The 68,620-nt window shown below is 51.1% G+C and overlaps 4 protein-coding genes and 1 pseudogene across 8 annotated transcripts; 3 read left to right on the top strand and 2 right to left on the bottom strand.

Moving 5' to 3' along the window:
- Positions 1-14,928: 14,928 nt before the first annotated feature.
- On the bottom strand, positions 14,929-15,448 carry LOC125106906 (putative methyltransferase-like protein 7A). The gene has a single exon (XM_047741491.1). It carries the CDS (start codon positions 15,382-15,384, stop codon positions 14,929-14,931), a length of 456 nt encoding a protein of 151 aa, XP_047597447.1. The 5' UTR covers positions 15,385-15,448.
- Positions 15,449-21,287: 5,839 nt separating this feature from the next.
- On the top strand, positions 21,288-36,737 carry KRT7 (keratin 7). 3 transcript variants are annotated; one of them, XM_047740817.1, is made up of 10 exons: positions 21,288-21,446; positions 22,579-22,644; positions 24,139-24,350; positions 26,669-26,729; positions 27,915-28,010; positions 28,724-28,888; positions 29,844-29,969; positions 32,978-33,198; positions 35,830-35,864; positions 36,241-36,737. In XM_047740817.1, exons 1-10 carry the CDS (start codon positions 21,405-21,407, stop codon positions 36,393-36,395), a joined length of 1,179 nt encoding a protein of 392 aa, XP_047596773.1. In that variant the 5' UTR covers positions 21,288-21,404; the 3' UTR covers positions 36,396-36,737. The 3 variants fall into 3 exon arrangements, with proteins under 3 accessions (XP_047596773.1, XP_047596775.1, XP_047596772.1); XM_047740819.1 differs by having other exon boundaries at positions 21,369-21,457; XM_047740816.1 differs by lacking the exon at positions 21,288-21,446 and having other exon boundaries at positions 22,247-22,644.
- A 917-nt stretch (positions 36,738-37,654) lies between these two features.
- On the bottom strand, positions 37,655-46,121 carry LOC125106574 (keratin, type II microfibrillar, component 7C-like). The gene is made up of 9 exons (XM_047740814.1): positions 44,830-46,121; positions 42,455-42,663; positions 41,765-41,825; positions 40,740-40,835; positions 40,348-40,512; positions 40,033-40,158; positions 39,592-39,812; positions 39,375-39,406; positions 37,655-38,838 (listed from the first exon to the last, which is right to left on the bottom strand). The coding sequence occupies exons 1-9, from the start codon at positions 45,211-45,213 to the stop codon at positions 38,663-38,665; spliced, it is 1,470 nt and encodes a 489-aa protein (XP_047596770.1). The 5' UTR covers positions 45,214-46,121; the 3' UTR covers positions 37,655-38,662.
- LOC125106905 (keratin, type II cuticular Hb6-like) lies at positions 40,417-50,438 on the top strand (annotated as a pseudogene).
- A 7,828-nt stretch (positions 50,439-58,266) lies between these two features.
- LOC125106577 (keratin, type II cuticular Hb5-like) lies at positions 58,267-63,573 on the top strand. Of its 3 annotated transcripts, none has more exons than XM_047740821.1 (5): positions 58,267-58,468; positions 59,676-59,801; positions 61,347-61,567; positions 62,556-62,587; positions 63,053-63,372. In XM_047740821.1, the coding sequence occupies exons 1-5, from the start codon at positions 58,466-58,468 to the stop codon at positions 63,241-63,243; spliced, it is 573 nt and encodes a 190-aa protein (XP_047596777.1). In that variant the 5' UTR covers positions 58,267-58,465; the 3' UTR covers positions 63,244-63,372. The 3 variants fall into 3 exon arrangements, with proteins under 3 accessions (XP_047596777.1, XP_047596776.1, XP_047596778.1); XM_047740822.1 differs by having other exon boundaries at positions 58,282-58,468; positions 63,068-63,372; XM_047740820.1 differs by lacking the exon at positions 62,556-62,587 and having other exon boundaries at positions 63,068-63,573.
- The last annotated feature ends 5,047 nt before the right edge of the window (positions 63,574-68,620 follow it).

Below are 68,620 nucleotides of genomic sequence, written 5' to 3'. Positions count from 1 at the left end.
TTTCTAATCTGCAAAATGGGGCAGGCATTTGAGGCTGAGTGAATAGCAGAAGCAAGCTCAGAGAGCCTGATCTGGAGAATGTCAAGATTGAAATCTGAGGTGTGGTGGGTGTGGGCAGGGGTGACGGCGGGAAGGTAAGCAGGGGCCGGGTGGTGGGGCTCCTCAGCTGGGACACATTCTGTTATTGGCAGTGAGGAGTCCTTGAGGCTTTTTTGGAAACCCCCCACCTACGGGTTTGGGGTGGCCATGAAGTGGGACGAGAAGGGCACCTATTTTGAGTTGGCAGATGTGGATTTGAACTTCGGCTCTCCCACTCTGTGATGCCTCACAGATTCCTAGATCTCTCCGAGCTTCCTTTTCCAGTCTACAAAATAAAGATTATAGCTACACCATAGACTTGTGGGAAGGGTTGAATGCGAAAACATCTATAAATTGCTCAGCTTGGAGTCTTGTACTTAGTAAGTACTTAACGAGGAGTAGCCATTAGAACTGTGGGCTGTCGTCATCCAACAGCACATGTCCGCCTGCCTCTTGGCCTAGTGCTGTCCCTGGGTCTGTCTGGGGTTGACAGGCTCATTCCTCACTTAGCAGTTTGGAAACTTCCCAAGGGCAGGACCCACATACATGCCTCATCTCTGGGCTCCAGCTGCTCCAGGAAGTAAAAAAGGGGAGAGCTCTTGAGAAGAAGGAGATGTTATCCTTTGGGGCCCCTAGAGGGCTCTGCAGAGGCCCAGAGACCTGCTGGCAGGTGGTGGAAGCGGAGCCTCAGGCCCCCTTGGCCACCCATTGTAGTGTCCCAGGGGATCAAAGTGCACAGGGAGCTTGGTGTTGACAAAGCACGCACCCAAATTTCTCACTGGGCTGTCAACCCAGGTCTCCTGGGTGCTGTGCTTGGGACATCAGGAGCTGTAGTGGACCTGTGCCTTGAGAAGCTTGTGAGGAGGGGCAGGCTCAGTGCCCTGAGAGGGAGCACCGGGTTGGGGGCTGAAGGGAGACTGGTTGCCAGCTACCCTACCCTACCACCCCACAACAGCATCTTCTTGGCCTGCCCTGGTGGAGGCGGGGCACAGACACAACATCACTGGAATAGAGTCTAACCCTTATTATGCAATTTTTATAAAACACCTACTAGGTGCTGAGCGGTGTGCCACCTGCTGAGGATAGTCATTTGACAAAGATTGAGTAGTTCCACCTGCGTAAAGGGGTATTCAAACAAGCATTTGGAGAGGGAAGCACCATGGGCTCTAGGACCTCCGAGGGCTGCCCTCGAACTGCCCAGAATGGTGGTGAGGAGTGAGGCCTAGCCGAGCCCTGTAGACTGAGCCAGGGACCTGAGAGCAGTTGTGTGGCTGGAGGGCACTGGAGGTGTTGGGCAGGGAGTGGGTGCAGATAAGGCCAGAAAATTACGCAGGATATTATGTAAAATACACATGCCGGGGAGTATGCGCTATGTCTCAAGGGGAGGTGGGAGCCATTGAAGGCTTCCTAGGGAGGGAGGAGATGTGGTTAGGTACAGGGACTGCTGTGCTCTGGGAATGGGTAGTCTGGGGTGGTTTGACTTCGGGTTTCATGGAGGAAGGAGTGATGAGGGGGTGGGGTGCTCCGAGAGAGGGGTAGAGGATGGGATGATTGTGGAGTAAGAATCTGGAGTGGGGAGCTGAAGTGGGCCTGCACAGATGGGGGCATGGGTAGAGTAGGACTCCCCTGGAAGGGGGTTGGAGCCCAGGGGGGTTTGTGGGTGGGATAGGGGCAGGGGCTGAGGCAGGCTTTGCTGGAGGGGGAGGGCTGAGGCAGGGGGCCAGAACTGGAGGAAGAGCTGGCCAGCATCCTGACCATGGCCTTGTCTATACCACCTCTTCCCTGTAGGCCTCAAAGGCTAGTCTGCTCCACTAGGACTTAGATAAGACATGCTCCTTCTCAGAATGTCACTGTTCTCATCTGAGAGATGGAGAATGCAACACCTTTCTCCCTGCCACTTGGAGTATCCAATTAAGAACACTGTTTCTGTACCTGGGCCTTGTTCCAGGGTATAGGAACTGGGAGGGGCAGAGCTCATGGCCATACAGGTCCTCATTAGCCACAAAATGGCTTGAGGTGGGCTCTGAGCATGATGACCGAACTCTTGGAGTGCTTTGGGAGTGATTGCAGGATGGGGGTCTAGGGGTGTGTCTAGGGTAAAGAGCAGTGAACATGGTTCTGGCTAAGACCTCCTTCTCTCCTCTGTGACCTGAGCTGCTCTCTCATTACCCAGGCCCCCAGGGCTTGGAGGGGAAGCCTCCAAGGGGAGGTGGGGTGATGGTTTAGGCATAAAAGGGTAAGGAGCTTGGACAAGCCTAGCTCTGAATGTCTCCAAATCTTTGCATTTTACCGCTTGTCTTCTGACTCTACAGAACCAGAAATAGGAGGAAAAAATGCTCACTTGTAGTGGGGCGGGGGGGGGGGCGGGCGGGGGTTGTTCAGGCAATAAGAAGAACTTCCAGCTCCATCTCATGGGTCCCAGCTTTCTCCGTACCCCAGAGGAACCGCTGAGTGAGTGGGGTCAAGTGATGCTCTGGCCGAGGAAAGAGAGGCCCCCAGGAGGAGTTCCTGGCTCCTCGAGTAATCTCCGTGAATCCTTGTTCTACCTTTTTTCTTCATCCTCCTCTTCTCTCCCACTCTCCTCCCCTACTTCTCTCTCTATGGTTTCCTTCCTTCCTTCCTTCCTTCCTTCCTTCCTTCCTTCCTCCCTTTTAAAGATTTTATTTATTTATCTGACAGGGAGATAGAGAGAGAGCACAAGCAGGCAGAGCAGCAGGCAGAGGGAGAGGGAGAAGCAGGCTCTCTGAGGATCAGGGAGCCTGATGTGGGGCTTGATCCCAGGACCCCGGGATCTTGACCTGAGACGAAGGCGGACGCTTAACCAACTGAGCCACCCAGGTGCGTCTTTGGTTTCCTTTCTAGCTCTCTTCTCCTCCTTGTTCCCTCAGGTTCTCATCCACTCACTTGCCCCAACTCTGACTCTCCCCTTCCCGAGTTCAAGCTGCCTATTATCACCTCTTGGAGCCTATCTTGGCAGGACGTAAGCCAACATAAGACAGGGAGTCTGGCTGTCTCCTCTCCAGAATGTCCCTGTCCTCCTGAAGCCCAGCCAGCCACCTGCAGCCCCACTGTGCCACCTGCTGCCTGAGGCCAGCTGTCGCTCTTTGGAGCCCAGGGCTGGGGCTGCTGCCACACGCTCCACAGCCCCTGGGGCCAGGCTGGGGATGGTGGCTTCCTGCCAGCTTTGGCTCCCTCCCCGCTCCTGTTCTCACCCCAGGCATCCCCAAGGCCACATGTGTGTGGATGCACGTGAGTGTGCATGCGACTGGTGTGCAGTCACTCACGTATGCATGTGTGGGTCTGGTGGGGTAGTGCGATCGAATGTGTACGTCCTGCCTGCTGTCTGTGTGTGTGTGAGTAGAGAGTGCACACAGGAATGTGGGAGTGGAATGTGGGCTCTGTTGAGTTTTGTCTGTAAGCCCCTGGTGTACTTACGAGCATGTACACGCGAGGGCACGTTAAGTAGTGGAAGGGCATGTGTATCTGGGGTACTTGGAGAAGCTTGAGGGCAATGTCAGGTGGGAGCTCATCGGTGCCTGGGGGGCACTGGTGAGCAAAGGAGCAGCATGAAGACACATGAGTATATGCATGAGGGAGGGAGAGCTCAGCTCATCACAAGCACCTGTGTGTCACACCAGCCTGCGTGTAGAGTTTAGGCTGATGTGGGCCTGTTTTCACCATGGGGTGGGGGCCAGGAGGGTGTCCGTTTTGTTCTGTGAGCCCACATGTGAGCATTCTGGAGGGCCTGGAGGAAGCTGTCTTTGTGTACGTGAAGATGAGTCCTCCCAGGCCAGGGATAGGGCTGGGCTAAAAGGGGAAGTAGTGATTTATAGGCTTTTAAAGAAATGCCCCAGCCTCCAACTGGTCCCCAGATTCAGTGAGTCCCACGCCTGACATCACTCATGAACCTGAAACCACAGGAACAAGAGGAGGCCACCTCCCCCACCTGCCCACCCCCTACAGGCTGAGGCCAAGGCCAGGGGAGAGCTAGCATATCTTCAGCCCTGGAGCTCCTGCTGGGTGTAGCCCTGCCCAGCTGAGGCTCCAGTCCCAACCAGAGACCCCCTCCCCCAGCGCCGGAGCAGCGGGCCAGCAAGGAGTGCAACACTGGTCTCTGTCTTGGTGCCCCCTTCACCAGCCAAGCCTGGCTCCTCTAGAGCTAGGTGGGCCTTCTCCAGGCTGCCTTCAGGGACTCAGAGGGAGGAAGCCCTAGATAGATGCTGGCTATGGAAAGAAGAGCAAATGGTAGTGCCCAGGGGTGTCGTCCCAGGGAGTCCCATCCCCTGAGACTGAGTGGGTGGGTGTGCTTAGTGCTGGGAGATTGTCCTTTGAATTCACTTCTGCATGATCCTTTCTGAAACTCACTTTCTTCTTGTCAAAAAAAGTGCAGAAATCCCCCCTGATCAGTATACCCACGAAATGAGGCAGTGTGGCACATGGCATGTGCTCAGGGAATGACGGGTATCTCCTCCCTGAGCCCCTTCCACAGCTACCCCTGGACCAGCTATGAGTCATCTCCTGCTGGGCAGCAGGAATCCTTGGGTTCCCATTCTGGAAGCATGAGTCAGGACAAGATTGGGGAGGAGAAGGGTCACACTGGGGTCAGATGCTGGACCCAGGCAGGAAGAGACACGTGCCTGGCTGCCACCTTATCACGATCGGATGTGATGTCCGCTGCCAGTAACTGGTTCTCAAGGGCTGGGAAGGCAAGGCCCTGGGGCTGAACGGAGCACCCCTCAGGTCTGTGGGCTGAAGGTGTTGTTGATTCGGGCTCTGTGATATGAAGATGCATTTCAGATAGAACAGTCTGAATAGGGCCTGGGCAAGCCCCAGAAGGCATTGTGTTCATGGTTGCTGCTTTTGCAGCTGCTGCTACAGGACCTCTAGCCCTGGGGCTGAGCCCAGCCTGAGGAGTCCCTCACCTACCTCAGAGCTTCCAAATCCATCTTGCTAGATCTGGAGCCCCATCCTGGTTCCCTGAGAGCCTCTCTTCTTTATCTAGATTCTAGCAGTTTCCAATCAGGGCCCAGATGAGCTTTCTCCAGGCTTTGGCAAGTATCTAAGATGGGGAAACCGTACTGTCAGCTCTCACTCCTATACTCCGGACTCTGAGGAGGGGATCGCTCCTTCCTTTTTGCGGCAAACTTACCATTCAGCACAACGGACAGCGTCCCATGTGGGTGGGCCACGGTGGGGAGGAGGGTCTCCGTGCCTTGCAGTAATCAATTATTTTAGCCACACTATTTGTATCCCACAATGCCTGGCTTCTTATCTCTGACAGCAGAACTTAGGGCTCTTAGGTTTCTTAGGGCAGCTAACTATGGCTTATCCATGTCTCAGTAACTAAACACATCATGCTAGGCATTCACATAGGTGATGGGATTTAAGATGAGGTGCCTCAGACAACCTTTACAGGTGGAAGAATGGAGGGAAGTGGTATAGTGTGACATGCCACCCTGACATGAAGAAAGTTAACTGAAACACAGGCAGAAAAAGAATCATTCACTGAGCACCTGCTGTGGACCAGTCCTTGCTGGGGACTGGGAGGGAGTGGAAAAAGTGCAGAGAGGTTGTCTTTCCATTAGCTCTGGCCTTAAAGCGGCTTACATGTGCACTGAGGAGGCATTGACAAAGGTTTCTTTCTTTCCCGTTTATGAAATTTGCAGAACTATTTTGGGGAAGATACCAAACCTGTTAAAATATGCAAAGAAACTGAAGCAGCAATTTTGCTGGGTGGAAATAAACAAACCTCGCAAACCCTCAGTGACTAGCAGCTAGACTACTTGCTTTCAGCAGCCCTCTCCTGGCTCCTCGGGCTACTGCCCCAGCAGGGCCCCTGCCTGCTCCTGCTGGGGACACAGCCCAGAGAAATGGCGTGGAGGTCCAAGGAAAACAGAATTTGATGACTTTATGGATTAAATACATACCGATGTGTCAACGGTGTGACAATACCAGAAATCAAAGGTTATATTCTCTCCTCTCTCTCCCTCATCCTCTCCCCCTCTCTTCCCTGGGCCTTTGGGGCCCAATAGGATGAGCTTGGTCCTAGTGGGGTGTGGGAAGGAACATGGCTTGCTTCTCCTTCTATCCCAAGCCCTGGAGGCTATAGCTTTTAATATCCTCCCGAATGCTCGGTGCTGAGGCTCCTTGTGCAAACCATGGCTCAAGCTGCCATTCCAGCCCTCCCCCTCCCAGCCTCCAGTCTGATCTTCTGGACAGAGAACTGTCTGCCCAGCCCACGCCTGGCAGCCTGTTCCAGACCATCAGGGTTTGGCCTGATGAACGGGTTTGGCTGACCAAACTGGCTACAGTCTTTGTTTTTAGTGAGATAAAGAAAGAGTCATAGCTTTTAGCCACAGCTGAAATAAACTTTATGGATTTACTTTCTTTTGAATCATCTCTAATGTATGGAAAAGTGATAAGAACAGTACCAAGAATTTATTTTTTCTGACCATTTGAGAGTTAGTTGCTGACCTGATGATATCTTACCCCCAAATACTTTCATGTGTATCTTCTACAAACAAGGACAGTCTCTCTCTCTTAGCCATAAGATATCCATCAAAATCAGGAGATTACAATGGATACATTATTGCCATCTAACTCTGAGACCCCATTCAAATTTTACCAGTTGCCCAATAATGTCCTTTATAGCAAAAGGACCCCATTCAGAATCATGAGCTAGTTGTCAGTCTTCCTGGTCCCCTTCAGCCTGGAACAACTCCTCAGTTTTGATTTTCATGACCTTGGCACTTCTGAGGATGATAAGCCAGTGATTTTGTAGAATGTCCCTCGTTTCTGGCTTGTCTGCTGTCCTGTCGTGTTCAGACTTGGGTTCTGCATTTTTGGCAGGAATATCACAGAAATGACCGCATCCCATCACGTGCTGTGAGATTGCAACTTATCCCATTTCTGGTGCCGTTCACTTGATGACTGGGTTCAGATGGTATCTTCCAGCTTCCTCCACTGTAAATTATTTTTTCCCCCTTTGTAATTAAAACGGCATTGTGGAGAGATACTTTGAGACTGTGTACATGTCCCAAGCCTCATCAAATCTCCTGCTCGTTCTAGCATCGTTGATGTTTCTGGCTTAATTATGACTATGATGTCTGCCAAATCCGTGATTGCTTCTACATCTGTTGCTTAGGATCTTCTGTATGGAAAAAAAAAATTGTTTCTCTTCTTCACATTTATTTATTCATTTATTTATATTTATTAGTATAGATTCAGGGATTCCTATTTTGTTCATTTATTTTGATGCTCGGATAGTCCTGGTTTTGTCAGTGGCTGCTTCTTCAAGCCGACTTTAGTGTTCTTTTGATATATCTCCTCTGTTCTTGAGGGGAACTTTCTGGAACAAATGATCCAGACTCATCTTGTGATATCCTTGCCAGACAGCACTGGAATTAGCCATTTCTCCCAGGAACTTTAGTTCCTTTTGGGAGGAATGGTATTTGGAAACCATATCTGGGCTAATAGCTTTTGAAATCTTGTCAGTGATTTTTAAACCCTTAAGACAGGAAAGAGGGTTGCCTTCAAGCTCCAACACTCTAGACCAACATTCCAGACCAGTTATTCTAAAACCTGTGCAGGTAGTGGACAAGTCGAAGAAAGAGACTTTTAATGGAAATATATATCGAGTAATATTTTAAAGAATCTCAAACATCATCAGTGGAGAGAGGGAATATATGTACATATATGTATGTGTATATGTATATACACAGACATGGTTTAAATCTGTGTATTTTCGGGACGCCTGGGTGGCTCAGTGGGTTAAAGCCTCTGCCTTTGGCTCAGGTCATGATCCCAGGGTCCTGGGATTGAGCCCTGCATTGGACTCTCTGCTTAGCAGGGAGCCTGCTTCTCTTCCTCTCTCTCTGCCTGCCTCTCTGCCTACTTGTGATCTCTGTCTGTCAAATGAATAAATAAAATCTTAAAAAAATAAATCTGTGTATTTTCATCTACCTATCTTGAAGGCTATAGGTCCACACTTGCACTTTTAATCTCAATATCAGTACTGCATGGTTCATTCTAGTTTCCTCTGTGTGTACAACCGATCTCACTTTGTGGCCACTGTTCCCAGATGCCACCTTCTGTTCTGGGACAGGAAAACCCCCCACCACACCCTGACCTGCTTTCCCCATCTAATAGCACCAGGACTGAACTGTGCAGGAAGAAATGCAGGTAGGTAGGCAGGCAGCATGTTGAACTTTTTTACTGGCCAGTAAATTACGGCTTTTTTCTGATCCTTGGAAGGTTTTGTTCAAAACCTGTCCTTATTTTTTTTTTTAAGATTTATTTATTTATTTATTTTTGACAGACAGAGATCACAAGTAGGCAGAGAGGCAGGTAGAGAGAGAGGGAGGGGGAAGCAGGCTCCCCGCTGAGCAGAGAGCCCAATGCGGGTCTCAATCCCAGGACCCTGAGATCATGACCTGAGACGAAGGCAGAGGCTTTAACCCACTAAGCAACCCAGGTGCCCTCAAAACCTGTCTTTAAAAAATGATAAATATTTTGCCATTTTTTAAGGTGCCAAACTGTGTGATTGATACTTGGGAAACAGAAAGAGACACATCATCTATAATTTTACCACTTGGATAGAACCAAGTTTATCTTTATTTATTATCTTTATTGTTTAGGATTTTAACATATTTCTTTTCAGTTATTCTCCAGTGCATCAGTTTTCTTTTAAATATAATTAGAACTGAAATGCTACACCTTCCCTTCCTGCATGTTTACTGAAGACAAGAAGAAAAACATTCACTACTTATGAAATGCCAGTGTGTGCCAGGCTCTGCACACATTGTTTTCTCTGTCTCATTTAATCCTTAATGTGATCTTGCAAAGTAGCTCTTCTTCTGATATTAGAGATAAAGAAATCAAGGCTCAGGGAAACAGCACAAAATGATTCTTCTAGGACTGGAACCCAGGTGTCTCTCTTTCCACTCTCTCTGAAAGTCAAATATTTTTGTCTGTATTACAACATTCTTTGCATAACTCTTATTTTAAATGAAGGCATTTTATACTCAGGAGGGACTGTTTCATAACTTACTCAACTACTCCCCTATTGTAGAATCTGTGGGCCGCTTCCTTCCCTCTTTCCCTCTCTCAGGCTATACAAACAATATATAAACAACAACGAACATCTTCGTAGATACCATTTTTCACTAATTGTTTTTAAGGTTTATTTATTTTAGAGAGAGAGAGAGCATATGAGCAGGGGGAGGGGCAGAGGGAGGGAGAGAAGCAGACCCCGGCTGAGTGTGGAGTCAGATGCCTGGCTCAGGTCCGTCCTAGAAACCCAAGATCATGACCTGGGCTGAACCCAAGGCAGACGCTTAACTGACTGAGCCACCCAGGCATCCCTGCTAATTGTTTTCTAAGGGGTTGACTTCATCTGAATTCCATACTCAAACAACATTGGCATATTATTATTTCAAAAGATAGCCGATACTTTAATAAGCAGAAAAGCATCTTTTTTTTTTTAAAGATTTTATTTATTTATTTGACAGAGAGAGAGATCACAAGTAGACGGAGAGGCAGGCAGAGAGAGAGAGGGAGGGAAGCAGGCTTCTTGCTGAGCAGAGAGCCCGACGCGGGACTCGATCCCAAGACCCCGAGATCATGACCTGAGCCGAAGGCAGCGGCTTAACCCACTGAGCCACCCAGGCGCCCCAGCAGAAAAGCATCTTGATGTAATTAGCCTACATGTGAATACATTTGGTTTTAGTCAAGAAACATTTCAGGGGTACCCGCTGTGTATCAGGGATGATGGCAGGAACGGAAGATACCAAGACATTTTTATTGTACAACTCAGCCAGAAATCCAACACCAAGGTATCTCAGTTAAGTCAACCCATGACTACAGCTGATGGTTTCAGGAGCTGTGTCAGTGAGGCTTCCACTGAAAGGCTGAGGGGTGATGTGGGCGGAAAATAACAAAATAACGGGCTGGTTTCGTCAGCTCTGGAGAAATGATGTGGGGGGATGGGATTCCCAGCTGACCGCTGTGATAGACTTCCTTACTGGGTCTTAGCGCCCAACCATCACACTTAATACTCGCCTTTGTGCTGTGGGGTTGGGACCGGCTTTGCTGGCCGGCTCTGTTAGCTTCTGCCAATAGGGGGCGCCAGAGGGAGCCCGGAAGGTGCTTGCTTTCTGTGCTTTTCGCTTTTCGTGGGAGCTTGGCCTCACAACAGCCTTCACCTTGCCTGCCACAGGGCCTTCCTGTATCAGCAGCTGAATCCAGTTGGCAGTCTTCCCAACACTTGGAGACTCGGCTTCATCGTGGCTTCATCACTCCCCGTGTGACTGTTGTCTCCTTGTCGGAGTCTGGCTGACAGAGGGCAGGCCTTGAGCCCCAGCACACAGAAGCTGGTGGGGTGTCTCTAGGCTCTCTCCCTAGATCAGCGTACACGCAGATACGGGGAAGATCCCAGGCCAGTGCGCCTGTGGGAGCTGCCATGTTGGCTGAGAGAAGGTGGCCTCTTCCAGAACATTCTGGGGCTCTCTTGTCAGGTTTCAAATAGAATGTGTCTCGCTAGGCTGAGGCACTTCAGACAGGAGAAATTGCAGCTGGAACAGCTGGATCCTGTCCGTTCCTTGAAGTTACCGGCGTCTCCTGGATGAGAATCTATTTAAAATAGTCTGTCTTCATAAATGTCCACAAATATTTTGTGTTTGAAGCCTGACCTGGTTCCACAATAGCTTTCATTTCAGCTCCATTTCATGAAACTAAGTGAGCACCAAATGAAGATCAGATGCTGTGCATACCAGAGGGGAGTTGCAGATAGAATCACCAGTCCTTGGTCCTGAATTCCCACTGGCTACTTGTGGGTGACACTCAGGTTAAAAAAAAAAAAGACAGCTTTCAGTTAAATCTGGTAGATGGAACACACATATTTAACTTTGCTTCCTTCTGGAAACCCATAAGATTGCAGTGAGGTTTGTTTATTTAAAAAAATTTATTTAGATACAAATATAGTTGGTTGTTTGGAAAATGAGAGCTGGTTTCCACATGATTGATATATTATGGGTCAATCTGTGCATACTGTGAATTTTGCATTTCCTTACGCACAATTTTGTGTGTGAGGAACGTGGGTGAATGCCGAAAACAGCACCCAGTCTAACCGAGTCACGGAGGATTACACAAAATGCAAACAACTCTGACACGTACCCGCTGCCAGCCCTCCCTGCCAGGCGGTACCCCCCTTCCCTAGACCTCAGATCACCCTCCTCCTGACGGTAACTCACAGTAACTTCATGGTAACTGACAAGTTCTGACCCATCTGATGTCCATGTCCACAAGCAAACTTAGTCTCTTGCCGGATAAAATGCCTAATTTATGGTAGTCATTATGAACTTCTTAACGGTTAAATAGGTGTAAAACTGTTTTACCCTTTTCATTAAGTTTCTATCTTTTTTTAATGTGTCACTGATGATGTTTCTTAGTATGGTGTCCCTAACCCGACTATTTCCCCCATAAGCCTTGTGGTTGTGTTGCATGCTTTTGTATAGTGTGGTGACTTTTAGGAATGCATATGTTATGGCACAGCAGAACTGGCTATCCATAAGACAAAGAAAACAGCAACGGAGATGATCGTAGAACACTTCTGGAAGCTAGAAAGAAAAACAACTTGTAACTAACTGTGAGGTAATACCAAAAAAAGTGTATATTGGTCACTGCCCCCAGTTTCCAGGACAGAACTCCTAAAACCCTTGTAAATTCCTAAGTGACAAGAACATTAGGAGCGTCTCTTGTTTAATATTTGGTCTTTGACCCTGTCCCTAACACAGGGCTCCTAAAACCCTTGTAAATTCCTAAGGGACAAGAACATTAGGAGCATCTCTTGTTTTAATATTTGATCTTTGACCTGTCCCTGACACAGGACTCCTAAAACCCTTGTAAATTCCTAAGTGATAAGAGCACTAGGAGCACCTTTTATTCTATTGAGGCAACTTTGGATGGGCTCCTCTATGGCTCCCGGATGGGGGCCAGTCACCAGACCAAACCATGATTAGAAATTTGGAATTTTCAGCACCCCCCCATCCTCCAGAGCAGGGAGAGGGGCTGGAAATGGAGTTAATAATTGATTGTACCTACATGAGAAGCCTCCATAAAATCCCAATAGTAGGGGTTTTGAGGAACTCCCAGGTTAATGAACATATCCATGTACTGAGAGGGTGACATACCCCAACTCTATGGGGACAGAAGCTCCTGGACTCAGGACCTTCCCAGACTTTGCTCTTTGTCCTGTCTTGCTGTTTGTATGTATCCTTTATCATATCCTTTAATAAACTGGTAAACTAAGTGTTTCCCTTAGTTCTGTGAGACACTCTAGCAAAATAACAAAATCAAAGGATTTTGACCTGAGCTGATGGCAGACTCTCAACCCACTGAGCCACCTTGTTGCCCTTGTTCTACTTTTCATTTTCCCTATTGAATTTTAAACTCAGGATTCTTTTTTTAGTTGCCCAAACCTCTTATTCCCAGATCATCCTTAGCAATGTGTCATTGAATCCTCATAGAAGTCTCTCTGTTGGGGCACATTCAATTCTACCTGACTTGTTCCCATATATTTTTCCCAGTAGGAGGCACTGGTTCTGATTTTCACCATGGTGTCCTTCCTTCAGGCTGCTGCAAGTGGTGGGTAGACAGGACTCCCTTGCCTGAAATATGGAGAGAGATTCTAGGCTCTTTGGGGTCCCCAGGTATGAACAGTTCTGTCCCAGCTCAGTTACAGAGTGGATCCTCTCTGGGGCGACCATCATCAGTAGGTTTAGGGGGCTTCTCTCCAGAATTTTTGCGGAGTGGCCAGGGCTGAGTCCTTTCCTTGCACTGAGGAAGTGGATCCCAGGATCATAAGCCTACCAAGATTAATAAAAACAAGCTATATACCCCATCATATCCTGGTGAGTTTCAGAACTTAAAAAGAAAGAAAGAAAAAGAAAAACAAAGTGAAAATCCTAAACAAAATCCAGGTGTAAAAACAAGAAACCACAAAAACAGGTGACCTGAAAAGGACAGAGAAAGAGAATTAGACTTTCACAACTTGAAAAGCCCCAGGAATGTGGAACAGTGCCTACCACTTCTGGGGAAAAAACTCAGATCTATGAATCTTGGCCAAAATATTCTGAAGTATGAGGGAAGAGACAGACATTTTCAGGTCTGCAAGGATGTCTCCATCCATGAACAATTTCTTAAGAAGCGATTCAAGAAGGTGGTTAGTACAGGGGTGCCTGGGTGGCTCAAGTCGTTAAGTGTCTGCCTTAAGCTCAGGTCATGATTCCAGGGTCTTGGGATTGAGCCCAGCATTGGGCTTCCTGCTCAGTGGGGAGCCTGCTTCTCCTTCTCCCACTCCCCCTGTTTGTGTTCTCTTCTCACCGTGTCTCTCTGTCAAATAACTAAATAAAATTAAAAAAAAAAGAAGGTGGTTAAGACAAATGAAAATTAAATTTGAGAAAACACAAAAATACCTCATGATAGGGGTAGGCAAAGAGAATGTGAAACAGTGGAGAGCAAGAAATCTAGTAAAATCTGTAGCAAATTGATGGGTGATGGTAAATGGATTCTAAGCTGTGTTATAAATTAGAAAAGATCTTTGAAACAGAACCCAAGGGGGAAAGTCCTCAGTAACAGGTTGAAACTGAGGTTACCCATTGACCAAGCCTGGGTTATGAGATGGACATACTGTTGGGGTGGAGAGGAAAGAGGGGATAAGTCTAGGGAACGAAAGCAGTTGAGGTCTGCTCAAAGTTGAGGGAGGTCATTGAACTATATAATTTTGGTGTGTTGATAGTGAAGTACAGGTTGAACTATAACTTGAAATATAATAGTAACTGTTAGTAAACTTGAGATAGGTAGACAAATTCCCAAATACTAGGAAGGTATTTAAAAAAGAAAAATCTTAAAAAAAAGTTTGGAATGATACCTATTAATAATAACGACTTATGGGATATGTGCGGGGATTTAGGGAAGTAAGGGAGAACTTGCATTTTCCTTTTCCATGTTCTTTGATTTTCCATTCTTTTGAACAGTTGGAATGCACTGATCAATTGCCTTTAAAATTAAGACAACAGAGCAAGAAACACTGAAAAATTAACTGTGTTCACAGGGGCAAGGTCATGCCATGTCTCTAGAGAAACTTTCTCCAATTCCTCCTTTCCCCCCCCCCAGGGTGATTTTTCATTCTTCCACAAATGAATAATGACTAACTAGAGAAAAAGCCCAGAGAATGGCATGCAGAGAATTTCTGAGCCCCACAGGAGAAACTGAGCCATAAATAGAGATAGTTATCTGCATACTTATGGGTCCACATTTGCTGGAGAAGGGTGATGTTCTGGCATGCCCTGTGGTGGGTTCACTGTTGTCATCTTTAGGAGACAGAACTCTATGATGGGAGTTAGAAGACACCGGGTTTGAAGTCACCAGAGATGATGAAATCTCTGGCCTGGTTCTTGACATCAAGGTTAAGGTGCCTAAAGTTCAGTTGTATCTGACATTTCTGTGAACTGTGCGCCTTTGTGCAAGTCATCTGACCTCTCTGAGATGAAGTGATCTCCCCAGACATACTGGGTTGTGGCACACAGTCAACATTTCCCAAATCTTTTTTTAAAAAAGATTTTATTTATTTATTAGAGAGAGAGAGAGAGAGAGAGCATGCTGAAGAGTGGGAGAGGGAGAAGCAGACTCTGTTGAGCAGGGAGCCTGATGTGGGGCTCGATCCCAGGACTCTGGGATCATGACCTGAGCAGAAGGCAGGCACTTAACTGACTGAGCCACCCAGGCACTCCATCCAAATGTTTACTGAATATATAAGTGGTTAAAGGAAAAAGTGAAGGGACTTGCTTAAGGTCACCCTTCGTGGGAGCTGTTCCTGAAGCCCAGAGGTGTCCCACTGAGCACGCAGTGAAGATGGGTCTCTCCCATTGGCCTCAGCACTCGGTGCACCTCCTGGAGGAGGTGCTCTTGGCTGTCCACGGAGCACAGGACCAGGGTGCAGACCACCTCGTCCACAGAGCCATCAGCCACCTGCGGCATGTTCTCCCCCGCGGCCACCATGAAGTGCTCCAACTGCAGGTGTCGGTTCTCCGCAACGCTCTTGATCAAGAACTTCTCAAAGTTGGGGTTGCGGTCAACACAAGTCACCCGGCATCCAGGTGGGTAGAACTTGAAGTTGGCCCCGGTGCCGCAGCCCACCTCCAGCAGGGACAGCTTCCCAGAGGGGCCCACAAAGTCCTGCAAGCTGCCGAAGAGCTCCCACTTCTTGCTTGCCATCTGCTCGTTGTAGATCACGGTGAACCTCTGCATGAAGTGGGGGAACCATTTTTTGCATATCCAGTTCCACAAGCCCAGAAAGTTCAGCAGGAACGTGGGAGATGGATGTACCAGAAGGTGGGTGAGGATTGCTGGTGTGCAGGAAGGAGAGCGCAGAAACTCAGGGGTGGAGGACGGGAGCAGGGTGCAGGTGGTGGCACCCCCGTGGGTAATGTTAGACCCCACAGACACCCTCACTAGCACAGACTCATCAAATGAGGGACAAATCAGAGAGGCAGTGTCTCAAGTCCTAAACTTCTTGGATTCTTACAGAAGAGAGAGGATAGAAGTCACCCAGAGGCCGGCAGATGTTCCAATGGCCATCGGTCACAGTAACTTCAGCGTCAGCAACAACTCCCATTTACTGAGTCTTTAAGTACATTTTATACTATTATCTTCTTTGCTACTTAAAAGAACCCATGAGACAGACACTATTAATTTCCCACTTTATAGAAGAAGAAGCCGAGTCCCATAGAGGTTAGCGACAAGGTCATGTAGCTAGTAAGTGACAGTCCAAGAGAAACCAGATCATCGCCCTGGCGTTGCCTGGTTTCCCCCGAGACTGCCGATCTCTTTTGGGGGGGGGGTGATTGTCATTCAGACGGAAACCAGAGAAAGTACATGCACAGGGTGACCAGTTGTAGACAGTGTAGACAGAACAACACTATAAAATGTCTAGCACAAATACCTATTCTCATAGTCTGTACAAACTTCTCTGAACAAGCCTCCTCTGTCCACCTTTGAATGTCTATAACTTTTTTTTTTTTTTAAGATTTTATTTATTTGACAGAGAGAGAGAGGGAGGAAGAAGCAGGCTTCCTGCCGAGCAGGGAGCCCGATGCAGGGATCAATCCCAGGACCCCGGGATCATGACCCAAGCCAAAGGCAGGTGCTTAACGACTGAGCCACCCAGGTGCCCCTGAATATCTATATCCTTGTCCATCTTTAGCTCCTTCCTGCCACACAGAGGTGTTTCTCCTGTGCACCAAGGCCGGTCCCACCTGGACTCTTAAAGCCACCTGCCCCTTAAGGAGCTCCCCCCTCCCCCATATTTAACCTCTCTCCTTATGGTCTATCTCCTTTTTCTCCACCAACTCGCAGGCTTGAGCCTCTCCAACCTATAAAAATCCTTTCCTTTAGCTTGCTTTCCATGCAAGCTAACTTCCCACTTTGCTTTCTCTTACCGCCAAACTTCGTGAGAAATTGTAGCTGGCACTCCCAGTTTCCACATTCTTGCCCCATTGGAGCCTCTGCCTGCTGACATGGGGCTGGTGTCCCCACAGCCCCAGTGAAGTGCATGCAAACGGGAAGGCAGGCAGAGGGAGAGGAGAAAGAGAAGGTGACGGTCTTCAGAAGTAATGACCAGTGAACGGAATGTTCTCTCTGAGGTGTTGAGGGAGGCCGGTGTCCGGGTGGAGAGAGAGTCTGTCCTTAGAACCTGGAGGAAGGAAGAGAAAGATGGGTGCAGAGCTAAGTTTGGGTGGAGGAGGGAAGGGAAGGAGTTTTTACCAGAAAGTCTGATTTTCTCAGTGAGGAAGAATGCTGTGTTACGTTGTTGAAGGCAACGGTGGAGAGGGTAGGATGGAGCACAGGGGGAGAGTGGAGAAGCTTTGCCGTAGCAACTAGCGGGACTGCAAAACTTGTTGACCAAAGGCAGAGAGAGGTGCCCAGGAGCAGGGAGGATGCAGCTGAGCCTGGGGACTGGGAACAAGTGGTGATGCCGCATCTTGAGGGTACGGTGTTCGTCGAGGCTGTGCGGTTGGGAACTCAAGCGGAGTTCAGCACTGAGCCTGATCCAGGCTGGGGGTTTGTCCAGGTGGAGGACACTGAAGGGTAAGAGCTCAGAGACAGAGAGGAATGAGGGGCCCAGGTTGGAAAGGAAGTCGGGGGCAGGGGTAACAGGTGGGGAGAAAACAGAAAAATGGGGTTCATGGCTGGGGATGCTGGCACAGCAGAAAAACCCATCTGCTGAGTGGGATGGTTATGACTGGCTCCATAGGATAAGACCAGAGTTTGACACTCCTGAGATGCATCAGGTAAGGTTCTAGAGCGTGGCCATGTGCAGAGATAAGAGGAAAAGGATGGATGTGAAGGTCACCGGAATTGAGGAGTTAAGGAACGGTCAGGCTAAGATGCTGGGTGGAGAGTTGGGGTGCCAGGCTGGAGAGGAGCTCCCGGAACCAGGTGTTAGAGTGAGAGGGAGGGAGTGGCCAGGAGGTCAGGAGGTGACTGTGGGGCCGGCAGGGGACCAGCCACAGGGGAGGGGGGAAGGTGGCATAGTTGGATGGCACTAGCCTTTTGGGTTTTAAAAAATAGCAGTGATCTGTGCAATCAGTATGTAAAGGCAAAAACTCAATCAGCTTGAAAGGATTTCATTTTAGTTTTTTTCAATAAATAGCACCCCTTGAATGTATGTAACTTAAAAAAAAAGATTTTATTTATTTATTTGACAAGGAGAGAACACAAGCAGAGGGAGGGGCAGGTAGAGGGAGAGGGAGAAGCAGCCTCTCTGCTGAGTAGGGAGCCTGATGTGGGATTCAATCCCAGGACCGAGGGATCATGACCTGAACTGAAGGTAGATGCTTAACCAACCGAGCCACACAGATGTCCTGAATATATGTAACTTAATCCGTTTAATCTCCTTCCACTAATGGGCATTTGTGTCACTGCCTGGTTTTCACCTATGGAAAAGGATGGCAGCAGAGACCACATGTGTGCTCTTTGGGTGAGAGCATCTGTGGGATAAGTTCCTGGCAGTGAGGTACTTAGTCAAGAACAAGTGTATTCATTTCGTTTGTCTTATTTATTGAAGGAAGGGCAAATGACTTTAATTTTGAGAGCGAAGCCTACCAGCCCTCCAAAGAGGATGTGCCAGTGGACGATTCCATGAACAAGGGACAAGACCCACATTCTCGCCATCAGTTAGCAAGCTCTGTAGCTACCAGTGTGACAGGTGACAAGGGACAAGGGCCTTTCATTGTTTCTTGTTGTATTTTTTTTTTAAGATTTACTTATTTATTTGAGAGAGAAAGTGAGAGAGAGAGTGACAACATGCAATCAAGGGAGGAGGAGAGGGAGAGAGAGAACCCTCAAGCCAGCTCTCCGCGAGCACTGAGCCCGACGTGATGTGGTGGGGGGTGGGGTGCTCCATCCCACAACCCTGAGATTATGACCTGAGCTGAGAGCAAGAGTTGGACGCTTAACTGACTGGGCCACCCAGGCGCCTCTTGTATTCCTTTGAGTGATGTTGAGCATTTTTTTTTTCCATGTTTGCTATTTGATTTTCTTTCCTTTTCTTTTTTTGTAAGCAAACTAGTGGCTCAAACTGCCAGAGTTCAAATCCTGGATTTTCGACATCTTCGCTGGGTGACCTTGGGCATTTACTCAACTTTGTTGTGCATCTGTCTCCTTTCTTAGGATGGGGAGGATCACGCTGTGCCGAGGAGTTGTGGTGGGAGCCGCCCTGGCTCACAGAGGCGGTGCATCTGCAGACAGGCCCGGCACCGGCGGAGTAAGCACTCTAGAAGGACCACTAGCTCTTGCCATCTCTGCCTGTTCCCCACTTTCCTGCTGCATCGTTTGTCTTTTGCTTATGGATTCGTGCGTTCAGGAGAGCAGCCTGCTGGCTGTCCTTTATGTCGCTTTCTTGTCTTTCATTATTTGGCATTAAAAAAAGTACTACATTCTATGCGGAAATGTGAAATGCTTTTTGTTATGATTACAAACATCTAAGGTACCAAAAACAGATCTTCTTGAGGAATGAGAGGCTGTGTTTTCAGGGGATGGACATGAGTCATGGCTCTAAAGTGTAGCAGGGAGGCAAAGACTACCCCCCCTTGACCCCGGCACCCCCCACTGGCTCTCTGGAGGGGAGCAGCCTGTTCCCCTTCAGGGACTGTAAGACCACTGTGTCTTCGTGAGGCCCGGCTGCTTGCTGGTTCCTCGCTGGGGTCCAGAGGGCGAGGCTGGAAGCCAGGCTGGGAGCCGGAGGGCCAGGGAATGTGGTGTGTGTGTGTGTGTGTGTGTGTGTGTGTGTGTGTGTGACAGAACACTGCAGAGATGGGGTGAGCCTCTGGGCAGGAAGAGGATGACTAGGAAAAGTGTTGAGGATTATCTTGTTAGAAGATTCTGTCCAGGGGCGCCTGCGTGGCTCCATCATTAAGTGTCTACGCTCAGGACATGATCCTAGGGTCCTGGGATGGAGCCCTATATTGGGCTCCCTGATCAGCGGAAAGCCTGCTTCTCCCTCTCCCACTCCCCCTGCTTGTGTTCCCTCTCTCATTGTCTCTATGTGTCAAATAAATAAATAAAATCTTAAAAAAAAAAAAAGATTCTGCCAAGAATGCCTTAAGGGGTCTCCTTGAGGCTGGGGCAGCAGAGGGAGTTGAGATGACCCCCTGTGCTATGCACCCTGCAGACAGGAATGTGAGCTCCCAGGAAGCCCTACCGAGGGTGTTTGTTTGCGGCCTGGCACAGAGTGGGCCCATGGTGTTGGCTGTTAGATGCAGAGACTGGAGGAGACGGGCAGGCAGGGCTGGAACTGCCAGGAATGTTTCAGGGAGGGGATGGGGAGGCTGAGGGCTGGATACTGGGCGGGCCCTGGAACAGGGAGATGCCTCTCAAGGCCGTGGGTGGGGTGGGGGGGGGTGCTGAGGCCTGGTAAGCCTGAAGACCTTTTCTTCTTTGCAATGTCCTCCCAGTTCCTTCCCCCCGACCCGTGGAACCCAGGGATTTCTTCTTTGGTGAAGAAAACATGCCCAGGGAGGAGCAGTGACTTGTCCAGCGTCACAAGGCAGGTCACCAGCAGTGTTGTGCCCAAGATCTCTCAGGCCAGGCTCTAGGGGAGAAGTAGAAGGGTTGGGGGGACAGATCCTGTGGGGGCTGTGGGTGGGAGAGGGCAGGAGTGGCCAGCCGCAGAGCACGGATGGGGTTGTGGGGGTTGAGTGGTATGGGGCTGGCATGGCAGGTGGTAGGAGAGGGCTGAGGATGAGCCCTGAGGGGTTAGGGAGTTACAGTGTGTGTGTGTGTGTGTGTGTGTGTGTGTTTGAGCCATGTGTTATGTATGCACGTATGAGTATACATGAGTGATATGTACACGCCTGTGTAGACAGGCATGTGAGTGTGCATGTATATATGTGTGGAAATTAAACAGCTGGTCTCTTTAGGCTGCTTGGGGTGGGGCCTGGGGAAGAGTGGGCTCCCTGCACCTGCAAATATCACACAGCCATGAACTCTGCGTGCTCTTTAAACTACAACTGAGAATTCCAGGTAAAATCTCAATCTCTGTCTACTCCCCCCATCTCTCATACACACATCCCCACACGTACCCCCTACAGCAGAGACCACTGAAGGTCTCCTCGGGCACCCCTCTGCCTCTGGCCCTAGCTGTCCCAACACCGATATGGAGAAGAGGGAAGGCAGGGGGCATAGACCGGCCCTGAGGTCACTGAGCTGGAGCTGCTGCTTGGCTCGGTTAGACTCCCTGGAAGGCCTTCTTATCTAACTGAAATGAAAACAAGGAAGGACATTCCTTCCCCACCCTCCACCACCCAGGATGTCCCTGAGGGCTTGGTCTGAGGTGACAAGCCGGCCAGCTCATTGTGGGGCTGGTGGTCAGCTAAAGGTGGCCAGGGCCCATCAGCTATCTTTTCCAAAGGCTCCCTAGGCGGCCCCTCTTACCAAACAGGGTCTGGGGAGAATGCGGGCAGAGCCTGGCACTGGCCAAGGTCAGGGGCAAGTGTGGCTGGAGGCTCCTGGGAAGTGCAAGTGGGTGGTGACCCAGCTCTGTCCAGGGCTCCCTGTTCCAGCACAATGTGTCTCCCCATCTTGGGCTGGGTTTAAGACTGCTGGGACTAGTTTGGTGGATGACACCCTGAGAGCTGGGGACCTTTACACAGGAAAACAGCAGCAGTGGAAGATGAGGAGGAGTGCTGGAGTGCAAAAATAAGTGGGCTCACAGACCTGCATCCAAAAGTGTGCAACAGTGTATCCATGGACGTCCTGCCCTGCACTGAATGCAGACCCCCATCTTTTTGAGAACACGGACATGCACACAGGTATGTCTCTGGTGAGCACGCAGAGAAATCCAGTGGCCTGCAGGTGTGTCCACACGAAAGTGTGCAGACATCCACAAAATGTCCCAGCGACATGCAGGCAGGCGTCCCCTGCCTCTACAGGGACAAATAAAGTAAGTGGATAGGAATGTGTGGGGGGAGGGGACGGAAGAGCCCAAAGCAACCATTCCCACGTGGCTTCTGGGCCTCAGATGCCTACTGGAGTGAAAAGGAGAGGGGCCACAAGAGGGGTCATGCCCCACTTGGCCAAGTTTCTGTATGGGAATGAGGCGTAGTGCTCAGGGAAACCAGCGAGGCCGGGCCACGTGGGGTCAGATTACTCAAGAACTGAGCAGAGCTCTCAAGAAGGAACTGGACATGGGGTAAGGAGGCTGTCTGGGAATGCCTTTTTGGAATGCTTTGCAAAGGGGGCTGGGTGCTGACTCCTGGACTAGAACTCCCCCCCCCCCTTCCCCCATCTTTCACCGCTTGATCTCTCTGCTCTGGCCTCAGGAGTCTTTCGCAAGCCTCCTCCCAGGAGCCTTCCCAGACTGAACCTGTTTCAGATCTGCTCAAATGGTCGTCTCCCACTGCTCTCTGTCAGCCCCTATCCCGGGGGCTGGGGACCTATGGCCCTCCTCCTCACTCTGGGCTTTCTGGCTTGGGCCCCAAAGCCTGGCCTGGGAGCGGAGAGCGGAAGTTTGGCCCGGGGTGGGGCCGGGCTGGCAGAGAAGGGTGGCCAGCGGCCAGCCCCGCCCCTACCTGTGTGAGCCGCTCCGCCCGCGCCCCAGCGCCTAGCGGATAAAAGCGGCAGGCCCGGAGGTCAGCGAGTTCGGCACTCTCGCGCCCGCCCTAGGTCTAGCGCGGTCTAGCCAGCATGTCCATCCACTTAAGCTCCCAGGTCTTCAGCTCGCGCTCAGCCGCCTTCCCGGGGCGCGGGACGCAGGTGCGCCTGAGCTCTGTGCGCCCCGGTGGCTTCAGCAGCAGCAGCGTGTACGGCCTGGGCGCCTCGCGGCCGCGCGTGGCCGTACGCTCCGCCTACGGGGGCCCCGTGGGCGCCGGCATCCGCGAGGTCACCATCAATCAGAGCCTGCTGGCCCCGCTGCGGGTGGACATCGACCCCTCCATCCAGCAGGTGCGCCAGGAGGAGCGCGAGCAGATCAAGACCCTCAACAACAAGTTCGCTTCTTTCATTGACAAGGTGAGCCACCTCGACCTGCCCCATGCCATGCTCCAGGCCACAACAGCCACCTGCGCGGAATGCACGTGGGCCAGGTGCTGGGAGGCCTGGTGCGCTCTCCTTCCGCTAGGATCGGGAACTTTCCTCCTCATGAACCCTGTGACTGTTATCCTCCTTGGGGCTCCAAGCCTCCAAGCGTCCACTTCCAGCGAGCTGCCTGGATCGCCCTGCTTTTTCCTCCCAGGGTGTGTGCCTGAGTCCGTCCGGCGGAGCCCGCAGGCTGTGTCTCAGAGTGGGCTGCCGCTCTTGGGCACATTCAGGTTGGGAGCTCCAGAGGTCAGGGCCAGGAGTCTCTCTGAGAGGGGGCTGTGTGGGGTGAGAGACAGGTAGGGGTGACACACTCTTCCCAGCTGAGGCTCTCCTACCTCTCCCCTCCCATTGCTTGTGCTGAAAATAGAGGGCTGGAAGGAGGGAGGGAGGGAAAGGAGGAGGGAGGCTCACCGCCACACCTGCCCACCGACCTGGTCCTCCAGCCTCCCTGTGGTGGTGGGAGGTGAGGTTATACCTGCCCTTGGAGATAGCCCATTTGTGTCCAGGGAAGGCACACTGAGGGGCCCTGGGAAAGGGCCATTTGGAAAGGGGTTTTTCCTGGCTGTTTTGGTCCCACAGGGCAGGGAGGGAGTGGGGGAGTGAAAGTAGGAGTTGGGAAGGAGAGGGGCCAAATTGACTCGTGGGTCTAGGAGGGCAGCAAAGTAGGGCTGGACCAGAAATTAGGGGCTAGCCCAGCTGGGCCCCTCTGTCCAGGACCTCTTCCCCAGGGGTGTTAGACTGTTAGACCAGACCTTCCCTCTCCTGCCTCGGTGTAGCTCTCTGCTTCCCCCGCCCCCCATGTCCTCTCCTTCATCATTCAGACCTTGCAAATCCTTAAGTCTGCCGAAGCCTCCCCAGTCTCAGGATCTACCCCCGTACTGAGCAGCTCTGCTTTGCTCTCTGCAGCCCCCAGGCCTTGCTGCTCTGAGTTGCGGGTTTGGGGAGGGTTACTTCCCACTTCCAGTCATACTGGATGCATCCAAGGAGGCTTGTGGGCCCCAGACTGAGCATATAATAATTGCTTATTTTAGTACCCTGTCCTGAGACCTTGGAGGAAAGGGGCAGCGGAGAGAGGACACAGAGAGAGGAGACCAAGGACAGACAGGGAGGGGGCAGCTCTGCGGAGAGGGAGGTGGAGAAGATATTCTGTAATGTGATGGGGAATACAGGAGATAGAAATCACATTGGCGACTGGGCCAATCTGACCCTTGCGTCACAATCTAAGCCACTCAGGACAGAGGGTCCTGGAGGAGAGGTTGGTTCAGTGTGGGCTTCCTGGAGGAGGGGAACAAGGTCCAGGGTCCCGGGTTGGGGGAACAGCCAGTGGGAGCATGGGCTGTGCTGGGGGTCTGGAGATGCTCCCAAGCCCAGTGTGGGGGGCCATGAGCTGCCCCTCCGGAGTGTCCTCCTCTCTTTCCCTCTTAGGTGCGCTTCCTGGAGCAGCAGAACAAGCTGCTGGAGACCAAGTGGGCCCTGCTGCAGGAGCAGAAGTCGGCCAAGAGCAGCCGCCTCCCCAGCATCTTTGAGGCCCACATTGCTGGCCTGCAGAGGCAGCTCGAAGGGCTGCAGCTGGATGGAGGCCGCCTGGAGGTGGAGCTGCGGAACATGCAGGATGTCGTGGAAGACTTTAAGAACAAGTACTGACCCTTGTGCCACCTGGGGGAGGGGGGTGCTCCTGGACGCATGCACTCCTCGATCCTGGTCAGCTGATCCTCGACAGGCCCCCTCTGGGGCTAGGGGGTCAGAGGGTGCAGCTGCTCTGCACAGTAACCCCCCGGGACAGAAGGTCTTGACCCACACATGCCCTGTCTCTTGTCTCCCTTCTTTGTCCCTGGGAACAGTTTCCAAGTCTTGTCCCCTGACTTACTCCCAGGGAAACAGCCCCACTTAGCTCTCACCTGCACTGTTCCTTTTGGAGGCCGGGCCAAGGCCCCAGGAGAGGGTAAGGCAGAAGGTGTCCTATGACGAAAGCACTTCGGGATTTGCACGACCCTCATAGATTATTCTAGAACAGCCCCTCTGGTCTGGTGAGGAGGTAGAGGAGACCAGAGAGATTCGGGATCCTGAGGGAGATCACATGGCAGGTCACTGGGAGAGCTGGGACTGGAATGTTAGGCCCCTGACTCCCAGGAGGAGATCCAGAGCCGACCTGGGACAGAAAGAAGGAGAGAGGTATTGTGCATGGGGAGCCACGTCTGGTCTCCAAGTCTGAGGGCCAGCTCTGGCCAGTGCAGGAACGAGAAAGGAGGCTGTGTGTGTGTTTTTTTGGGTGGGGGGGGAGTGTAGAGTGTAAGGGCCTGGAAGACTAGGGTTGTAAGGACAGGCCTTTGAGGGGCCCAATGAGCTCTCTTTTCCCATGGAAGAGAAACTAAAGCCTGAGGCTTGGGCTGGGCCCCACCCCAGCAGACTTGCCCATTAGTCTGGTGAGTGGTGAGTAGTGAGCGAGTTCTGTCCTCTGCCCTGGGGGTGAATGACTAAGCCGGCAAGGACACTGACTGCAGGCAGAACAAACAAAAAAGGCTCTGTGGAGAGTACCCACTTCCCTCCCTCCGGAGAGCCACAGTCAACAGGATAATTCCCCAGCAGGTGGGAGCAGACAGGTGCAGGACCTAGAAGGCTCTGGGCAACCAGCGGGCCTTTGTTGTTATGTGGGTGTGCCCTTGTGTGTGCTCACACATTACTCATCCTGGCCTATAGGTAGCGCTTTCCTGCAGAGTCAAGCCAGACTCTGAAGTGGGGCTGAGGGAGGCTGGAAGGGGCACCTGAAGGGGCCATTGGCACGCTGCGAGGACAGGGGTGGACAGATGGCCTCCAGGATGTTTCCATAACTGTTCTGTAGGACCTGTAGGAGTGGGCCCTTGTGAGTCTGGCTCCTTGGGGGGTTCTGCTTGCAGGAGCTTCATGCTCCCCACCACAGTTGTCCTGCTGCCCTCCTGCAGCCCATGGACACTACTGAGCTCCTGTTTCTGACACTTTCTAAAAAAAAGTTCCCGAGTAAATACCCGGTCAGGTCCAAGGGCTCTCTTGCTCTGTGCCCTGTATCGCCAGTGTCCTCCTACAGGCAGGATGGGCTCCTTGGGAGAAAAAGGAACTTGGGGTTGGGGTCGGGGGGGTCTGTGACCGTGGAGATGGGGCCAGACCACCCAGCTGGGGCTGGGTTCTTCCAGGACTTGCTGCGCCGTCTTCCTATGTCCACAGTGTTCCTCCGCTGCAGGCTCCTTCTTCACTCTCAGAGGGTGGGGTTGGGTAGTGATTAAGGCGTGGACCTGGGGTCAGACTGCCCGGCTTGAAGTCTGGGCTTTGCCACTTAGCAGCATAGTGACTGGATGGATTATCTGCTTCTCTGTGGCTCCATTCCTTTCCTGCGAAGCATGGTACCATTGTTATAGGATCGTTGTGAAGATTAGATGAGCTAATTCGTGCAAAGCATATAACTGTGCAGGCCCCATTTGAAGTGGTCCTTTTTATTTATTTATTTATTTTTATATATTTTATTTATTTGACAGAGAGAGAGATCACAAGTAGGCAGAGAGGCAGGCAGAGAGAGAGAGGGGGAAGCGGGCTTCCCACTGAGCAGAGAGCCCGATGTGGGGCTTGATCCCAGGACCCTGAGATCATAACCCTGGCTGAAGGCAGAGGCTTAACCTGCTGAGCCACCCAGGCGCCCCTGAAGTGGTCCTTAAGCTTGGCTATTATTCCTTGCTTTCCCCCTCCCAGTAGATGCGACTTTTGCCCTTTAATTCATGTACGTTCCCTGCTCTCGAACCTTTGATCCCATGCCAAGACTCCCAGCCTTAGACATAGCCGCAAGGGAAAGTTTGGTTTCCTAGCTGATACCCACTTTTGCAGGTGTGTCAGTAAGAAGGGGTGAAGCCCATGCGGGGCAGAGTCTCCTGGGTGGAGAGGGCATGGAGGCAGAGCCGCACCCACACCACGCCCCCTCCCTCTATTGCAGGTACGAAGATGAAATTAACCGCCGCACGGCGGCTGAGAATGAGTTCGTGGTGCTGAAAAAGGTGAGGGGAGCATACAGGCCAGGTGTGGGGGGCATTGTCTGAAAATTCGTGGGACGGGGGCCACGTGGCCCTTGCACCTAAGCAGCTGGTGAGGGACGTGTGGCCAAAGTCTGGTCTGGGGACTATAAGGAGGGAATGAGGAGCTTGGAAAAGGGGAGATCTAGAAGCCTCATAGCACAGCCTGTCCTGTGTGCGTGTGTTTGTATGCGCGTCTGGTGAGTCACTGGACTTGCTCTTGGCCTGGAGGCATTAGAATTCGGACGGAGAGATGGAGGCTAGAAAGGAAGATTTCAAGGCCAAATACGGGAGTGCTCTATCTCCATCAGAATGTTTCGTGGCGGACAAAGTCTGGCACGTGGCAGGGCTGAAGTATGTGTTGAATGAATGGGATGGGCCTGAGGCAGAGCCATCTCCCTGTCCCTGGAGAGGAGCAAGCCGAGGTTGGAAGGCCTTAAGAGTATCTTAGCGGGGCTTGATTTGAGATTCTGATGCAGTACACTCACTGAGCAGCTCGGGGTTCAAGTCGGACAGCAACCTGCCCCAGAGTGCTGGGCCCTTAGAGATAGAGGTGCTTTGGGGATATATAAAAGCAGGCTGTGTCCACATGAGTTTGAGCACAGGCGTGTATTGCTAGAAGGGCCCCAAAGCCCCCCAGGCCTGCGCTGTTCTTCGTGGGTCACTTGTCTTGCCATCACTAAGCTGCATGTTAAACGTGTAGGCTGGAGGTCTTGCACTCTGAGAGGCCTGTCCTGCAGCCTGGATGATTTTCAGCTCTCCTCTCTCATCAGAAGTTGAGGCGCAGGGAGTTGAAGTGACTTGCTCAAGGCCACATAGCTCAGAAGTTGTTGAGCCAGGGCTGGGTCCAAACCACTGAAGTCTTTAGGACCCGGTAAAGTGCTAGGTTTGGGGTACAGGCTGCTTTGGCTACCAGTGCTGGGAAGGTCCCTGTGTTCACTGGGATGCTTGGGAATGAGGTTCATCACACAATCTCGGAGGGTCCAGTAGAGGAGACTTCCTACTGTGGCCAGGTCAGGCAACCTGGAGAAACGGCATGTCTCTTGGTAGGGCCCTTGTGTTTGACCCTGTGGTTTGGACAGTGCTGGCTGGCCTCAGTCCTTGCTAAATATTCTGTGTACTGACGCCCCGGTGTCTACCCCTTCTCGCCGCGCCCTCCCCCTCCCCCAGGACGTGGACGCCGCCTACATGGGCAAGGTGGAGCTAGAGGCGAAGGTGGATTCCCTGAATGATGAGATCAACTTCTTCAAGAGCCTCTATGAGATGGTGAGGACCTTGGGTGTGGGAGACATGGCATGTCTTCCATGTCTTAACAAAGGGGCCATCTGGTTTACACCCTGCTTCTGGGCCAGCCTGAGTGTGTGTTGAGTGTGTGTGCAGGCACTTACCCTGTCCTTTATCCTTTCTGGACTCAGGAATCCAAGTTTAGGAGGAGCTGAGGGTGGCAGAGCATGGTGGGTTCAGCCAGAATTGGCCTTCCAGAGACACAGGATGACCATTTGTTAGGAAGGGTGTTGGGAAGGAGCCGTCACAATCCCCCACACTCTGTCACTTTTTTTTTTTTTTAAGATTTTATTTATTTATTTGACAGAGAGAGATCACAAGTAGGCAGAGAGGCAGGCAGAGAGAGAGGAGGAAGCAGGCTCCCTGCCGAGCAGAGAGCCTGATGTGGGGCTCGATCCCAGGACCCTGGGATCATGACCTGAGCCGAAGGCAGAGGCTTTAACCCACTGAGCCACCCAGGCGCCCCTCTGTCTGTTTTTATCTGCTGTAATCACACCAGACTCTTTTCTTGAGAAGTTGCTAACCTCCCTGGGCTGACAGGGGCTGGGTCTGTGCCCCCTCGCAGCCTTGTGACTCACACCCACTCTGACCTTTTCTCTCTTTTTCTTCCTTTAGTGTGAAGAGGGTCCCAGGTTGGGTGTGGGAACAGGGATGGGTCACGCCCTAAGTCCTGATGTTCTGTCCTGTCCCTGTAGGAGTTGGCAGAGCTGCAGTCCCATATCTCAGACACGTCTGTGGTCTTGTCCATGGACAACAGCCGCTCCCTGGACCTGGACGGCATCATCGCTGAGGTCAAGGCCCAGTACGAGGAGATGGCCAACCGCAGCCGGGCCGAGGCTGAGACCATGTACCAGATCAAGGTGTGAGGCTGCGGAGGGTTCTTTTTCCTTCCTGGCAGGGTCCCAGAGGGCAGCTTCCCTTATTCTGCACCCTGTCTCAGGCCTTGAGGACTTGGGTCCCACTGTTCCAGCAGGCACCAGTGGTTAAGTCTGTGGTGCTCCCCAGGGCCCTGGGAAGAAGAGGAGGTGAAGGCCAGGGCCCTCCCAGGGAGAGACCCCAGCCAGATGGGTGGACAGTGTGGAGGCACCCAAAGAACGGAGAGGTTAAGCAATTTGCCTAACTCTACACAGCTAGTAGGTGGAAGAGTAGTGACTAGATCCTGGGTCCTAGGCCTCCAGACAAGGGAGGTTTAATCACTGTACCTGCCATGTGGAGGCAGGGTAACTGACTGTGCAGGGGCTGAGGGTGTGGGCTGGGGTAACCTAGTGTTCTGGGGGAGGGAGCCTGAGGCAGGGTTTAAAAGCAGCAGAGAGAGGTCTCTGCAGAGGTAGGAGTCATCTGTGGTACATGGGGTGAGAACACAGAGATGCCAACAAGGAGACCTGGGTTCAGACTTGCCATGTGATCCTTGGGCAGTGGCTTCCATTCTCCAGAGCTCATTCTTCCCATCTGTGAAATGGATACTGCTGATGTTTTTAACAAGTGTGTTTTTCCTAGGGGTTAACAGGTGAGGATTTTAGGCTTCTAGTGATTCTCCAGCCCTTGGGACATGATGGGGATGGGGAGAGCCCCAGGGTCAATGGGGATGGGACCCAGGGAGCCATCCTGGCCCTCCCTGTCCTGACTGGGAGGAAAGCAAACCTCGGCTCTACCCCATTGCCCAATAGTCTGGCTTGCCAGCAGTGGGCGAAGACTGCTGGGGTCAGACAGTCGCTTCCTGGGAAGATACTTTGGGCCTTCCTTGGAGGAGCAAAGGATGAGTCCCCTGCAATCACTGACCACTCCTTGTCATACTTTTCTGTGTGGTCCCTCCAGTTTGAGACCCTCCAGGCACAGGCTGGGAAGCACGGGGATGACCTCCGTAATACCCGGAATGAGATCGCAGAGATGAACCGTGCCATCCAGAGGCTGCAGGCTGAGATCGACAACATCAAGAACCAGGTGGGAACAAGTCCCGCTTCCCCACTCCTCCCTGTTTCTTGGGGCCCATAAAGGGCCGACATCTGAGAATGAGGAGCCCGAGGCTCTCCCAGGCCAAGGCTGGTGCAGCTGAAGGCCCACATGTGAGATCTCCAGGACAGAATGTTCTTGGGCAGATTCTGGCTCAGTGCTGGGGAGGAGAGGGGTCGTGGCTGGCCATGCAGCCTGGGGAGGGCGCCTCCTACTGGCCAGCCCTGAGAAGAACCACCAGTCATTACCAATCTCAGAGCACTGTCCTTGCACCTTGTTCTGGGAGCAATAGGCTGTACCTGGGAGCTCCCAGTCTGTGGGGAGTAGGGGCACAGAGGCAAGAGACACCCTTGCGGTGGCTCACAAGGCCCCGTCCCTCACCTCCCGCCACCGTGTCTGACTGTGCTCCAGCCACGCTAGCCTGCTTCCTGTGTCTTGGATCTGCTAGGCATGTTCATGCTTCAGAGCTTTGGCCCCGGTGTTCCCTCCACCCGGAATGGGGTTCTTCCCGCTCAGCCCATGGTTGCCCCTTTGTTGTCCCTGGGATTTTTGGACGTGAGTCCCCTTTTCAGAGATGGCTTCTCTAGCCACTCTGTCAGCAGGATGTCTGAACTTTCCCAAAGCATCCATCACTATTTGAGATCTTTTGGCTTATTAAGTGGTTGGCTGTCCCCCACCTCTGCTGAAATATAAATCATGCCTTGGGAGCCAGACCCCCTCTGTCTGACTCACTGCTGCTTCTCAGCTCTGGGTACATGGTGGGGCACGGGCCTCCGAGGACAGACTGTTGGGAGGGTATGCCATGTTGGTGGCAGGGGGACAGGCCCTGGCCAAGGTGTGGGGATGTATAGGACAGCTAAGCCTGAGCAGTGGGGAGGGAGAGAGGGGCGGTAACCAAGGCTGCAGCTTCAGAGAGCTAATCTCCAGATGAGCTGGGGGGATGGGATGTGGGGGTGACATACCCAGAAATGCCAGCCCCACAGGCCGCTTTACACGAGGGTGGAGGCTGCCTCCTGGCAGTAATGCAGAGCTATGAGTCGCTGGCGCAGCGAAGAACCTTCCAGGCCGGGAGGGGAGGCACAGAACAATGAATGGTGGTTTCCCAGACCCTGCAGCTTCTGCCATAGCTGCTTCTCCTCTTGTACAATGGGGGCAGAGCCAGGTCCCAGAGTTGGGGTGTCCTAACCACCATGGAGGGGCCCTGAGGCAGTGGGATGAGGCACGGCCAAGAGGGCACCAGTGTGATGGAGAAGGGGACCGGCAGGGGGACAAGGGGCAGAGGGCACGCGAGGGCCTCCTGGGGGGATTGGGAAGTGTGGCAGAGAGGCAGAGCATGTGGGGGACAGGGGAGGGGCTGAGGAGGGAGAGCGGCTGGTGAGAAGGAAGGGGTGTGCTGGGTAGGGGTAGGAGTGGGAGATCTCAGAGCCCAACAGCATGAGGCCCAGGGATAGATAGGTTCCGGTGTGGGGATGAGCCACAGACAGAAGGAATGCTCATTCTGGACAGGAAGTGGCAGCTGCCGCTCAGGTCCGTTGCAAATCTGACCAGCCTGGCCCAAACCAGAGGGGCTGCTGATCATATATTTTGAGTCTGGGGGTTCCAAGCAGTGTCTCCCTGCTCCAAGTGCCCTGTTCTGGACATGTTTTGAAGATGGTGTTTGTTCTTGTCAACTGCCCCAAATCTGAGGACTCAACTAAGATCCCGTGGCTTCAGATCTCTTCCAGATGAGGACTGGGGGGAGGAGCATTTGAAAATCATAATAGCATTTATTAATTATAGTGATTGTAACAAGTGCTAACAAGTGTTGGTGAGGATGTGGAGCAAAGGGAGCCCTGTAGACTTTCAGTGGGGATGCAAAATGGTGCAGTCACTGTGAAACACAGTATGGAGGGGGCCTCAAAACATTAAAAATAGAACCACCGTAGAATCCAGCAATTCAATTTCTGGGTATATATCTGAAGGAAATAAAATTATTATCTCAAAGAGATCTCTGCATCTCCATGTTTGTTGCAGCATCGTTTATATAGCCAAGATGTGGAACAACTTAAAGTATCCATCAGTGGGTGAATTAGTAAAGAAAATGTGATTACATATATATATATATATATATATATATATACACATACATACATACATATATATACACACACACACATATATATATAAAATATTATATTATTCAGCCATAAAATGGAATATTACTCAGGCACCAGAAAGAAGAAATCCTGCCATTTGCGACAACACAAAACTTGAGGGCACTTCCGCTGAGCGAAATACGTCAGACAGAGAAAGGCAAATATTGTATGCTCTCAATGATAGGTGGAACTTATTTTTTTCAGATTTTATTTATTCATTTGAGACAGAGATATGAGAGAGTGAGCATGAGCAGGGGAAGGAGAGGCAGAGGGAGAGGGAGAAGCAGACTCCCTGCTGAGCCAGGAGCTCGATGGCGGGCTCGATGCAGAGCTCGATCCTAGGACCCTGACATCATAACTTGAGCTGAAGGCAGACACTTAACCATCTGAGCCACCCAGGAGCCCCTTACAGGTGGAATCTAAAAAAAGCGGAATTCCTAGCAACAGAAAACAGATTTGTGGTTGACAAAGAGTAATGGTTATAATAGCATTTATTAAGCACTTACTGTGTGCTGGACACTATGCCAGGGACTTGCAGATTGCCTCATCTAATCCCTGCAGTATCCCTATGAGGTAGACACTGTGATTATTGCTGTTTTAGAAGAGAGGCGACTTTGGTCTGGAAGGGTTGATGTGTCTGAGATCATGCATGTGGCCAGTAAGTGGTGGAGCCAGAATTGGAGCCTAAGCACTGGGTATCAGAGCCCATGTTTTGGGCTTCCCTGATGCCGGTGGAGTAGACTGGTGCCAGTGAAGCCACCGTAAGCGAGTCCCCCGGGCGCTCACTGCAGGATGGGGAGGCAGGAAGGCGGTGATTGGTAAGACCTGCTCCCCCCAGCTCACAGCTATCACTGCTGCCCACAGCGTGCCAAGTTGGAGGCTGCCATTGCCGAGGCTGAAGAACGTGGGGAGCTGGCCCTCAAGGATGGACGTGCCAAGCAGGAGGAGCTGGAGGCCGCCCTACAGAGAGCCAAGCAAGACATGGCCCGGCAGCTGCGTGAGTACCAGGAGCTCATGAACGTCAAGTTGGCCCTGGACATCGAGATCGCCACCTACCGCAAGCTACTGGAGGGCGAGGAGAGCCGGTGAGAACACAAAAGCCAGGAAGGGGATCCTTCTGGGGCTTGGTGGGGCCTGGGGCTTGACATTCATCCATCTACAGACATTTCCCGTACCTCTCTTCTCAAGGCCCTGGGGATGGGAAGTGTAGAGAGGGTAAATGATGCTTGCTCCTTTGCTCTTGATGGGATGACTTTCTAGTAGGAAAGACCACGTGGTGTAAAGCTCAACGGCCAGGGTCATCTTATTTGGTCCTCAGAGTATACTCAGGTAAGTAGGTCAGGTATTGTTGCATAGTTTACAGAGGGGAAACTGTGGTTTACTTTTTTGAATTGAGGGGAGAGTGTGTAGTCAAGCTTTGCTGATTCCTTTCTTTCATGATTGCCAAGCTGCTTCTCCTGCTTTACTGAGTGGTAAGTTACATGATATTGACTGAACGTCAGGAGGTCCCACAGATATTTGCATGCCTGCTGCCAGAGAGCAGGCTGGGCTGGGTTAGTGTTATAGGAATTTTTCATGAAACACACGGAACCTATGTCCATGAAGTTCGGCCTTCATTCTCACCTGGATGGACTGGTTGATTCATTCAGTCAATTTGCCAGGCTTTAGAGTTGTGCCCTAGGCGAAGGTTAGGGTGTGGAGAGGGCGAGAGGGAACAGCGTGGTTCAAGACTTGGTGGTGGGACTTATCAGGGCTTGGCTTTGTTGGCCCAGCTAGGAGATAGAGAGTATGTAAGACAGGCTTCTGCCCTCAGGGAGATAGAGAGTATGTAAGACAGGCTTCTGCCCTCAGGGAGCTCGCCCACGGGCTGAGGACAGCAAACATTTGTAAAGGGAGCACCTAGAGACCAGGCACATGCATTTGTAAAATGCTGAATGTCCACAGAACTTTTCTCTTTGGGGAGAATTTTTCCCGAGGGGTTAGGGAGACAGGCTGGAAGATGGATGATGTGAACAGGAAGGAACTGGGGAACGAGGGAGTGCTAGGGCAGAGTGCCGTGAAGGGAGGAAGGAGAGAAGAAACATGGCCACAGGGTATGAGTCGGGGAAGGAGAGGAAAGAGAGGAGGAAGGGTCTTGGCCACTGCAGTTGACCTATCCCTGCCTGGGTTGGCATCTGGTCTTTTTGGGAAAATAAACTGAACACCAAAGGCCCCTGGGAAGAGAGAGCAGGTGATCTGGGGCACAGGGCAGCCCTGGGGCCCAAATGTCCTGGCCATGATGCCTCTCTTTGCACCCTCGGCCACCATGGGTGTGGGAGCCACACTCTATTGGGAATACACAACCTGGGCTTCTTTTCCTCATAGAACCAGAGCTGGGGACGCTTAGGATGGGGCCAGACCCATTTCCTCCCATGGGCTGCTGAGCAGGCTGAAGTTCAGGGACGGGAGTGGCATGCCCAAGTTCTCACAGAGTGCAAACATTCGGTCTTAAAGCCTAATCTCAGCGTAGATTGTTATCATCAGGGCTTGGATCCCTGTTCTCTGAGAGGCAACTCTTCTCTCTCCACTTCTTAGAGGACAGAGAGATGGACTCCCTGCTTTTAATCCCGTTAAACCCTCCACCCTTCCCAGGGGCAGGTGTAGTATTTGTGGATTTAGAAACTCATGCGATTTGGGGCACCTCCTTTTAGGGATACAGAGTTACGAATATAAAATTCGGCACAAAAACAAATACTTACTTAGGATGAGAAGAGACAAATCACACTCATCCCCAGAGCTTTAGACATTCAGGTCCCTTCCTCCCGAATTCTTAGGCACGGCACCAGAAGCTGTTCCTACCTGACTGCCGCCTATCTTCCTTCCCTATCCACAGATACCAGCAACTCCCAGCACTCACCGGGGCCCGTTGAACAAGGGGCCTGGCATCTTCCTAGCGTATCTATCTCTTGCCCTTGTCTTTTGCTCTGCCCTCTTCCTGAACTTGGGGCTGATGAGGCCAGCTGGGCTCCCCTCACTCCTTCTACCAGGGCAAGGACTCCCCTCCCCACTGCAGAGCAAACTCAACCCCAAGGTCAAGGGCTTGGTGACAATGGAGCTGTGAGTCACAAAACAAACACACCCAACTGTCTCCCGTGGCTTTTGATTTCCTGTAGGGTTGCTTAAAGCCAGCCCAACTACCTTCTGCTCCCTCCTCAGTCCCAGCTTTAGCTGCATTCAGGAAAGCAACAATTAGCTAATTATTTCGGTACATACAGAATAATTGCTACCTGCCAGACCCCATGCCAGGGGCCAGAGATCAAGAATCAGTAAGCTACAGCCCACTTTGAGGGTTTTATGAGTTGGTTAGGGGAGGCAGCTGTCTTCATAAATAATCAAGACTACCCTTCATCACACCCTGCGTGCCCAGGGCTCTGGGTAAATTATATTATGCAGCCCCCACAAACAACTCTGCGAGGCTGGGGCTAAGTTATGTCTGATTTATAGGTGGGGAAATGGAGGCTTTGAGACCTTGCCCCAGGTCACAGGGCCTGTATGTAGGAGGGTCTACATGAACTCCCCTCACAACATCCCCCCTTATTTTGTAACAGTAACACTGAGGTGTGGGACAGAGGAAAGCATACCGGTTCTGCTTGGCTCCTGGGGGGAAGGGGCCCTGGTGCTGCTTCCTCCAGCTTGGAGGAAAGAGCTGCTCTCACAAGTCTCTTCTCTGCCCCCAGGTTGGCCGGAGATGGAGGGGGAGCTGTGAACATCTGTAAGTCCTTGGCTGTGGCCCATGTCCTGTGCTGTCCAGACTAGGCTGGGTCTGTAGGATGGCACATTGTCTCGAGGGCCTGGCATTGTGTGGACCAGGAGCTTCTTTCCTTCACCAGCTTTTCGCGGGTGCCCTGGAGCTCCCTAGCCAGTCAGGCTCAGGGGCTCAGGGAAGCCGTGCAAGAGGGCAGAGTGGGATAGGGGGTACCTGGGCAGGCCACTGCTGTCCCAGGCTCCTTCTGGGATGGCCTGAGGAGGGTTGGGGTCGGGGGGAGGAGAGGCTGTGGGGAGGGAGAGGGGCAGGCACAGCAGGAGAGTGGGTGTAGTGAGGTCTGGGGCACCAGGTGCTGATGGAGCCCTCTTCCCTTTCCTTCTAGCTGTGGTGAACTCCACTGGCGGACGGGGCAGCGGGGTGACCTTTGGAGGAACCATGGGCAGCAATGCCCTGAGCTTCTCAAGCGGTGGGCCTGGGGCCTTCAAGTCCTATTCCATCAGGACCTCAGCAGCCACACATAGAAGCATACGAAAATGAGCCCCAGTGTGCGGAGACCTGCACCATTGGCCCCCCGCGGTCCCAGGAGGACTCTCGTCTCTGTTATCAAGACTGGCCGGCAGGCTGTAAAATGATGTCTGGGGGCACCTGGGTGGCTCAGTAATTAAGCGTCGGCCTTCGGCTCAGGTCATGATCCCAGCGTCCTGGGATTGAGCCCTGCATTGGGCTCCCTGCTCGGTGATGGGAAGCCTGCTTTCCCTCTCCTAGTCTCCCTGCTTGTGTTCCTTTTCTCTCTGTGTGTCTCTCTCTGTCAAATAAATAAATGAAATGAGAAAAATCATGTCCAAATTGCTTCTAGTAAAGCAGCCTTTCTGAAGCCTGGGTGAGGCCCATCGTGGTACTTGGTATCCTGGCTTCATTAGTTGGATGGAGAGGGCTGGGGAAGAAGGGGCCTTAGAGAGCATAGGGTCTGCTCTGAGTACTGAGGAGTCACCCATGCAGGAGACTGGGAAAGCACATTGGGGTCGTGCTGCTGCTGGTGATTTAAGGGGCACGGCTCATAGCCTGTGTGAGGCCTTGGCCTCCTCCCAGGGCTGGAGCTGAGTCCAATTCCTCTCCTGAAAGCCAGAAATAATACCCAGGGAAGTCTGGCTCTGCTACAGAGGGGGGCACTGAAGTCCTCTCCTGCTGAGGGAGTGGGAGGGCTGTTGGGACACTACAGCAACCCGGCTTGTGCCACCAGAGTACATTCCTGGCCGTGAGCAGGCCCCAGAGATTCAGTTGTCACAGGCCTGGGTTTCAGGTACACCAGCCAACTCGCAGGCCAACCAGCCTTTGCTGGTGCTGGGTCTGTCTGGCCCTGGGGCCCTGACGGGGGCTTTCTGGGTCTGGGATTCTGGGGGAGGGGTGGTGATGGCATGGGAGGAGGTCTGTGTGTTTTGGAGAGGGAGTGGGGTGAGGAGGTCCCAGAGTCTAGATCCCTGGCAGGAGGCTTTGTGCCAGGTCCATGGGCTGGGGATCTGGATCCCTGGTAGGGGGAGGGGCGTCTGTGTGTTGTCTGCTTGGTAAGAACGTCTGTGTGTCAGGGTGTCTGAAGCGGGGATATCTGTGTGTCTATGTAAGTGTGGGGGTGTTTTTGTGGTCTATGTTGGGGATATCTGTTCTGGATCGGCAACAGTACATACGATGGATAGTGGGGAAGAGGAAGTGGGGAGGTCTCTGTGTCTGGGACACCCGCGGGGGTGATGGTGCTGTGCTGGTGGTGGGTGGGGGTGGGAGGCTATCAAGAGAGTGTTGGTTTCTGGGGGGACGGGAAGTCTATATTTGATCCCATGGCCAGGAATTATCTTATATTCAGGTAGAGGTGGAACTGGGGGGGTGGAGGAAGTGGTGTCCCACCAGCCATGAGTGATAAGGTTTCCCACCAAAGGTGGCAAGAGAACCAGCCCCCACTCCCTACCCCCCACTAAGTCTCCCAGTTGTTGGCCTTCTCCCTTCCTTTCCAGCTCCCCCTCATGCTGGGTAGCTGGGCGTTTGGGGCTGCCCACCCATCCCCCTGCAGTCTTCTGGGTGTATGAATGAGGCATTAGGGGTGGGGTGCCTTGGAGACAACCCTCTTCTCACCCCCCTCCCCCCACTAATCATGGCTGTGAACACCTTCTCTGTCAGCCTCCGAAAAACTGGGCTTGAAGCCCACTTATGTAGGCACAAATGGGAGATTTTCTGAGCACATTACATATGACCCATGAGCTTTATTGGAATCGCGAAGACTAAGCACTAAGCGCAGGGGAGAGGGAGCCAGAGCAGCCACCAAAAGGTGTCCCCGTGGAGCTGCAGCCTCGGTCACTGTGAGGGTTAGAGGGTTCGGAAGGCAGGAGAGGTCTGGCAGGAGAGCAGCACAGACACAGCACCCACGGACGTGCACAGCTTAGGGGATTGGGACCAGTCTGTCCCTTTGAAGCCACAGGTTTCTGCCAGGCCAGACCCCTCAGAAAAGCCCAAGTCAGGATGGGATCTCTGCCCAGGGCTGTGAGAAACCCAGGTATTTAGAGTCCTGGGACTGGCGGTAAGGACGAGGGCAGCTGCCAGCTGGGCGGGGAGCCCGGCCCTCCCCGGAAGAAACCGGAGTGAAGACCGAGAGAAGGCGGAGGAGATGCAGGAAGATAAGGCTGCAGTTTGGGCAGGTCAGGCCGGCTGGGTCTGGAAGCCCTTCTGCTTCAAGCCCAGGGACTTGGGTTGCTGCGGCCTCACCGCTGGAGGCAGGGACTGTTGACTCGGAGAGCAGTGTGTTGACCAAGCCCGAGGCACTACTGGAACCGCACCAAGGAGCTGGGGCTGCACCTCTGTCCGCAGGGCGCGCACATGCCCGTGCTCACCGCCAGGTTCCCACTGCAGGGGGCGCTGCACACGCTGCCGGTCACAGGCCGGGAGCCCGACACGCAGAGATCCCCGCAGACCACCCCGCCGCGGGAGCTGCTGACACCTGCAGGAGAACAGGGCTTAGTCCCCCCCCCACACCCCTGCAAGGTCGTCCCCAGGGGCCCCTGCCTACTGGAGAGCGCCCCCTTCTCTTACTCAGATCTTCCCTCCATTTCTATTCCTGCCTTCCCCCCAGACATCCTCATGCCTCCTCTCTCCTTCCCCTTCCTGCACTCAGGCCTCAAGAATCCTTGATAAACTCTTCTCCAAGGTCCTCCCTATAGGCAAAAATAGCTATTTAACTTATCATAAATAGTAATTTAACTTATAATCATTCACTGCCACCCATCTCCTGCCTTTCAGGGTTTCAAAGATGGCCTGTGGTGGCCTCCTGTATTTGCAAATAAAATTGTATTGGAACTAAGCCATATGTACTCATTAGGTATTGCTTATGGCCAAGGCTTTCACATTACAGTGACGAAGTCGAGTAGTTGAGACAGAGGCTAGATGGTTCACAGTCCTGAAATATTAGCGATCTGGACATCCTCCCCGCCAGGAACTCAAGCCCTTATTTCAGAACCCACAGTACGGATGACTTACAGACATTCACAGCACCAATGCCCTCACACAACCTTGGAGGGAGAGCAAAGAGACAAAAATTAGCTGGGGAGAGCAATCCTTGCAAATCCCCTCCTCCACATAGGCTTGATGCAAATAACATGCAAATGACATGCAAATGACACTCAAATATGTGCCTTGCTCATGCACAGTTTCTGGGAGACTGAAGAGATGCTCTTCCCACAGATGTGGGCCTCACCTCTGCTCCTCGCCCTCCAGCAGCCGCCTGTAGGTGGCGATCTCGATGTCCAGGCCCAGCTTGGAGTTCATCACCTCCTGGTACTCCTTGACCAAGCAGGCCATGTCCTGCTTGGCCTTCTGCAGGGCGGCCTCCAGCTCTGCCAGCTTGCAGCGGGCATCGCTCAGAGCCGTCTCGCCCTGCTGTTCCGACTGGGTCACTGCGGCCTCCAGCTTGGTGTTCTGGGGACCCAGAGGAAAACAAGGTAGGTTATGGTTCCAGGTCCCTCTGTCCATTTCCTGGAACACCCCAAGAGCAGGCCTCTCCCTTTCATCAGCTGAGTCTCCCCCAGGGACTACAACCAGGGACGCTGGTCATGCAGATGGCCTGGAGCATGAATGGTGAGATCCATTGGGGACACACATGCCTGTGTGACCTGGGGAGGCCCCGGGTGACCCTTACCTGGCACTTGGCATTCTCAACCTCGGCCGTCAGCCTCTGGATCATGCGGTTGAGCTCGTTGATCTCCTCCTTGGTGCGGCGCAGGGTCTCCCCGTGCCGGATCACCGTGGCCTTCATCTCCTCACACTGGGGGGAAGCAGAGATGCTCCTGAGGCTCAGGACAAGTTACCCCACTGCTTCCCACAACTTGCACATCTGCCACCCTGTCCTGACAGCTGCCTGTCCTTCTCTTGTCCATTCCACCTAGACAAAGACCAGAGCCCTTTTAGCCTCCCTCCTGCTGGGATCCTGGGAAGAGGGAGCTGGGCCCCACACCTTGCTGCGGTACCAGGACTCTGCTTCAGCCCGGCTGCGGCTGGCGATGTCGTCGTACTGAGCCTTGATCTCGGCCACAATGCAGTCCATGTTCAGGTCCCGGCTGTTGTCCATCTTAACGATGACCGAGGTGTCTGAGATGTGGGCGTGGAGAACGCGGATCTCCTGCAGACCGTGGGGGGTGAGAAGACAGAAGGATCTTATTTACACCCTACCCTTACACACCAGTGTGGATCCAATCTTCTCAGCCCTTCCTTGGTCTCCAGCCCCTGCTCCCACCATAGCCTCATGGACTGTAGCCCCAGCCCAAATCCCTGGCCAACTCCAGTCCTAGGCCAAGGCCCCCTCTTCCAGGCTGGCTGCCAGGTTTCTGCCCGGACCACAGCTCTCACCTCCTCATACAGGCGCCGCAGGAAGTCAATCTCCTCAGTCAGGGCTTCCGAGTTGGCCTCCAGGTCTGACTTGCGGAGGTAGGCGCAGTCCACATCCTAAAGGGGAGAGGGGGCCACAGATGTCTCTTTGGGAAGGCCACACAGAGCTCTTGCCACCCAGAGAGCACTCACTGGGCTGGGAAAACTCCCTGGAAACCCTCCTTATGCCTGATATCCTGGAACTGGTGGGGTTCTTTATACAGTGAGAAAGGTCAGGAGCAGGTTTGGGTAAGGGAGGGGGACTGTGAGGTTTCCAGGCACTTCCTCTGGTACCTACACAATGATCCCTCCAGAACCCACACCTTGCCCTATCACTGAAACTTAGGTTCCGGTGTAAAATGGGTCCACTCTAATGGTACCCCAGCCCTCTCTGCCCTGACACCTCAGGGAAAGAAAACTAGGTCTGTGGTCAAAAGAAGTCTCAGGGATCAATTCTGCCCCTTCCAAACCAGGGCAACTCTGGACAAGAGCCTTGACCTCAGTGCCTCAGTTTCCTCACAGTAATCCCTGCCATCCTCCTCTGGAGGTGGTGGGAAGGACCTGGGGGGTCCATGTGATGGCACTTGTGGCAGATCAAGTGTAAGGGGTGAGGAACAACAGCACTGCTCAGGCCAGCATCTCCCCGCTGTTGGGGGGCCTGAGGATGTGACTGTCCCCTAGCATTCATGGGCTCTTTCACTCACCATAGTTAGGAACATGTGCTCTCTGGCAGGCCCAGGGCAGAACGGGTGGGAAGCCATAGGCCAGATGGGAGTTATCTCGGATGGGATGGATGAGGAGAGAGCCCCGCTTGAAGCAGGCAGGGTACTGTGCTGTTGGGGGCCTCCCTGGGAGGACTGGGGCCTTTGGGGGTGGGGGAGAAAATAAGGGTGGGGTTGCTCTATGTGCTTCTGGGGAAGTCGCTCAGCCTCTCTGAATTGAAGATCGTTCCCTCCTGCCTCTGCCCTGCTTTCCGAGTTGGGGATGAGTATTCCAGGGTCACTCACCTTCTTCAGGGCCACAAATTCATTCTCAGCGGTGGCCCTTAGTGCCACCTCTTCTTCGTATCTGGAGATAAAGGGCACAAGATTCAGTGGCTAGACTTTTAATATGCTGGGATTTGAAGAGACAAAAAGAGAATGGAGGCCCAGACAAACACAGTCCAGGAACTGGATCTTTGGGAGGAAGTCATAGAATCAAAAATCGCTGGACCAGAAGGGAACTTGTCCATCCCTTTCTTGTGGGAGCTCCATCCAACCTGTCACCCAGGGGACTTCTGGTTTCAGGGACTCTCTTTCCTGATGTGGGTGGTGGGTGTGTGGAGGTGGCCTGTACATTTTTGTAGATCTTCTGTTTCTGGACTGTAACTCCCTGGGGGTGGGGGCAGGAACCTCATAGGAGTTCTGGTGCCCCTCGTCCCTCCCCCATCCCACCTCAGGTCCTAGCACAGCACCTGGGACCTAGAGTAGATGTCAATAAACGTTCGATGAATTAATGAAACGGATACATAAGGACGAGGTAGCTGGAGCAGCTTCCGCTCTCTCCAGTGTGTAAACGCCCAGAGCATTTGTCCCCACAGGCTTCCTGTCCCTGTCTTCTTCCTATTGGGAAGTTCCTCTTGTGGTCTAACCCATGTCTATCCTGCTTGGGCTTAATCCCCCTTCGTTTCTTGAGACTACCCTGTGGGCTGCACTCACTTCTTCTTGTAGCCCTCCATCACCTCCTGCACGTGGTTGAGCTCCGACGCCAGCCTCCCGCTGTCGGCCTCCACGCACTCAGCCTCCCGCCTCAGAGTCTCGATGTAACCCTCGAACAGGGGCTCCAGGTTGCTCTCGCAGCATTTGCGGTTCTGGTAGAACTGCCACTTGGTCTCCAACAGCTTGTTCTGCTGCTCCAGGAAGCGCACCTGGAGTGCAAATGGGAGAAAAGTCCGTGGGAGAAGCCAGTATCCCCAGACCCTCCTCGGGGAGCAGGGGGAGTCAAGCCGGAATTAGCATCGAGCTGTGCAGAGGAAAGGGGTGGACAGCAGGGTTCCTGCTGTGCTCTCTTGGCCTGACAAGGCACCGGGAGAATTCTTGTTTAGGCCTGAGTGAGGGTCAGTTCAGGTGGGCCTGGATGGGCTGAGGGAGAAACTGAGGGTCATATGGGCCATGCTGGGTTACTGTTGGGCTGGGGAGGTAGTGACAACCACGGAAGGCTTCCTGGAAGAAAGGAATGTAAGCAGGGTTGGGAAGGACAGAGGAGGATGAAAGTCTTTCACTATGAGCTCTCCTGGGGCAGGGCCTATATGGTTCATTTATTTCTGTTCCCCATACTCAGGCTGAGGTTGCTGAGTACTTGTTTGTGTGGAAGTTCAAGGTGGGAAGGGCTACCTAACTGGGGTGGTTAGAGAGGGCAGGATCTCGGCAAGGAAGATGGCTGGGGCCCGAGGAAGTCCGGGGGAGGGGGAGGTACGGTCTTAGGTGGCCTAAACTCCTGTGTGGGATGCTCATTCTTTTCTGTAGGCCAGGCAGCTGATGCGAATGGGGAAAAAGGGGAGGGTGAAGACTGTGGGGAAGTGAAGCTTGCAGGCCTTTACTGGAAGTCATTCACACTGAAGACAGGCAATGGTGAACAAACACCGTGCAGGCCAGAGAAGATGCCAGCAAACAGGACGAGCCTCATCCCTCCTTCCCGCCCCCACCTCCAGTGTTTCATTGCTCTGACCTTTTAGCTGGAGTTGAGACATTACCTTGCTTTTTAGCCCTGGTATCCACCTGATGAGTATGGCTGGGAATTCCCTACTTTGAACTTCCAGAAATGGGGACCAGGGGACTGCTGATAATATATGGGTTCACTTCAGGGCGGGTCTTAGCTAATAGGGTTCATGCTGTGGTAGAGACTCTTGTGGCTGCCTTAGCCCCTCATCTCAAAGTCGTGGCCAGCTCACACACTGTGTGGCACCTAGTCCTGCTGGTGTAGAGAACACTGGGGCCAAGAGGGGGAGCCACTGCCCAGTGTCACACAGCAGATCAGGGAATAGACAGCATGTGGAGCCCAGATGGCCTGTTCCTGGGCCAGGACATTGTTCACGCTCCACTCCCTGGCTGCCTTTCCTGGTGTGAATGTCAGCACATTCAGGATGCAGAACCCGCTGAGATGGACCAGCTCCTCTGGAGGGGAGCACAGAGCTGTCCCCAAGCTTTGGACCCTCTAGCCCTGGAGCACCTGGAGAGCTGGAGAGAACGTGGGCTTGGAGTCCACCCTTGGTGGGCAAGCCCTCTGCCCTGTACTCCTGTCTCCCTTATCTTCTGTGTACTGAAAGGGCGAGTCTGTTGGCAGTGATTCTCAAATATGAAACACTTGCAGGCTGACTCCAGGATTTGCCATCCCCTTGTACGATTTTACTCACGATTTATCTGTAAGTGGACTTGCTTAGCATTTACACTTAGATGGGGTTCAAGGGCTAACTTTATATTACCACCATAGTTGTAAAACCAGTATCACTAGGCATACATAAAAGCAAGTCGTAAAACATTAAATTCGAGCTGAAACTGTTGTCCTAGGCAGCTCTGAACCTGAGACTTGCTCTCTTTATTACAAGTGGAAGAACAGCCAGTATTAGAGAGATACTGAAGACTATTAACCTCTAATGAGATTTAATCTTAAGGAAACAAGCATGAGAAGACATGAATTTTCCCATCTGGTGTTTAAATGTTATTTAATGCTTTAATGTACCACGTACAATATGAGCAGCTCCCATTCCCCATTTCTAGAGACTGGCCTGGGAATTCCAAGGTTCTCCCAGGACTTCCACGTTCACCAAGAATGTGAGCAAAAACATCCCCCTTGTCTGTGGAGACCCTGCCTGTCTGGACAAAGGCTGTATATAATACTCGTTTGATCAAATCAGGAGCTGCTGCCCTATACTCATCTCTCTGTCTGTCTGTACCCTGGATGTGTGCCCATGTCCTCCATCAGACTAGGAGTTCACTTGGGCCACATCCCTCCTGCCTCTGACTCTACCCTCAGTGCCCCAGCTTGAGTCTGAGCATAGGTGGGGTTCAGGAAGGGTGTGATCAAGGGCACCCACCTTGTCGATGAAGGCAGCAAACCTGCTGTTGAGGCACTTGATCTGCTCCTTCTCCTCATGCTTCACGCACTGTGCATTGGGGTCGATCTCCAGGTTGAGGGGCGTGAGGAGGCTCTCGTTGACAGACACTGTGGTGATGCAGGGTGGGCTGGGTCCACACACACCTCCGGAGCGGTAGCCGAAGCTGCGGCCACAGGAGCCAGCGCGGAAGCCCCCGCAGACACTGCGGCTACCGAAGTCCCCAGTGAGGCCGCGGTAGCAGGAGACTCCGCGGTAGGGGGCGGCCGTGATGCAGCAGCGGCCTGGCCTGGGTCCGCAGGCCGAGGCGCAGCTGAAGGCGCGGACCCCGAAGGGGGCGCCAAGGCGGGAGGAGAGGCAGGACATGATTGCGGCGGCGGCGCTGGCAGCGGCGGGTGGCTGGAGCCCAGGGCCCGCGCGGCGCCTTATATCGCGGCCCACCGGCCCGGCGGGAGCGCACGGCCAACGCGTTTACGAGCTTGGAGGTCGGCCCTCGCCCTCGTCGAGGCGGGAATCAAAGCGGGCCGGGCCGCCTCCATAAAACGGCTTCACATCCCGCCCGCGCTTTATGGGGCCCAGAAACGCCCGGTCACGTTTGCGGGCCGTGCGCCCCGGACTCCAGGCACCCATCTGCGCCCCTTACCGGGGGTACTCGGCCTGGGCGGCGCTGGAACAGCGGCTCTGTCCTCGGGCCGGCCCCCCGGGCACAGCCGGTGCCGTTTGGTTCCCAGCCGGGCGCCGCCGCCCTGCAGGCCCAGCAGCCTTGGTCTCTTGAGCACCCCTGCATGGCTTCGGTTGTGCGTGCGCACGCGTGTGTCCAACGGGAGGGGTCTGGGAAGTCGGATCTGCAGATTCTTGTCTTGACCTTGGACGAGTGAATAACCTGAGCCTCAATTTCCTCATGTGCAAAGTAGGAATAATAAATAGTAACCATCTGCGAGCTGTTCGCAGGACCTAATGACATAATGGACAGGAAAGCATTTAGGACCCTGCCTAGCACTTAGTAAGAGCTCCATAAATGTTTATTTATTTGTTTGTTCTATTTATTCTACTACTGTTAATTTGCCATTCATCCTGTTTCCCTTTGGGCAGGAACTTTCTCTTCTCTCTTTCTCAGAGCTCATGGTTTCTCTCCTTGTGTCTTGCCCCCATCCCCCAGTCCCTTAAATTGCTTCTTGTACCCCTCTCCTGCATCAATCCAGTGCCTATAGTGTGTGAGGGCTCTATAATGCATTATCTTATCTTTATCCCCAGGGCGTCCTTCGTAGGTCAGAGTTATTGTGCCCATTTACCTGACTGGGAAGGTGAGCTCAGAGTGGTTCAATGACTTGTTTAAGGTCAGACACAGAAAGCTCTATAGAGGAGGGGATTCAGAATCTGAAAGGAGGCTCTCAGCCCTCTCCCACACTGGCCTCTCTGAAGGTCTAAGTCTTTGGGGGCTTGGTGGGGGTGGAGGGGTGGGGGGGTAGGGGCGAGGGGGTTGAGTTCTCCTGGGCAGGAGTCCAGACTGTTGGGCTTTGGGCTCTTAGAACAATAGGCCCAATCCAAAGCCTTCCCCTCCACTGGTGCTTGGTCATGGCCACCAACTCTAGAAGGCCATGATCCATTATAATGGAAGTTAATTATATGTCCAATTACGGACAGAGGAAACTAGAATGTGAACTCAGCAGGCAGCATTAAAGAAAAACATGCAAATCATCCTTAGCTTCCTTTGCTTTTAAATATAAGTTGTTATTAGGCAAAGGGTAATTAAATCCTGGAACTCCAGAAGTCATCATGGCCACCTCTGCTGGGCACCCTATTTCCGGTGAGTGCCCCTCGGTCCCCTCTGCTGTCTTTCCCAACACTCTGGTGGACTTGAATGCCTTTGGTCTAGCCTTGACTTCGCAGGGGCTTCATCCCAACCTCAGTGCTGTCCTCTGTGGAAGGTGAAGTCCAAGGCCGAGGTGTCTTGTGCTCCCACGCCCAGCTTTAGCTAGGGCGGCCCGTGGTGGGACTGATGGCTTCAGTAGAAGGCATTCCTACTCCAGTGTTCTGCAGGGAACAGTAGTAAGTATTGGAGACGTCTTCCTGTGGTGTCTCCCTCCCTAGAGGAAATGGAGTTACCTTGAAGCATGGATGACTTAAATTAGATTTTCGGAGGCCCTTATGTAATGCTTGTTGGGACCTCTTTCTGGGTTTTGGTGGGTGGATGGAGCTGACTCTTCTGAGAATGTCTCCAGGGGGAGCCCTTTGAAGGAGACTGTCTAGAGAGTGTGGCCCTGAACTTGTGGTTTAGCTGGGGGAGACACTGTATTGGGTGGGGAGTGAGAAATATTAAAGGGACCCCGGGAAGGGGTGGAGGTGAACAGGCAGGCTGTGGGTTTTGGGTATCTGGATATTTGGAACCCTTCCATCCCCACATCCACAAACTTCATGGGTCCTGTGGCATGAAGTAGCTGAGCAAATACCTTTTTGGTTGTGTGGTTGACTTTGCCGTGTCTTGGTAGGAGTATACACAATCTCCTTCTCGCCTGGCCAAGGGTCAACTAAATGGGTTGCCTTGGAAACCTGTCCTCTGAAGCCTTGCCCACGGATCCCCTGGAATGTTTTTCCCCCTCAAAGCTTCCAGGGTCCCCTGGAAGAAACCGTCCCAACCCAGATTCCCTTCCCCTCTTGAATTATCTCACCAAGTGTGGAGTCCACAGGCTTTGGCTGACTTGGATTCTTTTGGGCAACGTCAGGCCCCCAACTGTGGAAGAAATGCTGCCAAGGCCTCAGAGTTGCCTGAGTGTAGGATTTTCTAAAGCCCCATCTCGACGATATTACCCTGAAAAAGAGAAAAATGGCTGTGATATCCCTCAAGCCCATAAAGGTGACAACATGGTCACTCTACTGGGTGAGGCAGGTGGACCCAGATGTGTGGGTTTCTAAAAGGGAGGGGCAGTGAAGGAGGGGTCAGAATCCTCTTCTTCCTCTGGCTTTATCTCTTCTAGCCTGGCTCACCATAGCCTGTGGATCAGCTTGGATTAGCGCCTCAATGGAGTCCTCAAATCCAGCTCCCGTAGGACCGCTCAAAGATACAGTTCAGGCTGCACATTCCACGGTCCCTGGGCCAGTCACCTTGCTGTGTCACACAGTCCCCTGCCCCTAACCAAGTGCAGGAGGGGCTGGAGGGCTACAAGAAGGGAGTTGGTGGGGGAAGGTCTGTTTTCTTGGAAGGGTTTACGTGATATGACAACTGGAAGCCACCGAATCGAATGGCCTTGGAAACTTCTTCCTTCGTTAACCCACTTTGTGTTTTTATCCGCATTAGAGGCAGTGACAGGCAGACCCAGGAAAGGAAGAGAAGCTGAAATACCAGCTAAGAGCCTTTCCATGGCATTATGACCTCAGGACAGGGGCCGTCTCCTGACTCATCCATCCATCCTCTGGACCTGTTCTGAGCACTCACTCTATTCCAGAAGTATGCCGGGTACTAGGGCTGAAAAGGCATGACCACCTCTGGTCTGCTGTTCACACTCAACGGCTCATGCTGTTAATTCCACCCACCGTCCCGGACCCAAGCTCAGGCAATCAGCTTATTATATTAGAGTAATAAAAAAAAAAAGACCCAGGACCTTTAAAATGAGTCATGCTTATTTAAAGTAGAGAAATGTACTATTAGGGATGTGGGTGAGAGGGATCTTTCAGGCATCCTGGGGGAGGGGCAGAATAGGTCATGTTGGGGGTGGTCTTTCCTCCCTTGCATTACTAGCCAAATCTCTGAAAAATTCTCCTGTACCAAAGCTCTTTCCCTGTGGAAGTATGAAGAAGAGGTCACTGTGGGGATCATGGCAGAGAATGAGGTTGTCCGAATCAAGGAAGTGAGTGGCTTGCCTGTGGCCGCCCTCAGGGGCACCCAGTACTCTCTCCTTCGGTTAATACGCTCATATTTTATCTCTGCCTATGGAAGGGCATTTTCCTTCTCACACCCCAGGAGATCCACAGGGCAGGAATTCTCTGCATCTTCCTCTACAGAGAGGCCCAGAGAGATAAAAGAACTCCCCAAAGTCTCATACTACGTTTTGCTAGAGCAGAAGGGAGAGCTTAGTTCTCCATCCCTTGGCTTCTGGATCTATGCCTCCGACTTGCTTTGCAGGGCTGGGAATGGGATAAGAAAATTTCCAGGGTTGGACTGGGGAGATAGGGTCCCCTGGGAAATCTCTGCAACCACAAGGAACCACCTGAACACTGTTTCCAGGAGGGTAACTGCACCTATGTGCTCGAGGGAGAGCTGGAGGCCGATGCCCGCGTGCTGGTGGAGGAGATGGAGTTCCCTCCCGAGCTCCATGTGTGACAGGTGAGCACTGGCAGGGGCCCATCATCCATCCCTGTTCACTCTATCCCAGGTCAGCCTTTGTACAGAAGAAACAGACAGAGGGGTCTCAGACATGAGGGTTTTGGATATGGTGGCTCTGTGATATGTGTGTGTCTGAAGGGGGAACGTGAGCTTCGTTCTACCTAGCTCTGGATGGTATAGGTGATGTGGATGGCTGTTGGCCCCACAGGACAGGAGGGTCCTCTGTGTCCACATCTCGGACACCTCGGTCATCATCCAGATGAGTAACCGCCGGGACCTGAACATGGGCTGCACTGTGACTGAGATCTAGGCCAACCATGATGACATTGCCAGATGCAGTCAGGCTGAGGCCTAGTCCTGGTAAGGAGAGGGGCGCAGGACACTTGTCTCCTAGACATGGCAGTGGGCAGAAAGCCAGGTGTATAATAACGAGGCCTCTTTTGTCAGGTATTATGATCTCTTGGACGGCAACAGGTGGGCAGACAGCTCTCAGGTTATAGTGGTTGCGCAGGACTGCCACGTATGGTCTCACAGGCTGAGCACTGTACAACCTGCCAATGGTCTGTGGTGTCTGGGTGGGTGAGAAACTGCATCCTGAGCCTCAGGAACATCTCTGCTTCCCCCACCCCCCACCCCCCAGTGTAAGGAGATGAAGGCCACGGTGATCCAGCACGGGGAGACCCTGCGCCGCACCAAGGAGATCAGCGAGCTCAACCGCATGATCCAGAGGCTGACGGCCGAGGTTGAGAATGCCAAGTGCCAGGTAAGGGTCACCCGGGGCCTCCCCAGGCCATGCAGGCAGTGTGTGTCCCCAGTGGATCTCACCATTCATGCTCCAGGCCATCTGCACGACCAGCGTCCCTGGTTGTAGTCCCTGGGGGAGACTCAGCTGACGAAAGGGAGAAGAGGCCTGCTCTTGGGGTGCTCCCAGCTGGGGGAGGGCTGAGACAGGAAATGGACAGAGAGACCCGGGCCATAACCCAACTTATTCTTCTCTGGGTCCCCAGAACACCCAGCTGGAGGCCGCAGTGACCCAGGCTGAGCAACAAGGCGAGACTGCTCTGAGCGATGCCCGCTGCAAGCTGGCAGAGCTGGAGGCTGCCCTGCAGAAAGCCAAGCAGGACATGGCCTGCCTGGTCAAGGAGTACTAGGAGGTGATGAACTCCAAGCTGGGTCTGGACATAGAGATTGCCACCTATGGCGGCTGCTGGAAGGCAAGGAGCACAGGTGGGCACAGCCCTCACCGCTGTGGCAGATTCACTGGGCCTGACGCACTGTTTTGCTCCAGGACTTCTCCATTGTCCATTTCTTTTGCTGCCATCTTGGAAACTTTACAGGGCCCCTCCCAGCCCTGAGGAGAGGCTAAGGAGAAAAGTTTTAGCTGAGGTCCACCACCTGATTTATTTATTTATTCCTTACTATTCTTTCTTTCTCTCTCTCTTTCTTTCAGATATTATTTATTTACTTGTCAGAGAGAGAACGCACACAGGCAGTGGGAGCAGCAGGCAGAGGGAGAACCAGGCTCCCTGCTGAGCAGGGAGGCTGATGCGGGACTTGATCCCAGGACCCTGGGACGGTAACCTGAACTGAAGGCAGGAGCTTAACCGACTAAACCACCCAGGTGTCCCACACCACCTGATTTCTAACATGCCTCTTGTATGATTTCGTTAAGGACAGCCGCTTGCTGGTAAACGTTTAAGAACCAGCTCTTGGGGGGGAAGAAAATGCCCTTTTACAGTGCTTGCCAATTTCAGTGTGTAATCTCTTCCATCCTGGCTGACTGCGGCTTCATGGAGGGTGGGCTAGAAATGTTCAAAATATCAGACAGTGGGAAGAGCATTCTAGCTCTGAGGGTGGAGAGACCCAGGGAGATGGGGTTTCCTTCTTTTCTTGTCCCACAGTGATGAAGAAGAAGCTGGATGGCAGATCGTGAGTGGACCAGTTCCTTACCCCATGCCTGTTGACGTGCAAGTCTTACTTTCCCGTTGTTAGGAAGCTCACATTTTCTCCCAGTCCAAGCACACTTCTCCACATTCAAGATGTCACTAAACTGACGTTAGATGGACTAAACCAGGTGTTTCATCAGCTTGGTTGTCACCAGGCAGATCTTCTTGAAGTCAGTGGCAGAAGAATAGATTAAGAAGGGATTGAGATTAAACCACAAGGTGGACTCCCAGTAAAGCGTGGGAGTCTGGGGAACAGGCCACAGGGAAGCTTCTGTTGGCTTTCTTTATCATTGGTGACTAAGCAGGAGACATCCCATCCATCTGGGTGCCCTTGGCTGGTAGGGAGGGGTTCTAGGTGGTGGCAGCTGGCTGTTTGGGACCAGCTCCACACCCCCGCCAATGGTTTGGACTTCTTACTATCCCTGTGCTGGTGTGGTGTGAGCAGCTCTCAACTGGATCTGTACGTGGGGACCTCTCAGTCATCTGTTCCTGTGGCATCAGGTGCTGTGGGATAGGAGCTTGTGACAGCAGCTCTAAAAAGTATCAAGCTGGCTGGGCTTGATGGAACACCACGACCCCAGCCCTCACACCCTCCCTGAGGACCCCAGTTGGCCCTCTACTCAACCCGCCATGGAAGTAGGGTATAACCTTTTGATCTCACCGTGGGCCATCTCCCATGCTGTCCACTTCTCATTTCTTGTTGTGTGGGAGTCTCCCTCCTTGCCTCCTGTCTCCCTCAGGCCAAGGAAGGATATTGGGAGGAGAGGCACATGGTATGTTCTGTTGGAGGAATCTGGGCTGCCTGACTCCTGAAAAGGACTGTCCCTCAGCTCCCATCCCTCACCCTGACCCGCCTCTGAACTCTTGCTAATCCCTTCCTTTCCTAGGTCTTCGTTCCCTCCATGCTGTCGGTGTTTAAAGTCACATGGTTTCTGTCATGCTTTTGATCTTTCTGTACATTCTTTCTGTCCTGGAAAGGGTGGGTGGGATTTCTAGGAGGACATTCAATGTGCTAAGGTCATTTCAGCTATTTATTCAAGTGAGTGTCAAGGTTGGAGACACTGAGGAGGGGTGTTGTAATGGCTCAGGGCTCCAGAGGAATGCTCCAGTGTCAGAATATGTCTGGCCCAGTGTTGGCTTGTAGTGGGCCATGAGAAATGTTAAGAGAATAAATGAATTCATCTCTAAGGTTTCCAGTTTCCCACAGGGCATCTCCACTTAAATGTTGCACTGATTTTTGGAATTCAAAATGCCTTGAAATCACCTTGTTGTTTCCCCCTGTACTGATGCCCACTTGTCAGCTTCACCTCTTTCTACCAGTTCTTTCCAACACTCCAGCTTCAAACCCTTTGATACCATTTTCCCCACCCAAAGAGTCACAGAAATATACCTGTTTTTTCCTTTGAAAAATGCCACCAGGAACTTCTTTCCTTGCAAAATGTCAGACTAGGACCTCTGGAAAATCCTTTTGTCATTAGTCACTTACAGTTCTGAAAAATATACTTAATAAATATATTTTAATGCACCATGGAGCTAGCAAGAAGGTATGACAAGTTAGAAAGAGGAACAAAATGGAAATTCCAGAATTGCCAAGTATAATCATTGAAATGAAAAGTTCAATGAATGGGCTTAATGAAAGATTGAAGATGTCAGGGGGGTAGGGTCAGTATACTGAAGACAGATGAGTAGGAATTTTCCAATCTGAACAACAGAAAGAAAAGATCAAAGAAAAACTAACAGAGCCTTGGAGACCTGTGGGACAGAATCAGATAATCTATCATATGCATACTTGGGGTTCTAGAAGGAAAACGGTGAGAATGATGTGGGAAAATATTTGAAGGAATACTCTTCATATTTGATCCAAGAACTCTTGTAGTGGCCAAGAAGACAACCTGCTGTTTAAAGCAAAAATAATGATATTGTTTATAACATTTGTAGAAGGAAAAGATCTGGCAACGATGACACAGATGATGGGGAGGTGGGCCAATGAATTACACTGTCATGAAGTATGGAGTAGCACAGCATTAATTCCAAATAGACTCTGATAATTAATTTATTTATTAAATTTATTAATAAATTATTATTTATTAATTTATAATTTATTTATTATCATAAATAAAAATAAAACATTTAAAAATTTTTGTTTTTTAAAAAAGATTTTATTTATTTATTTGAGAGAGAGAAAGAGTGAGGAGAAAGAGAGAGAGCTCGAGTAGGGGGGAGGCAGAGGAGCAGAGGGAGAAGCAGGCTCCTTGCCCAGCAGGGAGCCTGATGCAGGGTTTATCCCAGGATTCTAGGATCATGAGTTAAAGGCAGACAGTTAACTGACTGAGCCATCTGGGTGACCCCAAAATAAGATATTTTAATAGAATAAATAATGTTAAGTATTTAAAAGTATTTGATTAACTCAAAAGCAAGCAGAAAGGAACAAAAGAAGAGGAGGACAATTGTCTCACCTGAGACAAATAAGAAACAAAAAACAAGATGGCTGACTCAAATCCAATCACATAATAATTACATGAGGTGTTTATGTTAAAAACTAACCCCTCAAAACAGGAAGACAAACAATTCAGTGAAAATGGGCAAAAGATTTCAATCAACACTCTACAAAAGAAGATGTATTAAGGGCCAAAGCCCCATGGGAGCTTGCTCATCATTATTAGTCACCAGGGAAATCTGCTATGAGAAAATCCAGCAGCCATGAGAAGGCTAACATTTAAGAGACTGAGGGTATTAAGTGTGGAGCAGCTGGAGCATTCATGGAGAATGAAATGGTACAGTCACCTCAGCAAACGGTTTGGGAATTTCTTATCAAGTTAAACATATACTACCAAAGGACAAAGCAATTCCACTCCTGGATATTTGTTCAAAAGAAATGAAAAGTAGGTTTACATAGAGACTAGTACATGAATCTCATAGGGGCTTGATTTAGAATAGCCCCCAATCGGAAACAACAGGTGGATGGACAAACAAAACTGAGATATTTTTATACAACAGAACATGACCCAGACATACAAAAGAATGACCTACTAATTCAAGAAATGACATGGATGAGCCTTAAAAACATTGTGCTGAGTGAAAAAGTCAGACACAAAAGAGCACATACTGAATGTTTGCTTCTATTCAAGCGAAGTTCTAGAAGTGGCAATACGAACTTATGGTGATGGAAATTGGGTGAGTGATTGTCTGGGGTGGGGTGGGGAGATGGGTTGCAAAGGGAGAACAGGGAACTTTCTGAGATGGTGGAAATGTTCTGTACATTCATTCAGTTGTGGTTAAATGGGGCATGCATTTTGTCAAAACATGTCGGACTGTATGATATGTGTGCCTTTTATTGTGTGTAATTTTTATATCAATAAATTAATAATAGAATAAGAAATACTAATTATTTTTATTGATTATTTTATTACTAATAATTAATATTAATAGTTATTTTCTCAATAATAAAGATTAATAAAATGACTTAAAAACCCAGTCTAACAAATATGTGAAAGATGTATATCTTTTTAAAAATTTTTTTATAATTTATTTTTTTTTAAATAAATATATAATGTATTTTTAGCCCCAGGAGTACAGGTCTGTGAATCATCAGGCTTACACACTTCACAGCACTCACCATAGCACATACCCTCCCCAATGTCCATAACCCAACCACCCTTTCCCTATCCCCTCCCCCTGGCAACCTTCAGTTTGTTTTGTGAGATTAAGAGTCTCTTATGGTTTGTCTCCCTCCTGATCCCATCTTGTTTCATTTATTCTTTTCCTACCCCCCAACCCCCCCACGTTGCATCTCCACTTCCTCATATCAGGGAGATCATATGATAGTTGGAAAGATGTATATCTAAAGAAATATAAACATTATACTAAATGAAAGATAACAAAGAAGCTCTAACTAAATGAGGAGTTAGATCGCATTCATATTCAAAATTCAATTGACATATATTATATATAAAACATAGCATATATTATATACATATCAGGTATGTTTTATGTACAATATTTTAATTATAATATATAATATTGCATACACACATAGGCACACACATATGTATAATATATAATATGTATAGCATATAAATATAGATATGGTACAACATACATTATATATAAAAAACATCAAGTATTATAAACATATGTATTTTATGTATATAAAATACATAATATATGTCAATTTAGGGGCTATCTAGTTTGTTCCATTGATCATTTGTCTATTCTTTTGTGTATATATTATATAAATATATTAAATATGTTAAGTATATATAAATATAATATATGATGGGACGCCTGGGTGGCTCAGTTGGTTGAGTGTCTGATTCTTTTTTTTTTTTTAAGATTTTATTTATTTGAGAGAGAGACAGAGTGAGAGAGAGAGCATGAGCAGGGGGAGGGGCAGAGGCAGAGGGAGAAGCAGCCTCCCCCCTGAGCAGAGAGCCTATGTGAGGCTCCATTCCCAGACTCCAACATCAAGACCTGAGTTAAAGGCAGATACTTAACCGACTGAGCCACTCAGGCACCCTGAGTGTCTGACTCTTGACCTCAGCTCAGGTCTCGATCTCAGGGTCATGAGCCTGAGATTCATACATCATCATGTATGAATGTACAACTAACGTTATATGTAATATATAGTTATAGATATACTTTATATATCTATGTCTGTATCTTTGATATGCAACAGCAGTGACAGTGAAGATCAGTAGTAAAGGAGGGACTATGCATTGGTTATATGCATGGGAAAAAAATGAAACTGGAATCCTGCCTTCTATTATACACAAAATCAATTCCAAGTCAATTCAAATTATAAATGTCAAATGCAAGACTTTTGAAAGTTTTAGAAGAAAAAACTGGTGAATGTCTTTTTGACCTTGGTATAAGGAAGGATTTTTTTTAAGTTTAAGTTCTTATTTCTTCATTTGAGAGGAAGAGCGAGAACACAAGAGCACAAGCAGGAGGGAGGAGGGAGAAGAAGACTCCCTACTGAGCAGGGTGCTGTTGTGGAGCTCGATCCCAGGACCCCAGGATCATTACCCAGGACCCTAGGATCATGACCTGAGCGAAAGGCAGAGGCTCAATGGACTGAGCCACCCAGGCGCCCCTATAAGAAAGGATTTTTATGCAAGGCACACTGAATGCTTAATATGAAGGAAAAGGTGGGTAAAGTAGACATTAAAATTAAGAACTTTTCATCAAATAGGGACAAGGTGAAAAGACAAGCCATAAACTTGAAGGTGATATTCATGATACATGTAAGTGACAAAGTATAATATATAGAAATAGAGATTTATATAGAAATATAAAAGTACTTAGAATCTAATAAAAATAAGGCAAACAACCCAAAAGAAAAATGGCAAAAGAAAAGGAAATCCATAGAGATAATAAACATTTAAAGAGATATTCAGCCTCGATAGGACTCTGAAAATGCAAAGCAAAACCAAAAATAAAACTGATTATATCCTTTCATTATTAAAAATTAAGACGTGTCAGAAAAGATATGAATCTGAAATCTGATCAAAGTCTAAATTGTTATTATAGCAGCTTTGGAAAATAATTTTTGTCTTGTATTATTGAACATTTGATCCAGAAACTGCAGTCCTAGACATGTAACACAGAGAAATCCTCACATATGCCCAACAGGGGACATTCAGAAAAATATTCATAGGACCATCTTTGTAAGAGAAAATAGAACAAAACAAAACAATAACAGAGTTACATGAAGTATTGTGTATTCACTTAATAAGATGCTATGAATCCTAGTAGAGGACTCCTCTTTAATTAAAAAAAAAATAAAAAAAACAAAAAAAACTTCCTTTGTAAGTTATATCTTTAAAAAAACCCAAAACCAAACCTCAACCAAACAAGGAAAACTGATAACGCATGTGTGTGATAAAACTGGAAGAAAAGAAAGCAAGGGTATAATGACCCATATTCAAGGAAGGGTTCACCCCTAGAGAGAGAAGGAGCAGGGGACAGTCTGGGGACAGAGTGTGCAGGCACATGTAAATTACTAGCAATGTTTGGCTTTTGTGCTTCTAAGTGGGCTCCTGGGTACTTCATTTTCATTATAGTATTAGATAATAAAATCAATATGCTATTTATAAGACATGAAACCTCAACAGAAGGCCTAATTGAAAACCTAAAGATAAAACAGAAAAAAATAAACAGAAAGTCTTCCCTAAAACCTAAGGCCATAAATTGAGAGTGGAAGAGCTTGTTAAGCTGAGTGGTTAGGGGTTCAGAGGGCATTGTACACAGGAGGAGTGAGAAGTTCTTCACGAAACTTATTTCCGCTTTTGGACGTGAATATGTATGTGGGTACTGATCCACGATATCAAATGTATTTCTTATTTTGAGTTATGGTTAAAAAATGGTTTGACAGGGGCACCTGGGTGTCTCAGTGGGTTAAGCCTCTGCCTTCGGCTCAGGTCATGATCTCAGGGTCCTGGGATTGAGCCCCACGTCGGGCTCTCTGCTCAGCAGGGAGCCTGCTTCCTCCTCTCTCTCTGTCTGCCTCTCTGCCTACTTGTGATCTCTGTCTGTGAAATAAATAAATAAAATCTTAAAAAAAATGGTTTGACAGCCAGTTCCCTAAACAACCTCTTGTCGAAGCATAGCAACAGATAATGTACCTAAAAGTTCCTACCAGCTAGTATTAGCACAAAAACCAAAGTACCCATGCGTGTTTATACCTGTAGGAGAATGGAGAAAGAACCATGGCAGTGAAAACTAACTAACTAACTAACTAACTAACTAACTAACTAACGTTACATGCTTCAAAAATCTCACAAGCAATGTTGGGGAGGGAAAAGCAAGTCATAGAATGTGTAACTCTACTGTTATAAAGTTTAAAGTTAGGCAGAACTAACCAATTGCTTAGGGTTTCCTATGCACATGGCAATAAAGAACAGCCAAGGAATGCTTAATACAAAAGCCCAGGATGGTGGCTACTTTGGAGATCGGATGGGGTCAGAGACAGAGGATGCTGTGATCAGGAAGGGTCCCATGTGGAGCTCCGAAGCTACGGGTGGGTACGCAACGATTACTTTTATTACTGCTCCCCATTTCTCACTCCATACGCCCAAACTACTTGGCTCCACACATTTCCCCCACCTGAAGGACCCTTCCTTCCCTCTCCTCCTCCTTCCTTCAAGACGGGACCTCCACTCTTCCACCCAGGCTGACAGAACAGCCCCTTCCAGCCCCTGTCAGAATTCTGTAATTATAACAAAGTGAGGTCACAAAGCCCCCTGGAAGGAGAGACTACATCCTCAGAAGCAAGGATTCTGGGAGCTACTTGGGCTGGAGCTGGGCTTTGGTGCTCACCGGAGGCTTGGAGGAGACGACAGCTCTCTTCATCATGGTGAGACTCGTCCATGTGGTGCACTGGGTCACACGGGGTGAGGGGTCTTAGACTCTGCCCAGATCTGTTGGACCCAGCCAGGCTCAAGCTTATCTGTTGTGTGTGCAGCTTTTGGGAATGGGAGCAGGAAAAGGTGGGCTATGGGACCAGAGCAGACATAGAGGGGAGATGACGTTTCTTGCTGTCTGTTTCGTATCCATTTCCCACTCCCCATCTGCCCTGGAAAGCAGCTGGCACTGGGCTGGTGTGAACAGTGCCTGTTCTCTGGTTAAAGAGTGTGTGGCTTCGTGTTCCTCCAGGTGTAGAGCAAAGAGCGTGGGCTTCAAATGCAGTCTAGCTCAGCTGCTGACTGGCAGGGTCACTCACAGCCTGCTGGGTCCCTACTTTCTCACTCGGCAGATGTAGTGAGACTCAGCTCACTCAGGGCAAAATAATGGAGACAGTGACATCCACCCGGCCTTCTTCATAGGCGATCATGAGCCCCAGTGAGATGGTGGAGATGAAGAACCTTGAACGGTATAAGGCACCATGTATGGTCCCGAGCCCAGGCTGGTTATGCACCAGCGTGCGGGTACAAGGCACAGGAAGGGGAAAGGCCCACTGGTCTTGTCCCTTGCAAACAGTACTCTACATAGTGGCCCTAGTTTTGGGGAAAGAGCTGGAATTGGGATCCCTGTCACTACTAATAGCATTCATCGAATTAAGGAAGTTTCTTCCCATTCCTAGATTTTTAAAAATATTTTTAAAATTAGGAATCCCTACTGGGTTTTTAAAAAAGGTTTTTCTGTTAGTTGAGGTGATCACATGTGGTGCAGGACCATAACCGAGTTCCTGAAGTTTAATTACTTCAATGCTCAGAATAAGCCCTATGTGATCCCAGTCCCCAGAGTCAACAGAATGTCACCACACGTGGGGATCGTTTGTGCCCCCTGCCCTCGTTACCTTAGGCATCTCCAGATGTGATAGAGCGCCCACCAGGGCACCTGCCAAGCGCATTTCATTCTCTACACAACCCTTGGAGATAGAAAAGATTACCGTCCTCACTTTACAGATGCAGAAACAGAGGCCTGGAGAAGTTAGAGGATCTGTCCATGATGGATGGTGGAGGGGTTGGTACTGGGACTGTCTTGCCGGCTTCAGCTGATGGCCTTGTCAGCTCTCCTCATTTCCCTGAGCCTCCCTGTGCCTCTTCTACCCCACCCCGCAGTGCGAGGAGGTACAGGCAACCGTGCAGAAACCCACGCAGAGCCTGAGGCACAGCAAGGAGGAGCTGAACAGGCTCAACCAGGCCATCCAGCGGCTGACTGCGGAGGTGGACAGTGCTAAGAGTCAGGTGAGGGGTGGCGGTGTGGGGGCAGCAGCGGCGCGAGGAATGGTGGGAGGGCATCCATTATCTGTGACAACTAGTTGGTCATCCCCTACCCTCTGGAATAGGTGGATAGAGTTTCTCCTTGTGAGTGTCTGAGCAAATGGAAGTGTGGCTGCATTTGCCTAGGACTCTCTGTCTTTCATGTGGGCAAGTAATTAACATGTAGGTAAATATGTATCCTATGTATGCTTGTTTGCATATCACTTTTTATGTGTTGTACATTTTTGTGTCTGTGTGTTATGTTTGTCCTACGTAACATTAAACTTGAGCCCGTCTTCAGAAATAGCAAGATTTAACTTGAGCCCGTCTTCAGAAATAGCAAGATTTTTCCTAGAAATCCAGCTTTCTGGGTCCTCTTCAAAAATGTGCAGATTTAGCGATGTTTGGCTAGAGAAGAGAGGCCTCTGTCTTCTCTGTTGCCTTCCCTTGTGTGCCCCAGACCCCACCGCCCCAAGTTGATTCCTTTAACACAGAGCCAGAGGACTCTCTGCCATTGACCTTGTCATCTTGGCCGGCACTGTTATTATCCTTGTGGAAGACAGAAGGCACATGACCTGTGTCTTTAAATTCGAGAAACGAGACTGAAATGTACAAGAGGTCCTGGTGATTGCAGGAGAATGAGACTGTGCATACTTCTTCATGGCACAGGATACTCTCGCTATACAGCTAACATTTGGTCTTTACCTTTTGATGCCTCTAACCGGGCTTCCGTTAGGCACTCGGGTTGGTGGCTCAGGTTCAAGACCTGAGAAAGGAGAGGTTTCCACACGAATGCTTTCTTTCTCCCCACTTCTCTGTCTCTCATCCTTCTCTCTTTCCCCCCAGCCACCCCGTTGAGGCCCCGGCTCTTGCTCTACCTGCAGAGGGAAGGGCTTTCTGCAGGTACAAGTATCTCAGGCTTTGAGGGGTTCGCCTTTCTTCAGGAACGGATGGCTGTTCAGGTTCCAGGGGGTGACCCTGTCACGGTTCAGTCTCTCACCCGCCTCAGCCGTTCTGATTCCCACCTCTCCCACCCCAGTTTCCTGAGCAGCAAACACACCTCAAAAGGCAAGTTTTTATCATCATCGTCATCATCATCACCATCACCATCATCATCATCATCGCTGTATTTCCCCAGACACTACAGATGCTAGTTTCCTATGAGGAAAGGATATTCTTCTGGTTAATTTTCCTGATGGAACACTAATGAGGTCTTCGGGAGCAAGCATTGGATGCTTCCTGGATCTGAGCTCCTATTAGAAAAGTCACACGCTAGGTGTGAAAGGTTCTCTCTCAGCCTGCCCAGATGGCTGGCCCCAAGTCTCCATCCTGGGAGCCAAGCAGACACACACACACACACACACACACACACACACACACACATCCATTTTTCAGATCAGGATCACCCATTCCTTACAATGATCTCTAATCCCTCGCTCACTCTCCAACCGCTGAGAAAGGTCTGGATCCTCGATGTGGGGGAGGGTGGGGACCAAGGATGTCCTGTCCGTGGTCTTCTTTTGCCCCCAGCCCTGTGAACTAGACAGAGGCACGGAGCCACGGGCTCTGCCGGAGGAGGGTGCCTCAGACAGCGCCCAGGGCAAGCTGGCCTGGCTGGAGGCTGCCCTGCAGAGAGCCAAGCACGACATGGTCCGCCAGCTGCGTGAGTACCAGGATCTCATGATTGTCAAGCTGGGCCTGGACTTTGAGATTGCCACCTACCGCAAGCTGCTGGAGGGCGAGGAGAGCAGGTGAGGTCTGGCCAGTGCCTTGGATGTGGCCATGGTGAGGAGGGCAGGGACACAGGGAGGTCACTATCTGGGTCCTCGCCAGCTGGAGAGGGGTGGGAAGAGATGACCTGGGTATCCAGGGACTTGTTCTCCTGGAGCCAATTTCTCCCCACCAACTTGAGGCCCTTAAGACAAAATGTTCCAGCTGATTAGCACCTTTGGTACCTGGGATGGGACAACTTGTGAAGTCATTCACCTGCAGGAGCAGAGAGCCAGGGTCAGTCTGTCCATCTAGATAGCTGCAAGGACCAAGGCCCAGCTGGGGGGGAATAAGGGTCTCCTCGCCTTCTCCTCGGTTCTGCCCTTCTTCCCCCAGTCCTGGGGAAGGCATGGTTTATGGGGAAGGCATGGTTTAAGGCTTTTAATCTTAGACAGCAGAGATCCAAGGGCTGCCGGTTGCAGCTGGGTTCTCCAGGCCGAGGGGAGGGAAAGGGAACCCACCATGCATCAGGCAGCCGGCACTTATTCTCTCAACCCCACAAAACCCGTGGGAGGGAAGTGCTGTCATTCCCATTTTACAGATGGGGAAACTGAGTCTCGGGGTAAAAGACCGTCTCAAGGACTCACAGGTAGAAAGTGACTGGATGAGGTTCGACGAGTACTCTTCAGGTGGTTGAGCTATTTTCTCTGTAGTGTCCTTCAAAATGTCCCCCTTCACGGTTTCTTCTTTTAGGCTACGTTTAGGCTGAAGAAAGATCTCTAGCCTTCTCCCTCCTCCAGGAAATCATCAGTAAAACCGAGCTATCTGAATTTAAGGAGGAAGGATTAAGTTTAAGGTCCTGAGGAATGTGAAGCAAAAGGGTTGTGGTGATCTGAGAGAACCGGGAGCATGCGGGATGGAGGGATCTCTTCCTGTTGGGGAAAGCCAGGAGAGTTTTGTTTTAAAGGCTGGGAATTATTATACCCAGGAGTTATATTCACTCACTCGCTTCCTCCTTCTCCCCTGCAGGCTTGGTCTGGGATTTGGGGCAGGGAGCTTCTGTAAGTAAATCTTAGACACGGATTGGGTTAGGGAAGTCAAATCTTAGCCCCTCTTCTTTGGGTGTATTCTTTTGGGAAGGGAGAGGGGTCTGCTTCCACTGTGTCTCTCTTTGGGGGTCTGTTCCTTCTCCTGGGAGTAATTCTGGGGAGGAGGTCTGGTGGTCGGTCCTTTGGGGGTGGTTCTGTTGGTTTGTCCCGGGCAGTGGGAGGAGCTTCTCTGGGTCTGTCCTTGTGGAGGAGACTGTTTCATTCTGGCGTGGGAGAATCTGTGTGTCCGACTCCAGGGAGGGGGCATTCTGGAGTCTATTTCTTGGGGGAAGGGGTCTGTGTATTATTACTTTGGGGAGTTTGCACCTGTCTCCTGTGGGGGTGGAGGAAGGTCTTTGCTTCTGCCCTCTTGGAGAGGAGTCTGTCTGTCTGCCTTCGGGGGCGGAGCGGGAGAAGAGGGCTTCCTGTCCCCGACAGCCACTGTCTTCTCAGCCCAGGGCAACGCTTCCACTTGCGGACTTGGCTCAGCCTCGGGCCCCGCCCGCCCGCTGCCTCCCGGAGCGGATTCCGGCGCCCTGCAGACGGGCGCCCCTGGCGGCGGCTGCGCGCTCTGCGGCTCCCTCGCCTGCCTCGGCGGTTTAGGCTGCCGCGGCACCCGCGGATGCTGAACATTTCTGCCCAGCTGTGGAGAAGTCAAAGACCCCTAGCTCCTGCCCCCAAGGACTTGACCCTGTGCCTCAGACGCCCCCTCCTACGGAACTGGACCTCACTTCATCTTTCCATCATGGTCACTCCCCACCCCCCAACCTCACCCCAGAGCGGAAAGTCTTGGAATCTAGCTTACGGAATGGTCACTGCCCTGCCCCTGGGTGAAGACAGCCGAGACCCTGTGCCACTGGGGAGGCTTGGTGGCTTACCTGGACCCAGTACCCTGCTCCTCTGACCTACCCCCCGACTCCTCTTTCGCTGGGACTCCTCCTTTGCAATAAAAAGTTCTTCAGTGGACTGAGCCCCCCCCCCCGCCCCCCGGGGACTGTTTGTGCCTGGATTCCTCAAGCTGTGTACAGAACATGGTGGAAGCTGGTCGGGTTTAACAGGACGGGAGAAAAGGAGGGGACACTACCAGGAAGTTACCTCCCCTTGTGGTGTGTGGGTCCACATGACTTCAGTTGGCGGTGATATGAACCAGGCTCCTAAGGGCTGGGCAGCTGCAGGCCCCTGGGGAAAGTGAAAAAAGGGGTAAATTCCTCCTCAGATCTGCTTGTTCCCCAGCCTCATGGCCCCTCTGCTGAGTGGCTGAACTCTGCCTTCATTCATCCACTCACTGGCTCTGTGGACGCTTACAGAATGGGCTCTGAGGGTCGAGTGTAGAGCTGAGTGAGCAAGGAACCTGGTTCTGGAAGGGAAGCAGGCCAGAAACCAGGAAACCAGGCCTGAAGAGAATGGAGTGAGATGGGGATGAAGAAGAATTGTCCTCCCACTGCCCTGGCAGGGGCACTTGAAGACTCACCCTGGGGAAGATGGCCCTCGCACACTGGGGCTGGGGGATATGAACAGCACTGGGTGGCCGGGGGCCCCGGGCTCTAGTTTAACAAGTGACCTGATAGCAGGTTGGGAATGGCATACCCTGGTGGAGGAGTGTCTTGGGCGAGTCTTTGGAATCAGATGGAGGGTTCCAGCTCTGCCTCTACTTCTAGGTCTAAGGTGTAGTTTGCTCTGAGTTTTCACAAGGCAACTAGACTTTGGGGGGCAGAAGATAGGCCAGTTTGGGGAGGTGGGTGGCCAGAGAAGGGCTGGGTTTCTGGGCTCTTTCTTTGTCCCTTAGGCCCAAGAGAAGCTTCCATTTGGTGAGCTCACATTCTTTTCTGTTGCACAAAGGGTTACATCATTAACACATCTGGGAACAATGGTTTCTACTTTCTGTGTCCCTGGGTGGGGTGAAGGTGCGTCACTGGCCAGAGGCCCTGGCTTTACCTTTTAAGGAAAGCTAGTGCCAGGGTGTCTGCTGTGTTCTCCTGGGTCCTTGCCCAGAAAACTGGTATCCAAAGGGCCCCCTTCCCGGGTAAACAGAGCAGTCTCATGCAAGAGGAATGAGACGGAAACTTGGCTGCAAGAGTGCCTCCCACCTGAGGAGTAGGGAATGGGACCCACTGGAGTCCCATTTGGTCACCACAGACTGACACCCACGGTGTCAACGTTCTTGCCACACTCCCGAAGGGAAGTCACTGCCTGAAAGCAGAGCCACCCCTCTGCGAGATTTCTCAGTTGGGCTCATGTTCCCTGCATTTTGCCAAGAGGTAATGACATTCTGTGATTTTCAAGGTCAGGTTTTTCCAGCTCCTGCTGTGCTGATCATGTCAAGGGAAGTGCTGAAGGAAACCTCACCTAGGAGCTGTTGGCAGGACTTACAGTGAGCATTCTACAGCCTACATCCCTGAGGACTGGCTTGCTCCCATTTTCCTACTTCAAATCCCAAGCCTAATGTCCCTTCAGATCCCAGAGGCTGCTGGGTCAGGCTTTCGTGTCTTGCCTGGGCCACCAGCTATGCCTGCGGTTTGGGGACCGATTCTCTGAGTGGTTCCCTTGGCTACAGGCCACATTCCATGTTGGGGTGGGGGAGAACTGTCTGGTACATCTGTAGAGAGTCATTTGCCAGCCTATTTAGAAGCATTGTTAGTAGAGGTGACTTCTGAAGGGAGGCGGGTTGACACCCGAGTCATCATGTCTCAGCAGAAGGAGGGGACCACTAGGGGTCAGCCTTCTGTTGGATCCTCATGTCTGCCTCACACTTAATAGTCCGGAAGCATGACAGATGTAACTTAGCTGAGTTGGCATCTCTACATGAGCCTCTCAAGGCCGGTGACTATCCCAGTCACACAAATCCAGGGCCTGCCACGCAGTTGATATGAACAGGTTGAGGAGGCTCTATGTTTTGTCCCCTCTGTCCTTGGATGCATTGGGTCCTTCTTCCACCATTAACACGTCTCACCCTACAGAAACCCCTTGGGAGTCTCTCGATGAGTCTAAATGCAATCCTTCCTGATATCATTCCAACCGTAGTGTCTCAGCTAGGCCAGCCGGGAGGATGGAAGGGTCTGGATTCTGTTTCCAATCTTGCTGTTATCCTGGCCAAACACTGCCTGTTTCTGAACCCCAGTCCTGCCCTCCCCAGATCTAACTGGTGTAGCTTCATTTATCCCTTTTAGTTGTCCTCCCTACCTGACCTCTCTGCACCACGGTTTACCCATAAAATACGAATGTGCCTGTCACAGGGTTGTGTGAAAAATATATAGTGCTGAAAACAGAGTAAGAATAACAAACATAATATCTCATGGACTGGGCTTTGGACGCCTTTAAAGAAGGCTCTACAAGTCTAGAGCTAGCTGGTCTCTTGCTGCCCCAGCCGGAGCTCGGGTGTTTACAGAGCAGGAGGGGAGCTAGGGGGACATACTGGTTAGAGCTGGGGCTCCCTGGCCAGAGGGCACCTCCCCAGTATGACAGCTGACAGCACCTCCCTCACCACTCCCATCTTAGTCCAGTTTTCCATCTGGGACCCCGCCCCCCCCGACTCGCCACCAACACGAGTCTCCCTGTGTGCTCACACTGAGGTCCTATCCACAGGTACCCACAAAACAAAACTCCTCTCTTCGGCACATACATACAGGCAGACACACATGCACACACACAATCGCACACCTGGAAAGGCTCACAGTCTCACACACATGCTTCCACACAGGTGCCTAGAGCCGTGCATTGATCTGGATGCAATCACATTTTTGTACTCACAGACAGCTGTTCACAGACAAATGAGCTATGCAGAACGAAGGTACGAACAGCGTGAACCCAGTACACCTGCGAGGTCTCCCCACATTCCTGAAGCTTCCATTCCCGTCCCAGCCCTTCTGAAGACTAACAGAGCTTTAAACTGGTAAGGGACCTTAGCAGCCATCTTATCTAAATATTTTATCTAACCAGTGAATACATGGAGGCCCAGAGAGAGGAGGTGACTTTTTAATATATTTTTTAAGATTTTATTTATTTGTCAGAGAGAGAGAGAGAGAGCGCACAGGCAGACAGAATGGCAGGCAGAGGCAGAGGGAGAAGCAGGCTCCCCACAGAACAAGGAGCCCCATGTGGGACTCGATCCCAGGACGCTGGGATCATGACCTGAGCCGAAGGCAGCTGCTTAACCAACTGAGCCACCCAGGCGTCCCAGAGAGGAGGTGACTTTTTAAAGGTCACACAGCAAGGTGCTCCATTTTTTTTTTCACCATTCCCACCCCCCACCACCATTTAACATCATGGGTATTAGGTGCTTGATTCCTTCACTCTTGCTTCTCTCCCTGAGCCTGTGAAGGAGTGGGAACTAGAGGGAGTGAGGATTGTGCTCCTGGAGTAGTATAGGGCCGAAAGTCAGAGCTGGAGGGAGACTGAGAGTAAGTGTGGCCAGTCATTAGGGCCCCGCTGGGCTGATAAGACCTGTGGGATATGAAGGGAAGAGTCAGCTGGCAGAGATGAGAAGTTCATTGGGGCTGGAGTCACGGGTGGTTTCTAAACTGAGGGGTAGAGAGATGGAGCTGGGGTTTGGAACTCAGGTCGAGACTCCTGGAAGCCTGCTTCTGAGCCGTGTGGTATCAAAGCACAGAGGGCTGGTTAGAGCAACTGCACACTCTGGAACTCTCCCAGGGTTCTGCCCTGCTCAGAATTCCATCAGGTGTGGGGAGGGGCAGTATTGGTGGGTGGGAGGCCCTGGATCCATCCTCTCCCTTCAAAGAGTGTCGTCTTTTCAGACCACTCACTTCTGGTCTCTCAACATTCTTCCTTATTTTTACTGCTTCCTTATTTTTACTTCCTTATTTTTACTGGGGATGGGGACTTAGATTTCTGCTACCGTTTTTTGGGCCTGGGCCTGGAAGGCTAGAAATTGACCCTGCTGTACAAATGCGTATTCAGGGACTTGCCTTTGCCCATAGCGAAGCCGAGAGGCCGTCTTCCTGCTTTCTTTGCTCCTTGTCAGAGCTTCATCAGTGTCAAGGGGGAAACAGTTCTCTGCATAAAGGAGCTCAATGGCCCCAGAAGACATGGAGATTTCTCTATTTGCTGTCTCTGATCACAGATATAAATTTAATATGATGTCAATGTGTACATGTATTCAGTTTACAGATGTTGATGGAAGGCTGGCCATGGCTCCCTGGTGGGATCTCCACTTTATATTCTGCAAATATATACTGCTAAAGGCAAGCCCATATCATGATTATTTTGTGGCAGGAATTGCCTAGACTTGTTACAGGTATGAAATTCCTAGTCCTCCCATCTGCCCTATGAGGTGCTCTTTTTTCATTCTCACTTTAGAGATGTGGAAATTGAGGCACAGAGCAGATAAGTAAATTGCCCAAGGTCACTGAGCCAGGTAGGAAGAGAGCCCAGTTTTGGACCCAAGTCATCTGGCTCCAGGGTCTATGTGCTCCCCTCTGTGCCAGCTCATCTTCTTGCTACATGCTGTTTCCTATCTCAGAGGTAATTTGTCAGCTATGACAGGTCTCCAAAGCCCAAAAGGACTCCATTAAAAGAAAAAAAAGAAGTAGCCACATCAAAGGCTTTTTGAAAGTTTAAACTATGTTCATGTATTTACCCTTCAAGGAATTCTCATAAATGGCTCAGACATGAGTCTTCCCCAGCAAAGCAATGAGTGGTGTTTCCTTAAGCTTTGAGTGGTTGGTGACTCGAATTTTCATTATCTATCAGTTTACAGATATGCACAGGAAGTTTTCTGGGAGGCAAGTGTGGGTTGGTGAAATGACAATGAGTGGTGCACACAGGGTTCAAGCCCCATCCAGATGCTGAAACTTGTAGGGTGCTGCCCCAATTCCTGAGCATCTCTGGCTGCTTCTTCTGCAAGGTGCATCATTGCGGATAAGATCATTACAGTCGTGTGTGTAAAATGACATCATGTAGAACTCTAGCACAACCCTTGGGTCAATCTGAGACCACTGTGAGCCCAGGGACAGAAGACTGTGCTGGAGACCTCAGACTAGACCCTTTTCT

The sequence above is a fragment of the Lutra lutra genome, chromosome 8, assembly GCF_902655055.1.
Source record: "Lutra lutra chromosome 8, mLutLut1.2, whole genome shotgun sequence".
In the NCBI taxonomy this organism is placed as follows: domain Eukaryota; kingdom Metazoa; phylum Chordata; class Mammalia; order Carnivora; family Mustelidae; genus Lutra; species Lutra lutra.
The sequence above is the reverse complement of the archived record's forward strand: the minus strand, read 5'-3'. Positions and strand labels throughout refer to the sequence as shown.

Excerpts from the sequence above, each read along its gene's own strand:
- KRT7 (XM_047740816.1), top strand. The coding sequence starts at position 22,321 with ATGTCCATCCACTTAAGCTCCCAGGTCTTCAGCTCGCGCTCAGCCGCC. Across the intron at positions 29,970-32,977 it reads TCGACAACATCAAGAACCAG|CGTGCCAAGTTGGAGGCTGC; the intron begins GTGGGAACAAGT and ends TGCTGCCCACAG. Across the intron at positions 35,865-36,240 it reads AGGGGGAGCTGTGAACATCT|CTGTGGTGAACTCCACTGGC; the intron begins GTAAGTCCTTGG and ends CTTTCCTTCTAG.
- LOC125106574 (XM_047740814.1), bottom strand. The coding sequence starts at position 45,213 with ATGTCCTGCCTCTCCTCCCGCCTTGGCGCCCCCTTCGGGGTCCGCGCC. Across the intron at positions 42,664-44,829 it reads TTGCTGCCTTCATCGACAAG|GTGCGCTTCCTGGAGCAGCA; the intron begins GTGGGTGCCCTT and ends TTTGCACTCCAG. Across the intron at positions 38,839-39,374 it reads CATTGGTGCTGTGAATGTCT|GTGTCAGCAGCTCCCGCGGC; the intron begins GTAAGTCATCCG and ends GTTCTCCTGCAG.
- LOC125106577 (XM_047740820.1), top strand. Across the intron at positions 59,802-61,346 it reads TGGACAGTGCTAAGAGTCAG|CCCTGTGAACTAGACAGAGG; the intron begins GTGAGGGGTGGC and ends TTTTGCCCCCAG. Across the intron at positions 61,568-63,067 it reads CTGGAGGGCGAGGAGAGCAG|CCCAGGGCAACGCTTCCACT; the intron begins GTGAGGTCTGGC and ends CTGTCTTCTCAG.
- LOC125106906 (XM_047741491.1), bottom strand. The coding sequence starts at position 15,384 with ATGCAGAGGTTCACCGTGATCTACAACGAGCAGATGGCAAGCAAGAAG.